This window comes from Dendrobates tinctorius, unplaced genomic scaffold (genome assembly GCF_039654945.1).
Source record: "Dendrobates tinctorius isolate UK_male_01 unplaced genomic scaffold, ASM3965494v1 ptg000332l, whole genome shotgun sequence".
NCBI classification, from domain to species: domain Eukaryota; kingdom Metazoa; phylum Chordata; class Amphibia; order Anura; family Dendrobatidae; genus Dendrobates; species Dendrobates tinctorius.
This window is the reverse complement of record NW_027361998.1, coordinates 15,099,717-15,171,805: the sequence shown is the minus strand read 5'-3', so window position 1 is coordinate 15,171,805 and position 72,089 is coordinate 15,099,717. Positions and strand designations below refer to the sequence as shown.

At 46.2% G+C, this 72,089-nt stretch overlaps 1 long non-coding RNA gene across 1 annotated transcript in view; it reads right to left on the bottom strand.

Annotated features, from left to right (window-relative positions):
• Positions 1 to 2,030, bottom strand: part of LOC141074285 (uncharacterized) — a 15,778-nt gene extending 13,748 nt beyond the window's left edge. Inside the window, exon 1 of the long non-coding RNA XR_012227174.1 lies at positions 1,935 to 2,030. This is a non-coding gene — a long non-coding RNA (uncharacterized lncRNA). The remainder of the gene's footprint in view (positions 1 to 1,934) is intronic.
• Positions 2,031 to 72,089: the final 70,059 nt, after the last annotated feature.

The following is a 72,089-nucleotide window of genomic DNA, read 5'->3' as shown; positions in this document are numbered from 1 at the left end:
GCATTGTGTACAGCCAACCATGCACCATGACAGTCCCAGCACAGTGTACGGCCGACCATGCACCATGACAGTCCCAGCATTGTGTACAGCCAACCATGCACCATGACGGTCCCAGCACAGTGTACAGTCGACCATCCACCATGACAGTCCCAGCACATTGTACAGTCGTCCATGCTCCATGACAGTCCCAGGGCTGTGTTCACCCAACCATGCACCATGACAGTCGCAGCACTGTGTACAGCCGACCATGCACCATGACAGTCCCAGCACTGCGTACAGCCAACCATGCACCATGACAGTCCCAGCACAGTGTGCAGCTGACCATGCACCATGACAGTCCCAGCACTGTGTACAGCCGACCATCCACCTTGACAGTCCCAGCACAGTGTACAGCTGACCATGCACCATGACAGTCCCAGCACAGTGTACAGTCGACCATGAACCATAACAGTCTCAGCACAGTGTACAGCCAACCATGCACCATCTCAGTCCCAGCACTGTGTACAGTCGACCATGCACCATGACAGTCTCAGCACAGTGTACAGTCGACCATCCACCATGACAGTCCCAGCACAGTGTACAGTCGACCATGCACCATGACAGTCCCAGGGCTGTGTACAGCCGACCATGCACCATGACGGTCCCAGCACAGTGTACAGTCGACCATGCACCATGACAGTCCCAGCACAGTGTACAGTCGACCATCCACCATGACAGTCTCAGCACAGTGTACAGTCGACCATCCACCATGACAGTCTCAGCACTGCGTACAGCCAACCATGCACCATGACAGTCCCAGCACAGTGTACAGCTGACCATGCACCATGACAGTCCCAGCACAGTGTACAGTCGACCATGAACCATAACAATCTCAGCACAGTGTACAGACAACCATGCACCATCTCAGTCCCAGCACTGTGTACAGTCGACCATGCACCATGACAGTCTCAGCACAGTGTACAGTCGACCATCCACCATGACAGTCCCAGCACAGTGTACAGTCGACCATGCACCATGACAGTCCCAGGGCTGTGTACAGCCGACCATGCACCATGACGGTCCCAGCACAGTGTACAGTCGATCATGCACCATGACAGTCCCAGCACAGTGTACAGTCGACCATCCACCATGACAGTCCCAGCACAGTGTACTGTCGTCCATGCTCCATGACAGTCCCAGGGCTGTGTACAGCCGACCATGCACCATGACGGTCCCAGCACAGTGTACAGTCGACCATGCACCATGACAGTCCCAGCACAGTGTACAGTCGACCATCCACCATGACAGTCTCAGCACAGTGTACAGTCGACCATCCACCATGACAGTCTCAGCACTGCGTACAGCCAACCATGCACCATGACAGTCCCAGCACAGTGTACAGCTGACCATGCACCATGACAGTCCCAGCACATTGTACAGTCGTCCATGAACCATAACAATCTCAGCACAGTGTACAGACAACCATGCACCATCTCAGTCCCAGCACTGTGTACAGTCGACCATGCACCATGACAGTCTCAGTACAGTGTACAGTCGACCATCCACCATGACAGTCCCAGGACAGTGTACAGTCGACCATGCACCATGACAGTCCCAGGGCTGTGTACAGCCGACCATGCACCATGACGGTCCCAGCACAGTGTACAGTCGAACATGCACCATGACAGTCCCAGCACAGTGTACAGTCGACCATCCACCATGACAGTCCCAGCACAGTGTACTGTCGTCCATGCTCCATGACAGTCCCAGGGCTGTGTACAGCCGACCATGCACCATGACAGTCGCAGTACTGTGTACAGCCGACCATGCACCATGACAGTCCCAGCACAGTGTGCAGCTGACCATGCACCATGACAGTCCCAGCACAGTGTGCAGCCGACCATGCAGCTTGATAGTTGCTACCCTCACATTACAGGAGGTCAGACAGTCATCACCTTTGTGTCCTCCTCATTAAGGAGTCTGGAGTTTCTTGTCCTGCAGTATTCTGCGCTGCCGGAGAACGTCTCCTTCTTCTCATACATTACACAATCTGCAATACAGAAGTAGAAGGAGATTATACTGTATGAGGGGTCCTGTGATGGCCGGGGGCGAGGAGCCTGGACAGCGCATATGTCATGTGTTGCGTGAAGGTACCCCCATGCCCCAGTACACCGGTCAGTATCTACCATTCAGGAGTACACTTGTCAATTTCCTTTTGTGCCCCGCACAGTTGGCTCTGCTATTTCGAGCTATGAACTACACTACTCCTCAGGGTTAGGGCTCATGCACACATTGAGTATTTGGAGAGTTTTTTACCCCAGTATTTCTAAGCTAAAACCAGGAGTGGAACGGTCAGAGGAAAAGCATAATAGAAACATTTGCACCCCTTCTGCATTTTTCACCCACTCCCAGTTTTAGCTTACAAATACTGGGGTAAAAACTCACCAAATACTCAATGTGTGCATGTGCCCTCAGAATCATTATACAGGCATGGTCAAAATTGTTGGCACCCTTGAAATTGTTCCAGAAAATGAAGTATTTCTCCTAGCAAATTATTACAGTTCCTCATGTTTTGTTATGCACATGATTATTTCCTTTGTGTGTATTGGCACAACACAAAAAAAGGATAGAAAAAAAAGAAAATTGGACATAATTTCATACAAAACCCCAAAAATGTGCTGGACAAATTTGTTGGCACCCGCCGTAATATTTGGTTGCACCCTTTGGAGTAAATAACTGAAATCATTCGCTTCCTATAACCGTCTACAAGCTTCTTTTTCCTCTCAGCTGGAATTTTGGATGTCTGTTCTTACAAACTCCTCCAGGTCTCTCATATCTCACCTTCCAACAGCAACTGTATGTTCTCTTCACAGGTGATCACTGGGATTTAGATCCGGACTCATTGCTGCCACTTCACAACTCTTCAGAGCTTTGTTCCCTTCCATTTCCCGGGGGTTTCTTGAAGTGTGTTTGGGGTCATTGTTCTGTTGGAAGACCCATGACCTGGGACGCAAACCCAGCTTTCTGACACTGGGCACTACATTGCCACCCAAAATCCTTTGGTAATCTTCAGATTTTATGATCCCTTGCACACAGTCAAGGCCCCCAGTGCCAGAGGCAACAAAACAACCCGAAAACATATCTGAAGTTCCACCATATCAGACTGTAGGTACTGTTTTTTTTTGTAGGCCTTATTTAGTTTTCGGTAAACAGTAAAATTATGTGCTTTACCAAAAATCTCTATCTTAGTCTCATCTGTCTAGAAGACACTTTCCCAGATGGATTTTGGTTACTCACGTACATTTTGGCAAACTGCAGTCTAGCTTTTTTATATCTGCGTCAGCAGTGGGGTCCGCCGGGGTCTCCTGCCATAACGTTTCATTTCAGTCACATGTGGATGGATAGTTTGTGCTGACACTGATGCACCCTGAGCCTGCAGGATAGCTTGGATTTCTTTATACCTTGATTGGAGCTTATCCTTCATCCAAACTATTCTACATTGCAACCTTTCATCAATTTTTCTCTGCTGTCCACATCCAGGGAGATTAGCTACAGTGCCATGAGGTGTAAACGTCTTGATTATGTTGCTCACTGTGGACAAAGGAACATCTAGATTTCTGGAGATGGACTTGTAACCTTGAGATTGTTGACATTTTTCAACACTTTGGGTTCTCAAGTCCTCAGACAGTTCTCTTCTTCTCTTTCAGACACAATGCAAAGATTGAGGCAATGTCTGCCCTTTTTATCTTGTTTCGGGTGTGATATTGCCGACACCTGTTACTTGTCACAGGTGAGTGGGAACGAACATAATATGCTTGAAACAAAGTTGTTTACCCACAATTTTGGGAAGGTGCCAATAATTTTGTCAGACCCATTTTTGGGGTTTTGTGTCTAATTATGTTGAATTTGCCTTTTGTTCTCTGTTTTTTTTTGTATTGTTCCAATACTCACAAAGGAAATAAACATGTGTATAATGAAACATGAGGAATTGTAATAATTATCTGGGAGAAATACTTCATTTTCTCAAACGCTATCTTCCATTACTTTATGTACAGGTGCTTCTCACAAAGTTAGAATCTCATCAAAAAGTGAATTTATTTCAGTTCTTCAATACAAAGAGTGACTCTACTATATTATACAGAATATACACAGAGTGATCTGTTTCACGGGTTTATTTCAGGTAATGTTGATGATTATGGCTTACAGCCAATGAGAACCCAAAATTCATTATCTCAGTAAATTAGAATACTTTATAACACCAGCCTGAAAAATGATTGTAAAATCCGAAATGTTGGCCTACTGACGGAGGACCTACACCAGCAGATGACATGGCTTCCTGTTATGAATGAGTCACCGAAGGAGGAAAAAACAAAAATACAAGCTAAGTCCTGAACACCGGAGAGGTTGGTAGCTGTCGGATTGCAGACCCCTGATCCTATTCACACAACAAACAGTAGCCGTGGGGGGTTCCTACGGTGCCCTAGACCCCTCGTTCACAGCCGGAGAACTAAATAAGCCTAAAGAAAGAAAGGGGAAATCTAAACTGCCCCAGAGCAGACCCCAAAGCAATAGACAGCCCCCAACATGTATTGTCGGTGAAAAACAGATGAAAACACAAACACAGACAGAAAGACAGGTTGGGCAAACGATGGGGCCCAATTAACTAAATAGGAAAGGACAGAAAAGATGCTGGCTGCAATCCGCAAAACCCTACCAAAAATGTCCCAACCGTCTGATAGGGAAAAAGGCCCTGAAGTCACTAGACTTCAAAAACACTATATCAGCACTCAGGTATATTCTGAAGACTGAGCAAAAGATCAACTTGACCAGAGACAAAAATGGAGCTCAGCCTGTACCAACAAGGGCAGGCAGAACACAAACACGTAAACAAGTAAACAGACAATATCTCATGGAAAAATAAGAGAGCAAATACTTAGCTTTCAGAAGACAGGTACTGAACTGGTTTGCAAGAGCTCAGAGCAGAAAGGATCACCATCACCCCTGTAGGGCGTCGGCTGCCTTATATCCACTCAGTGATTCCAGGTGTCCAATCAGGCTCCACCTGTTCAGATGACAGGTTCTTCCCAACCCAGTCTATTTCTCTTCACCAGCAGAGGGAGTTCATCAGACATCAACTGTGAAGGGGAAAATGAACTCACAACAGCTCCCAAAACAATCATTGATTGTGGAAACTTTGCACTAGAACATGAAAATCGCGGCCCCAGAGTCTGGAGGAAGAGTGGAGAGGCCACAATCCAAGCTGCTGGAGGTCTAGAGTGAAGTTGTTAAATACTGCTGTCAAACGCTGACAGTGGCATTTAACATGCGCTTCTGGCAATCGAGCTGGAAATCCGCCCATCGGTGACCTCCGTCACGTGATCACGGGTCACCAGTGGGTTAGCATGACAACTGGAGGTGTCCTGGAGACCTTTGTGGTTGTCACTGCCGGATTGCTATGAGCGTCGACGACTGGGTGGGAGCTCATAGCAAGTGAGTAATTCTGCTTCATAAAGGTGATCTGCTCATCGCCTGTATATAACAGAGCCAACCGGGTAATGGCAGCTTCTAGCCTCCCATGGAGACTATTGAAGCATGCCAAAAGTTAAAAAAAAGTTTTAAAAAATATAAAAAAATAAAAAAATATAAAAGTTCAAATCACCCCCCTTTCGCCCCATTCAAAATAAAACAAAAAAAAAATCCCACATACACATATTTGGTATCGTCGTGTTCAGAGTCGCCCGATCTATCAATAAAAAAGGATTAACGCGATCGCTAAACGGCGCAGCAAGAAAAAAAATCAAAACGCCAGAATTACGTTTATTTGGTCGCCGGGACATTGCATTAAAATGTAATAACGGGCGATCAAAAGATCGTATCGGCACCAAAATGGAATCAGTAAAAACGTCAGTCCGGCACGGAAAAAATAAGATCTCACCTGACCCAAGATCACGAAAAATGGAGACGCTACGGGTCTCGGAAAATTGCGCAATTTTTTTTTTTTTTTAAGCAAACTTTGGAATTTTTTTTCACCACTTAGATAAAAGAGGACATAGACATGTTTGGTGTCTATGAACTCGTAATGACCTGGAGAATCATTATGGCAGGTTAGATTTAGCATTTAGCGAACCTAGCAAAAAAAGCCAAGCAGAAATTGTGGGATTGTTCCTTTTTTTGCAATTTCACCGCACTTTGGAATTTTTTTCCCGTTTTCTAGTACACGACATGGCAAAAACAATGATGTTGTTCAAAATTACAAATCATTCCACAAAAAAATAAGCCCTCACATGACCATATAGATGGAAAAATAAAAAAGTTATGGCTCTGGGAAGAAGGGGAGCGAAAAATGAAAACGTAAAACAGCAAAAAAAGCTCTGAGGGTTAAGGGATTTATTTATTTTAGTCATTTATATAGCGCCTTTAACCCCTTAACGACCAGGGGTATTTTTGGTTTTGCATTTTCATTTTTCCCTCCCCTTCTTCCCAGAGCCATAACTTTTTTATTTTTCCGTCTATGAGTTGTACTTTTAAATGACACCGTTGGTTTTACCATGTTGTGTACTCGACAACGGGAAAAAAATTCCAAGTGCGGTAAAATTGCCAAAAAAGTGCAATCCCACACTTGTTTTTTGCTTGGCTTTTTTGCTAGGTTCACTAGATGCTAAATCTGACCTGCCATTATGATTCTCCAGGTCATTATGAGTTCATAGACACCAAACATGTCTATGTCCTCTTTTATCTAAGTGGTGAAAAAAAATTTCAAAGTTTGCTAAAAAAAAAATTGCGCCATTTTCCGAGACCCGTAGCATCTCCATTTTTCATGATCTGGGGTCGGCTGAGGGCTTATTTTTTCCGTGCCGGGCTGACGTTTTTAATGATACCACTTTTGTGCAGATAAGTTCTTTTGATCGCCCGTTATTGCATTTTAATGCAATGTCTTGGCGACCAAAAAAACGTAATTCTGGCAGCTGACATGTCCCGGCTTTCATGCGAGCTCAGCGCCAGGGTTAATTAAGGGGTTAATTCCACAGCGCTTTAGAGACATTATCATCGCTGTTCCCGATGGGGTCACAGTCTTTGGAATGTGGGTGGAAACCCACACAAACACGGGGAGAACATATAAACTCTGCAGTTGTTGTCCTTGGTGGAATTTGAACCCAGGACCCCAGCGCTGCAAAGCTGCAGCGCTAACCACTGAGCCACCATACAGTGCTACCCACTGAGCCTCCATACAGTGCTAACCACTGAGCCACCATACAGTGCTAACCACTGAGCCGCCATACAGTGCTACCCACTGAGCCACCATACAGTGCTAACCACTGAGCCACCATACAGTGCTAACCACTGAGCCTCCATACAGTGCTAACCACTGAGCCTCCATACAGTGCTAACCACTGAGCCACCATACAGTGCTAACCACTGAGCCACCATACAGTGCTAACCACTGAGCCACCATACAGTGCTACCCACTGAGCCTCCATACAGTGCTAACCACTGAGCCACCATACAGTGCTAACCACTGAGCCACCATACAGTGCTAACCACTGAGCCACCATACAGTGCTACCCACTGAGCCTCCATACAGTGCTAACCACTGAGCCACCATACAGTGCTAACCACTGAGCCCCCATACAGTGCTAACCACTGAGCCACCATACAGTGCTAACCACTGGTTCAAATCATTTTCCAAGCTGGTGTTATAAAGTATTCTACTTGTACTGAGATAATGACTTTTGGGTTTTCATTGGCTGTAAGCCATAATCATCAACATCACCAGAAATAAACCCGTGACATAGATCCAACCCGGGTATGGAAACATACCCTAAGACAGCGGCCGCATTTCTGAGATATATCACTTATCTGACATTGGGTATCACTCTCTTGTGTGTGCCGGATATCTTTCCGGTTAAGAATGCGTCTTTGACACGTTCTTTATACCAGGCCTTTACAGTCATGGCCAAAAGTTTAGAGAATGACACAAATATTAATTTTACAAAGTCTACTGCTTCATTTTTTCTAATGGCAATTTGCATATAATCCAGAATGTTATAAAGAGTGATCAGCTTAACAGCAATTACTTGCAAAGTCAATATTTGCCTAGAAAATGAACTTTATCCCCCAAAACACATTTCAACATCATTGCAGCCCTGCCTTAAAAGGACCAGCTAACATTGTTTCAGTGATTGCTCCATTAACACAGGTGTGGGTGTTGAGGACAGGGCTGGCGATCAATCAGTCATGATTAAGTAAGAATGACACCACTGGACACTTTAAAAGGAGGCTGGTGCTTGGCATCATTGTTTCTCTTCTGTTAACCATTGTTATCTCTAAAGAAACAAGTGCAGTCATCATTGCACTGCACAAAAATGGCCTAACAGGGAAGAGTATCGCAGCTAGAAAGATTGCACCTCAGTCAACAATCTATCGCATCATCAAGAACTTCAAGGAGAGAGGTTCCCTTGTTGCCAAAAAGGCTCCAGGGCGCCCAAGAAAGACCAGCAAGCGCCAGGACCGTCTCTTAAAAGTGTTTCAGCTGTGGGATCGGGCTACCAGCAGTGCAGAGCTTGCTCAGGAATGGCAGCAGGAAGGTGTGAGTGCATCTGCACGCACTGTGAGGCGGAGACTCTTGGAGCAAGGCCTGGTCTCAAGGAGGGCAGCAAAGAAGCCACTTCTCTCCAGAAAAAACATCATGGACAGACTGATATTCTGCAAGAGGTACAGGGAGTGGACTGCTGAGGACTGGGGTAAAGTCATTTTCTCTGATGAATCCCCTTTTCGATTGTTTGGGACATCTGGAAAACGGCTTATTCGGAGAAGACCAGGTGAGCGCTACCACCAGTCTTGTCTCATGCCAACTGTCAAGCATCCTGAAACCATTCATGTGTGGGGTGGCTTCTCAGCCAAGGGAATGGGCTCTCTCTCAGTCTTGCCTAAAAACACAGCCATGAATAAAGAATGGTACCAGAATGTCCTCCAAGAGCAACTTCTCCCAACCGTCCAAGAGCAGTTTGGCGATCAACAATGCCTTTTTCAACATGATGGAGCACCTTGCCATAAAGCAAAGGTGATAACTAAATGGCTCAGGGAACAAAACATAGAGATTTTGGGACCATGGCCTGGAAACTCCCCAGATCTTAATCCCATTGAGAACTTGTGGTCAATCATCAAGAGACGGGTGGACAAACAAAAACCTTCAAATTCAGACAAAATAAAAGCATTGATTTTGCAAGAATGGACTGCTATCAGTCAGGATTTGATCCAGAAGTTGATTGAGAGCATGCCAGGAGAATTGCTGAGGTCCTGAAGAAGAAGGGTCAACACTGCAAATATTGATTTGCTGCATTAACTCATTCTGTCAATATAACCTTTTGTTACTCATAATATGATTGCAATTATATTTCTGTATGTGATAAAAACATCTGACAAACACATAAAAACCAGAGGCCAGCAGATCATGTGAAAATATAATATTTGTGTCATTCTCTAAACTTTTGGCCATGACTGTACTTGCAATCTCTGACCATCCTTTCCATATAAGGACAAACACTTTTAACGGTGGTGGTTGAGCGCCACCTTGCGGCCTAATATAAATATTACATTGATGTATAATGGATATATTTAAGACTATTTTTCCTTTCTAAAGTGTCTTATGCTTGAGACTCGTGTTTCTCTGTAGAGGTACCATGGGCATTATTTATTAATTTCGTTTTTTAACATTGATATGCCTTATTTTTGTTGACATCAGTGACGAGATCTGGGATACTAAGTTGTATAAAACTTTAATAGTTTGTGTATTCAAGCACAGACACTTTGGATTTTTTATCACCAAATGCCATTTGATGATCAGCTATTACTAAGATAATATAATTGATATCCTTGCTGCTAATTATACATTCATTGAGAGCTATTCTAGCCTCGCATTTTCCTAGTACCTATTCCTGATTTTAATATCAAATGGGTACGGAAAGTATTCAGACCCCTTTAAATTTTTCACTCTTTGTTTCATTGCAGCCATTTGGTAAATTAAAAAAAAGGTTCATTTTTTCTCATTAATGTCACTCTGCACCCCATCCTGACTGAAAAAAAACCCAGAAATGTAGAAATGGTGAATGGTCATACAGTGACTTGCGAAAGTATTCACCCCTCTGGAACTTTTCAGCCTTTTCCCACATATCATGCTTCAAGCATAAAGATACCAAATGTAAAATTTTGGTGAAGAATCAACAACAAGTGGGACACAATTGTGAAGTTGAACAAAATTTATTGGTTATGTTAAATTTTTGTGGAAATTCAAAAACTGAAAAGTGGGGCGTGCAATATTATTCGGCCCCTTTACTTTCGGTGCAGCAAACTGACTCCAGAAGTTCACTGTGGATCTCTGACTGATCCAACGTTGTCCTAAATGACTAATGATGATAAATATAATCCACCTGTGTGTAATCAAGTCTCCGTATAAATGCCCCTGCTCTGTGATAGCCTCAGGGTTCTGTCTGAAGCACAGAGAGCATCATGAAGACCAAGGAACACAACAGGCAGGTCCGTGATACTGTTGTGGAGAAGTTTAAAGCCGGATTTGGATACAAAATGATTTCCAAAACTTTAAACATCCCAAGGAGCACTGTGCAAGCGATCATATTGAAATGGAAGGAGAATCATACCACTGCAAATCTACCAAGACCCGGCCGTCCCTATAAACTTTCATCTCAAACAAGGAGAAGACTGATCAGAGATGCAGCCAAGAGGCCCATGATCACTCTGGATGAACTGCAGAGATCTACAGCTGAGGTGGGACAGTCTGTCCATAGGACAACAATCAGTCATACACTGCACAAATCTGGCCTTTATGGAAGAGTGGCAAGAAGAAAGCCATTTCTCAAAGATATCCATAAAAAGTGTTGTTTAAAGTTTACAACAAGCCACCTGGGAGACACATCAAACATGTGGAAGAAGGTGCTCTGGTGTTATGAATGAGTCACCGAAGGAGGAAAAAACAAAAATACAAGCTAAGTACAGAAACCGGAGAGGTTGGTAGCTATCGGATTGCAGACTCCTGATCCTATCCACAACAACTAGCAGTAGCCATGGGGGGTTCCTACGATGCCCTAGACCCCTCGATCACAGCCGGAGAACTAAATAGGCCTAAAGAAAGAAAGGGGAAATCTAAACTGCCCCAGAGCAGACCCCAAAGCAATAGGCAGCCCCCAACATATAATGACGGTGAAGCAAGATTAAAACACTAACACAGATAGAAAGATAGGTTGAGCAAACGATGGGGCCCAAGCTAACTAAAAAGGACAGGATAGAAAAGCTGCTGTCTGCAATCTGTAAAAAACACTACCAAAAAATGTCCCAACCGTCTGATAGGAAAAACAGGCCCTGAAGTCGCTAGGACTTCAATACGACTATATCAGCACTCAGGTAAATTCTGAAGACAGAGCAAAAAGACAAACTGATCAGCAAATGGAACTCAGCACACCCCCGACCGGGGATGGCTGAACTCCAAAAAACAAGGTAAACAAAACAAAACTAATAAGTTCAATAACAGAGTAAAAACTTATCTTTGGAAGCAGGAATCAGACTGGTCTCCAAGAATCCAGCAGAGAAATCACCAGCGACTCAGAAGGGCGCCGGCTGCCTTATATCCAGTCAGAAGTTCCTGTTACCCAGTCATCATCTACCAGATCAGGTGTTTGGTAATCAGCCTCACTACCTTCCTTCACCAGAAGAGGGAGTTCATCAGACATCGACGGTGAAGGGGAAAATGAACACACAACAGTACCTCCCCCTTGAGGAGGGGTCACCGAACCCTCATCCACGCCACCAGGGCGATCAGGATGGGCCCGATGAAAGGCACGAACCAATCTTTCGGCATGAATATCGGATGCAGGGACCCAAGAATTATCCTCCTGGCCATAACCCTTCCATTTAACCAAATACTGGAGTCTCCGTCTAGCCAGGCGAGAATCCAGTATCTTCTCAACCTCATATTCCACATTACCTTCAACCAATACCGGGTCAGGAGGTGCCACCACAGGAACTACTGGCTCAACAAACCTCTTTAACAGAGACTCATGAAACACGTTATGGATCTTAAATGTAACAGGAAGAGCCAATCGAAAAGAGACTGGATTAAGAATCTCCAAAATCTTGTAAGGTCCAATAAATCTAGGTTTAAACTTTGGAGAAGCCACCTTCATAGCGATATTCTTTGATGACAACCAAACCATATCACCCACCTTAAACTGGGGACCAATGGTCCTATGCCGGTTGGAAAACCGCTGGGCCTTTTCCTGGGAGAGAGACAACTTATCCGCCACTTGGTCCCAGATCTGGTGCATTCTCTCCACTACAGTGTCAACACCTGGTCAGGCAGAAGGCTCCACCTGCCCTGAAGAGAATCGAGGATGAAACCCAAAGTTACAAAAAAAAAAGGTGACATCAAAGTGGCAGAACTAGCTCTATTATTTAAAGCAAATTCGGCCAAGGGCAAAAATGAAACCCAATCATCCTGATCAGCAGAAATAAAACATCTCAATTACGACTCCAAAGTCTGGTTTGTTCTCTCCGTCTGCCCATTGGTCTGAGGGTGAAATGCAGAGGAGAAGGACAACTGAATTCCCAGCTTGGAACAGAAAGTCCTCCAAAATCTAGACACAAACTGAACTCCTCTGTCAGATACAATGTTCTCAGGAATCCCGTGCAAGCGAACCACCTGTTGCAAAAACAAGGGCACCAACTCTGAGGAAGATGGCAACTTAGGGAGTGGTACAAGATGGACCATCTTAGAGAATCTATCACAAATCACCCAAATAACAGTCATTCTCTGAGAGACAGGCATATCAGAGATGAAATCCATTGAAATATGGGTCCATGGCCTCCTGGGCACCGGCAAAGGCATCAACAACCCACTAGAGCGAGAACAAGGTTTAGACCGAGAGCAAGTCCCATAGGACTGCACAAAATTCCTGACATCACGAGACAAGGCGGGCCACCAAAAAGACCGACTCACCAAATCTCTAGTACCAAAAATACCTGGATGACCAGACAATGCAGAGCAATGAACTTCAGACATCACTCTCTTCCTCCACTGGTCAGGAACATACAATTTTCCAATGGGACAACGCTCAGGTTTGTCCTCCTGAAACTCTTCCAGAGCACGTCTCAAATCGGGCGAGATGGCAGAAGTACTACCCCCTCACCTAAGATGGTAGCAGGCTTGGTCACAACAGGAGAATCAGCAAAGAAACTCCTAGAGAGGGCGTCTGCCTTGACATTCTTAGTGCCCGGAAGAAAAGAGATCACAAAATCAAATCGTGTGAAAAACAAGGCCCACCTAGCCTGTCTAGGATTTAAGCGTTTGGCCGACTCCAGGTAAATCAAATTCTTGTGGTCAGTAAGGACCATGACTTGATGTTTAGCTCCCTCCACCCAATGTCTCCACTCCTCAAATGCCCATTTCATGTCTAACAGTTCCCGATTCCCCACATCATAGTTACGTTCGGATGGGGAGAACTTTCGGGAAAAGAAAGCACAGGGATTCATTTTAGATGTTACAGGATCTTTTTGGGACAAAACAGCTCCTGCACCAATCTCAGAAGCGTCCACCTCTACCTGAAACGGGAGTGAGACATCAGGTTGCCGCAAAACCGGAGCAGAAGTGAACCTTCGCTTCAGCTCCTGAAAGGAAGAAACAGCCTCCGGAGACCAATTCAGCACATCAGCACCCTTCTTAGTCAAATCAGTCAATGGTTTGGCAATACCAGAAAAATTAGCTATAAATTTACTATAAAAATTAGCAAAACCCAAAAACTTCTGGAGGGTCTTCAAAGAAGTGGGCTGAACCCAATCATAAATGGCCTGTACCTTGGCCGCGTCCATTTCAATAGTTGATGGAGACAAAATAAATCCCCAAAATGAAATCCTCTGTACACCAAAAAGGCATTTCGATCCCTTGACATACAGGGAATTCTCCCTCAAAATCCGGAACACAGTCCGAACATGTTCCACATGAGAGTCCCAATCCTTGGAAAAGATCAAAATATCATCCAGATAGATGATCAAAAATTTATCCTCCAAGTCTCGGAAAATATCATTCATGAAGTACTGGAAGACAGAAGGGGCATTAGTGAGCCCAAAAGGCATCACCAGGTACTCAAAATGTCCCTCCGGAGAATTAAACGCCGTCTTCCATTCATCCCCATGCTTAATGCGAATAAGATTATACGCCCCCCTGAGGTCAAGCTTTGTAAACCAGCAAGCACCTTTAACTCTGGAGAATAGATCAGAAATCAGGGGTAACGGATACTGATATTTAACAGTAATTTTGTTGAGGGAACGATAGTCAATACAAGGCCTTAATGACCCATCTTTCTTAGCCACGAAAAAAAACCGAGCACCTAAGGGTGAGGAGGATGGTCTAATATGACCCTTCTCCAACGACTCCTTTATATAGTATCGCATAGCCTCGTGCTCGGGTACAGATAAATTGAAAAGTCGACCCTTGGGAAATTTACACCCAGGGCTCAACTCAATTGCACAGTCATAACTCCTATGAGGAGGCAAAGACGCAGACTCATTCTCACTAAATACATCATAAAAATCAGCCAAATAGTCAGGAACATCATGCAACTGGGGAGAGGTGGAGAAAACAGGAGCATCACTAAGGGCACACCGACAACCCCAACTCACCACAGACACAGATTTCCAATCCAAAACTGGATTATGGATTTGCAACCAGGGAAACCCCAGAACAATGGTATCATGCAAATTATGCAACACCAAAAGTCTGCAATTCTCTTGATGGTCTGGGCGACCCGCATTACCACCTGGGTCCAAAACTGAGGTTTATTTTTCGCCAAAGGAGTAGCATCAATCCCCCTCAAAGGGATAGGCGTCCACAGAGGTGTCATAGGAAATCCACAACATTTAGCAAAATCCAAGTCCATCAGGTTCAGAGCTGCTCCCGAATCCACAAAAGCCTTAGCGGAAAATGTGGACAGGGAGCAGATCAGAGTAATTGCCAGAAGAAACTTAGGTTGAACACCACCCACAGCAAATGTATGTGCAAAACGTTTCTCTCATTTAGGGCAGATAGAAATAATATGCGAGGCATCACCACAGAAGAAACACAGCTTATTACGCCTTCTGAACTCCTGACGTTGCGCCCTAGACAAAACTCTATCGCATTGCATAGGTTCAGACATTTGTTCAACAGGTGGCAACACCTCTCGTGCGGTTTTGCGTTCACGCAAACGCCGATCAACCTGAATGGCTAATGACATAGAATCGTCAAGACCAGAGGGAACAGGAAATCCCACCATAGTATCTTTTACGGTTTCTGACAAACCCTTCCGAAAGAGAGCTGCCAAGGCACCATCATTCCAGGTAGTAAGGACCGCCCACTTTCAAGAATTTTTGACAGTACAACTCTGCAGAATCCCGACCCTGGCTCAATGCCAACAGGGCCTTTTCAGTCTGATCAATAGCATTAGGTTCATCATACAACAACCCCAAGGCTTGAAAAAATGCGTTCATATTAGTAAGAACAGGATCATCTGGTTTCAAAGAAAACGCCCAATCCTGGGGATCACCGCGCAGCAAAGAGATGACAATTTTAACCTGCTACGCGGAGCTCCCCGATGAGTTAGGCTTCAAGGCAAAAAATAATTTACAATTATTCTTAAAATTCAAAAATTTAGACCGATCCCCAAAAAACACATCAGGAGTAGGGATCTTTGGTTCAGCAGCATGTGAATGAGCAAGATAGGCGGAAATTCCCCGCACTTCAGCAGTGAGCTGCTCCACACGATCAGACAATGGCTTCATCTCCATTGAGAAAGGAAAAAAAATATCCCCTATACGGCCTCAGAGACATAGAGGAAAAAATATACAGAAAAAAAAAAATTCTCACAAACTTTTTTTTTTTCTTTTTACAATTCTTTCCTTCTATTGAGTACCCTAGGATCTGCGGTATGGCTGGTGATTCTGTTATGAATGAGTCACCAAAGGAGGAAAAAACAAAAATACAAGCTAAGTCCAGAAAACCGGAGAGGATGGTAGCTATCGGATTGCAGACCCCTGATCCTATCCACAACAACTAACAGTAGCCGTGGGGGGTTCCTACGATGCCCTAGACCCCTCGATCACAGCCAGAGAACTAAATAGGCCTAAAGAAAGAAAGGGGAAATCTAAACTGCCCCAGAGCAGACCCCAAACCAATAGGCAGCCCCCAACATATAATGACGGTGAAGCAAGATGAAAACACTAACACAGATAGAAAGATAGGTTGAGCAAACGATGGGGCCCAAGCTAACTAAAAAGGACAGGATAGAAAAGCTGCTGTCTGCAATCCGTAAAAAACCCTACCAAAAAATGTCCCAACCGTCTCATAGGAAAAACAGGCCCTGAAGTCGCTAGGACTTCAAAATGACTATATCAGCACTCAGGTAAATTCTGAAGACAGAGCAAAAAGACAAACTGATCAGCAAATGGAACTCAGCACACCCCCGACCGGGGATGGCTGAACTCCAAAAAACAAGGTAAACAAAACAAAACTAATAAGTTCAATAACAGAGTAAAAACTTATCTTTGGAAGCAGGAATCAGACTGGTCTCCAAGAATCCAGCAGTGAAATCACCAGCGACTCAGAAGGGCGTCGGCTGCCTTATATCCAGTCAGAAGTTCCTGTTACCCAGTCATCATCTACCAGATCAGGTGTTTGGTAATCAGCCTCACTACCTTCCTTCACCAGAAGAGGGAGTTCATCAGACATCGACGGTGAAGGGGAAAATGAACTCACAACACTCTGGTCAGATGAAACCTAAATCCAACTTTTTGGCAACAATGCCAAACGATATGTTTGGTGTAAAGGCAACACAGCTCATCACCCTAAACACACCATCCCCACTGTCAAACATGGTGGTGGCAGCATCATAGTTTGGGCCTGCTTTTCTTCAGCAGGGACAGAGAAGATGGTTAAAATTGATGGGAAGATGGATGGAGCCAAATACAGAACCATTCTTGAAGAAAACCTGTTGGAGTCTGCAAAAGACCTGAGACTGGGACGGAGATTTGTCTTCCAACAAGACAATGATCTCAAACATAAAGCAAAATCTACAATGGAATGGTTCACAAATAAACGTATCCAGGTGTTAGAATGGCCAAGTCACAGTCCAGACCTGAATCCAATCGAGAATCTGTGGAAAGAGCTGAAAACTGCTGTTCACAAACGATCTCCATCCAACCTCACTGAGCTCGAGCTGTTTGTCAAGGAAGAATGGGCAAGAATTTTAGTCTCTCAATGTACAAAACTGATAGAGACATACCCCAAGCGACTGCAGCTGTAATCGCAGCAAAAGGTGGTGCAACAAAGTATTAAGTTAAAGGGGCCGAATAATATTGCAAGCCCCACTTTTCAGTTTTCGAATTTCCACAAAAATTTAAAATAACCAATAAATTTCGTTCAACTTCACAATTGTGTCCCACTTGTTGAGTCTTCACCAAAAATTTACATTTGGTATCTTTATGTTTAAAGCATGATATGTGGGAAAAGGTTGAAAAGTTCCAGGGGGCCGAATACTTTCGCAAGGCACTGTAAGTATTCAGACCCTTTGCTCAGACACTCATATTTAAGTCCCATGCTGTCCATTTCCTTGTGATCCTCCTTGAGATGGTTCTACTCCTTCATTGGAGTCCAGCTGTGTGTAATTAAACTGATAGGACTTGATGTGTAAAGGCGCACACCTGTCTATATAAGACCTCACAGCTTACAGTGCATGTCACACCAAAGGAGAATCATGAGGTCAAAGGAACTGGCCAAGGAGCTCAGAGACAGAATTGTGGCAAGGCTCAGATCTGGCCAAGGTTACAAAAGAATTTCTGCAGTACTCAAGGTTCCTAAGAGCACAGAGGCCTCCATAATCCTTAAATGGAAGAAGTTTGGGACCACCAAAAGTCTTCCTAGACCTGGCCGTCCAGCCAAACTGAGCAATCGTGGGAGAAAAGCTTTGATGAGAGAGATAAAGTAGAACCCCCAAGATCACTGTGGCTGAGCTCCACAGATGCAGTTGGGAGATGGGAGAAAGTTCCACAAAGTCAACTATCACTGCAGCCCTCCACCAGTCGGGTCTTTATGGCAGAGTGGCCTGATGGAAGCCTCTCCTCAGTGCCAGACATATGAAAACCTGCATAGAGTTTGCTAAAAAACACATGAAGGACTCCCAGACTATGAGAAATAAGATTCTCTGGTCTGATGAGACGAAGATAGAACTTTTTGGTGTTAATTCTAAGTGGTATGTGTGGAGAAAACCAGGCATTGCTCATCACCTGCCCAATACAATCCCTACAGTGAAACATGGTGGAGGCAGCACCATGCTAATTTTTGCTCATATGTATGTATTTATGGCAAATATTTTTCTTTGTAATTTAAGGCAGCACAGAAGTGCTACTCATCAGTATGAGCAAGTGTTGATTGTGGACAACTAATTATTATGTATATAAGGAAATAGCGCTCCAGGAAGCAGGTAAATGTAGTAACATAGTAACATAGTTTTAAAGGCTGAAGGAAGACCTTATGTCCATCTAGTTCAGCCTATTTTTAGTGCAGCTGTTCTGCATTGTTGATCCTGGGGCAGGCAAAAAACCGACAGAGTAGAAGCCAATTTTCTCCATAGGGAAAAAAATTCCTTCCCCTAAACTGGGTCAACCATCTACCTATGATATTCGTAACCTTCTATACTGTTACTCACAAGAAAAGCATCCATTCCTTTCTTACATTCACTCAGTGAGTTGGCCATCACCACTTCCTCAGGAAGAGAATTCCATAGCCTCACTGCTCTTACCGTGAAGAACCCTCTTCTATGCTGGTGCAGAAATTGTCTTTCCTCCAAACGAAGAGAATGCCCCCTTGTTCTTGTCACAGTCCAGTAACCGAAAATGTGCCACATGGACAATAGCTGCTCAGAAGATCTGAGGGCCATTCCTGCCCATCGCCATGAAATGCCCCCTTCATACCAGGCCTGCCTGTGACTGTGTGTAGGAATTGGTAGGTAAATATGAACTTACTGGGCAGACTGGGGATGGTTGATGGACCAATATTGGAGGCTGTGGATGGATGAACCTAGAAAGGAAAACAACTAAAGGTGAAATCAATTATGAAGTCTTCTCTAAGTGGTCTAGTAGTATACATCAGTGTTGGGACTGTCATCTCTTCAGATCATAGACCCGAACCTACATTACCTAATAACATTATGTGTCTGCCCACTGGGGAGCAATCTCCATATAGTTTTAGGAGGAGCTCCTCCTACGCCGGGCCATGAATTCTCACCTGGGAATCTTTATTTCCGACACCTGATGAAGAAACAAAGTACGGGTTAATATCATGTATCATTGCAAAAATGATCATTAATGAGCAACATGGCCACAATATCCGCCAGTAATGAAGCAAGCCTACAACCGGTGCTCGACATTAAAGTCTTCTCCGTCCTCTTTAGTAGTGATCTGTCATCTCACAAACTACGTGCCCACCTCCGCCATAGTGCAGAACGTACCTTACCTGTATTATAGAGGGTTAATCTCATCACAACCACCAGGAGGACAATGGCAAAAAGTGCCACTCCGGCCACCAGGATGGTCCAAGTGTTGGGTGTAGGGTGACAAAGCTGTAAGACAAGATGAAGCAGATGACGTGAAAAGATCCTGGAGAGAGATCAGCGCCCGTCATCTATGAGACCAGAAAGCGGGAGTAATGAGATGGGGCAACAGCCATCCATTGAGGACGGGTGGAGGATTGGCTTCTTAACCCTTTACCACCAAAACCAGTTTTCACCTTCCTGAATAATTCAAATTTTCAAATCCGACCAGTGTCACTTTATATGGTAATAACTCTTGACTATTTTGTCATATCTCAGTAATTCTGAGACTGTTTTTTCGTGACACATTGTACTTTATGTTAATGGTAAATTTAAAACGATATAATTTTCCTCTATTTCTACAAATATTAACAATTTGACAAAAATTTTGAACAATTTTCAAACTTTTAATGTTTAGAAGTCATAAAAGCAAAATAGTTAATATTAATAACTAGAATTTCCCATATATCTACTCTATGTCAGCATCATTTTAGAAACTTGTTTTTGTTAGGATGATAAAAAGGTTAGAATTTTTGCAAAAATTTTATTTGCTTAATACAATTTACAATACTATTTTTTTAGGGATCTATTCACTTTTGGAGGGAACTTGAGGGGCTTATACATCAGAAAACCCGTGAAGACCCCATATTAAAAATATCACTCCTGAAAGTATTCAAAACAGCATTCAATTTGTTTTTTAATCAATTAATGATTCACAGGAATTAAGGCAAAGTGGAATGAGAAAATGTTAAATTAGCATTTTCCAAGCCGCTAAAATGCCAAAACAGCGGAATACCCCCAAAAGTGTCTTCATTTTAGTAGTTGCACCCCTAAGGGAGTTCATCTAGGGTGTATTGTCAATGAAGATGAAAAATTACATTTTTCTTTCACTAAAATGTTGCTTCAGTCCCAAATTTAATTTTTACAAGGGGTAATAAGAGATATCAGATCCCCAGAATTTGTGACGCAATTTCTCTTGACCTTGCCAATACCCTATATGAGGTCAAAATCTACTGTTTCGGCACACGGCATCGCTTGGAAAGGAAGAAGTGCTATCATTGCTGATATTACCACTTTTCACTTTGGTAAGCTGCCCTTATTTGTAATTCATGTGGCTATTATTGTTTATGGGCATGACTTATCGCCATTGCTGATATTACCATACTTCACCTGTTCTTTGTCTTTGGATATTATTGGTGCACATGTTCATTTTACTCTCCCCCTCCTGAGTCCGTCCTGTTTTTTGTCTCCTTTATGCAAATTTGCTTTTTATAACATATTATATTTGTTTGTGCATTTGATAAATAAAATTTGTAATTTTTTTACATAGTATTCTTGAATCCATTACTCCTATTTTTCTCCTTGTTCCAAGTATATATGGAGTGGAATTCTTACTACAATGGCGGTTTATGTGTACAGGTTACCGCCTTTTTTCCATATAAGGTGTTGGGCGTTCTTGTGTGTCTCACTGATATATTTATCATCCGCACCTCTGTGCATTGAGGACTCCCACACATTACACAGTGTGTCCCGGATTACTTACCTCTATACTCCGTGGTTTGTTGTCTGGAGTAGGAATCATTATATATTGTGACTGGAGCTCGACTTCTTGCTTCATCTGGAAGAAATCAGTGAAAATCACATAAACTGCGTACAACCACAATCACAGTGACATCAGCTCAGGAGATCCCGTCACAGAAAAGCAACCAATTGTTTTATTGTCCCAGAGCATCTAAGCTGAAAACAGCAGCCTCATGTGGGCCATCAGGGGGAGGCAATAGTTTTATTTTCTAAGATGCGTTTCATGAGAGTCTCATCACATTGTAACACAATTTTGTAAACCTAACAGACAGGGGAAGAATCTCACGAAGAGACAGAAGGATCCGCACAAGCCTCATACACAGGAGATCTGGGGGTCAGGTCTCCAAAATGTATCATAGAATCATAGAATGGTAGAGTTGGAAGGGACCTCCTGGTCCATCTGGTCCAACCCCCTGCTCAAAGCAGGATTCGCTAAATCATCCCAATCAGATGTCTGTCCAGCCTCTGTTTGAAGACTTCCATTGAAGGAGAACTCACCACTTCTCGTGGCAGCCTGTTCCACTCATTGATCACTCTGTCAAAAAGTTTTTTCTAATATCTAATCTGTGTCTCCTCCCATTCAGTTTCATCCCATTGCTTCTAGTCTTTCCTTGTGCAAATGAGAATAAAGTTGATCCTTCTACAATGTGACAGCCCTTTAGATATTTGTAGACAGCTATTAAGTCTCCTCTCAGTCTTCTCTTTTGCAAACTAAACATTCCCAAATCCTGCAACCTTTCCTCATAAGACAGGGTTTGCAGACCGGTCACCATTCTGGTCGCTCTTTTCTGAACTTGCTCCAGTTTGTTGATGTCTTTTTTAAAATGTGGTGCCCAAAACTGGACACAATATTCCAGATGAGGTCTGACCAAAGAGGAGTAGAGGGAAATAATGACTTCACGTGATCTAGACTGTATGCTTCTGTTAATACATCCTAGAATTGCATTTGCCTTTTTTGCTGCTGCATCACACTGTTGACTCATATTCAGTCTGTGATCTATTAGTATACCCAAGTCTTTTTCACATGTGCTGTTGCTTAGCCCTATTCCTCCCATTCTGTATATGCTTTTTTCATTTTTATTGCCCAGATGTAGTACTTTGCATTTCTCCCTGTTGGGACAATCTCCTGCCGAGATCCTCCATAGCCTGTGTACAAGTGACGAGAAGAAGTGATGGAGAAGCCGAGAAGGTGGCGCGTGGCCTTCGGCACTTAGAAGCAAAAAGATGTAGAGTTTATTTATCCCACGTGGCGATGATTCATCTTGGGTTAACACAACTTTTCTCAAAATTTGCTGTGACCTTCCAGACACATGCGGCAATCCTCCGCTCATGTTGCCATAAACACTTTCAAGGTCCTAAATAATTGCATCATTTACAAACCGGACAGCCATCCAAGTCTGCTCTTCTACAGGTGCTTCTCACAAAATTATCATCAAAAAGTGAATTTATTTCAGTTCTTCAATGCAAAAAGTGAAACATATCTTATATAAAGCCATTACACACAGAGTGATCTATGTCACGGGTTTATTTCTGGTAATGTTGATGATTATGGCTTACAGCCAATGAGAACCCAAAAGTCATTATCTCAGGAAATTAGAATACTTTATAACACCAGCTTGATAAATGATTGTAAAATCTGAAATGTTGGCCTCCTGAAATGCATGATCAGTAAATCCACTCAATACTTGGTCGGGGCTCCTTCTGCATCAATTACTGCATCAATGCGGCGTGGACGTATGAATCAAGCCACATACAAGGTTATCATGGAAAAACAGCTGATTCCATCTGCTCAGGCAATGTTCCCCAACTATGAGGACTGGTTTTTCCAGCAGGACAATGCGCCATGCCACACAGCTAGGTCAATCAATGTGTGGATGAAGAGACCACCACATCAGATCCCTGTCATGGCCGCCCAGTCTCCAGACCTGATCCCCATAGAAAACCTCTGGAATATAATCAGGAGGAAGATGGAGAGTCACAAGCCATCACACAAAGAAGAACTGCTTACATTATTGTACCAGGAGCGGCATAAGGTCACCCAGAAGCCGTGTGAGAGACTGGAGGAAAGCAGCCAAGACGCAGGAAAGCTGGGATTAACAATCATGGGGATTCCACAGAATATTGATCTCTGAACTCTTCCTGATGTAAAACATTGGTATTGTTGTCTCTAAATGATTATGAACTTGTTTTCTTAGCATTATTTGAGCTCTGCATTGTTTTGTTATTTTGACCATTTCTCATTTTCTAAAACTAAATACAAAATTTCATTGCTTGGAAATTCGGAGACATGTTGTCAGTAGTTTATAGAATAAAAGAGCAATTTACATTTTACTCAGAAATATAAAGAGGAAAATCAGACAAACAGAGAAGTTTGCAGTGCTCTCTTAATTTTTTGCCAGAGTTGTATATATAATGTGTATACATAGAATGCCTTGCGTAAGTATTCAGCCCCCTGGAACTTTTCAACCTTTTCCCACATTTCATGCTTCAAACATAAAGATACCAAATGTAAATTTTTGGTGAAGACTCAACAACAAGTGGGACACAATTGTGAAGTTGAACGAAATTTATTGGTTATTTTAAATTTTCAGACCTGAATGCAATCGAGAATCTGTGGAAAGAGCTGAAAACTGCTGTTCACAAACGATCTCCATCCAACCTCACTGAGCTCGAGCTGTTTGTCAAGGAAGAATGGGCGAGAGGTTCAGTCTCTGAATGTACAAAACTGATAGAGACAAACCCCAAGAGACTGCAGCTGTAATCGCAGCAAAAGGTGGCGCAACAAAGTATTAAGTTACAGGGGCTGAATAATATTGCACGCCCCACTTTTCAGTTTTTGAATTTCCACAAAAATTTAAAAAAAAACAATAAATTTTGTTCAACTTCACAATTGTGTCCCACTTGTTGTTGATTCTTCATCAAAAATTTACATTTGGCATCTTTATGTTTAAAGCATGATATGTGGGAAAAGGTTGAAAAGTTCGAGGGGGCCGAATACTTTCGCAAGAAACTGTATATAATATATATGTGATACCAAGCCCGAGGTTTAGTAATGAACAGGTGTCAGCCAGATACCCTCATTAATAAAATGGTACATAAAGAGTTAAATAAAGACACACACATGCGCCTATGTAGGAGCATTAAAATAATTAACCTACATATGCTGTAACAAAACAGAAACTGTCAGATATCTGTGTGAAACACAATATCTGTTTATTTTTAAAAAAATATTTTAAAAAAATTGCATGGGCTCCGGCATAATTTTCGTATCCAGCAGAGGGAAAGATGAAGGCTGAGGACTGATGTTAATATTCTGGGAAGGAGCCAATAGCCATAAAGGTTCCCAGGCTATTTATATCAGCTCACAGATGTCTGCTTAGCCTTTATTGGCTAGTTTAGAGGGGAACCCCAGAAAAAATTGACATGGTGTCCCCCTATAAAATCGAACCAGCAAAGGCTAGGCAGACAGCTGTGGGTTGATATTAATAGCCTGGGAAGGGGCCATGAATATTGACTTTCCCTCAAGGCTAAAAACATCAGCTCTCAGCCACTCCAGAAATGGCGCATCTTATAGATGTGCAAATTCTGGCACTTAGACTTGCTCTTCCCACTTGCCCTGTAGCGTTGGCAAGTGGGGTTCATATTTGTGGGGTTGATGTCATCTTTGTATTGTCAGGTGACATCAAGCCCACAGGTTATTAATGGAGAGGTGTCTATAAGACATCTCTCCATTACTAACCCCATAGTGATATTGTATAAAACACAGACACCCAGAATTAAGTCCTTTATTTGAGATAATCACACAGACCCCTTAATTGAATCTTAACTTACTATACTTACTGAATGCCTAATCCACAACTCCCTCATGACCTGCAACAAAAATAAAATAATAAACCCACATATAATACTATCCTGTCCAACGTAGTCCCAAGGCGATCTCACGTCTAGAACAGTCACATCGGGAGATGTGCCTGCTCTACCCGGCCTCCAGCGATACACTGCCAGGAGGTAATCGCTCCCCGCAGTGTATCACTGCACTGCTGTAAGAATTCACCAGAGTTCATCACCTCCGGTGCTCTCACTTATGGCACTACCAGTGTGTGAGAACTTTGTCAGCACCGCTCCCCGTTCCGCTGCTCCCGCTCCCGCTGCCATACTCACCACCTCCGCTTCTGGCCCGACTCGCTCCTCTGACGTGTCCTGGACGCGCTCCCCCGCTCTCCTCGCTTTCCGGCGGCCGGCGTCCCGACGCACTCTTCCACTTCCCTCGGCCGCGCACGCTATGCCTCTGCGCACGCGCCGGAGGGTTAAGCCACACGCCTCTGCCGTCAGCCACCCGCCTGGCGTGACCTGACCCAGACCAGCCTCCTGACCTATCAGAGCCCACCACCAGGTATTTCAGGCCGCCCTCCCTTAGTGGAGGCGCCTGACTATTGAGTTACCTCTCTTATGTCTAGGCCGCGCTCTCTGTTGCTAGTTTCTTGCAAGCTTGTGCGCTGGGTAACCCCTTGTGTCTTGTACCTCTTCTTCCTGATAATCCCTGTGTCTTCCGCCTGTGTCTCCTGTGTTCCCCCTGAGACTCCTGCCTGAGCCTCCTGGTAACCCCTGTGTCTCCTTCCCTTTTCAGTTTGCCTCGTCCTGGTTCCCGCCATCCTCTTCCGTCCTTCTCCACCTCCCTCAGCTTCTGGACCCTGGTCTTCCTGGTTCCTCTCCGGATCTTCCTCTGCTCCTCATCATCTGCTCACCCTCCTGAGCCGACCCCTGGTCCTGGCTGCCGTGGCGCTTGAACTTCCCGAGTCTGTTCCCTAACGGTCCCTGTATAGGGGTCGGTCCACTTGGTGCGCTCGCTTGGGGAGGGCTCGGCGTCACGGCCCTCAAGATTCCACTCTCGCCACCGTCATCCACAGCGTAACAGTATAGTCAGGCCATGGACCCCGCCGGGGCCGCTGCCCAAAAGGAGTTGGTTTTCCTAAGGGAGAACCAGACCCGTATTATGTCTTTCATGAAGACCATGGATTCCCGCTTGTCGGCCTTGCAGGCCGCTGACCCTGGTAACGCCTCCCAACTGGCCAGCCTCCAGCAGGAGCTGGTTCAACAACGGGACACCCAGTCCCATATTCTTTCATATATGGCTTCGGTCGACGATCGGCTGCTTTCCCTTCAGTCGGCTGCCGGGCGCGATTCGTCCCGCAGCTCTGATCCCGGACCCTCCCCGCCTCCCAGGCTTGGTAGACCGCTTCGGTATGGCGGCGACCCAAAGTTGTGCAGAGGCTTCTTAAATCAGTGCAGGTTGCACTTCGAACTCTTGCCCCAACAGTACCCCACTGACCGGGCCAAGGTTGCCTTCATTGTCTCCCATTTGGAGGGAGAGGCACTCTCCTGGGTAAACCCCCTGTGGGAGCGGGACGATCCCGTAGTCTCCAGCCTCCAGACCTTCACTGACACTTTCCGTAAGGTCTTTGATGAGCCCGGACGGTTGGCTTCTGCCACGGAGTCTCTTTTTTGCCTCACCCAGGGCACTCTTACGGTCGGACAATACGCCATCCGGTTCCGTACCTTGGCCTCTGAGGTGGGGTGGAATAACGAGGCTTTGGTTGGGGCCTTCTGGCGTGGTCTCTCTGGCAAAATTAAAGATGAGCTGGCAGGGCGAGATACCCCGACCTCCTTGGAGGATCTAATTTCTTTGGCCACACGAATCGACCTCCGGTTCCAGGAACGCGCTAGGGAGACTGCTAGGGATAGGAGACCGCTTAGACCATCTGCTTCTTTTCACAGGCCGTCCAGCCCACGCCCTCCTGGGGCATCCTCCAGTCCGGCGCCAGCGCCGATGCAGGTGGATCGGGTCAAGTTGGCAGAACAGCGCCGTAAGGAGAGACTGATGGAGGGTTTGTGCCTGTATTGTGGCAGCGCGTCTCACTTCCTACACTCCTGTCCTGAGAGACCGGGAAACTCCTCCACCTAGGGCAGGTAAGAGAGGCCGATCTAGGTGTGTCTCACTCCTCTCATCCCCTTACCCTTTCGGTTCAGATGGTTTTGGGTCAGAGACGTGGTTCGGAGGTGGCCTATGTGGACTCGCGCGTGGCAGGGAACTTCATTAGGTTGAAGGAGGTGAAGAAGTACCAGATTCCCGTGATTTCCCTGAAGACTCCACGTGTCATCGCCTCAGTAGATGGAAGACCCCTACGAGAATCTGTGTCCCTGGTTACGGAGGAGGTGTGCTTGCAAATCGGGGCCTTGCACCAGGAGTGGATCACTTTCTACGTTCTTCCCAACCTTTCTCATGCTGTGCTGCTAGGTCTTCCATGGCTTAGGACACATGAACCTGTCTTGAACTGGCGTTCCGGTGAGGTCCTCCGCTGGGGGCATCCTTGCCAAGAGAGGTGCCTGGGGTCTGTCCGCCCGGCCAATCCCCCTCCAGCCTCCTCGGGTCCTGTGGCTCTACCAGCCGCATACTGGGCATTCTCCGACATGTTCGATAAGAAGGAAGCAGAGGTTCTTCCCCCGCATCGCCCGTATGACTGCCCTATTGACCTGTGGCCCGGGACCACCCCACCTCGAGGGCGAATTTATCCCTTGTCTCCAGCAGAGACTACGGCCATGTCCGAGTATATTCGTAAGAATTTAGCTCGAGGTTTCATACGGAAGTCTTCCTCCCCGGCCGGAGCCGGGTTTTTCTTTGTAAAGAAGAAAGACGGTTCTCTCCGTCCTTGTATTGATTTCCGGGGTCTGAACGACATTACTGTGAAGAATAAGTATCCTTTGCCTCTCATCCCAGAACTCTTTGACCGGCTACGGGGAGCCCGCATCTTCTCGAAGTTGGATCTACGCGGAGCTTACAACCTCATCCGCATTCGCCCAGGTGACGAATGGAAGACCGCCTTTAACACCCGGGACGGGCATTACGAATACCTGGTTATGCCCTTCAGTCTCTGCAACGCTCCCGCGGTCTTTCAGGAGTTCATCAATGATATCTTCCGAGATTTGTTATACTCCTGCGTGGTGGTGTATCTGGACGACATCCTTATTTTTTCCCCGGACCTGGCGTCCCATAGGAGGAGTGTTTGTCTGGTCCTACAACGTCTGCGGGAGAATCTCCTCTACGCGAAGCTTGAGAAGTGTCTCTTTGAGCAGTCTTCCTTGCCCTTCTTGGGCTACATTGTTTCAGATTCTGGGCTGGAGATGGATCCTGAGAAACTGTCAGCTATTCTTCAATGACCTCGCCCAGTGGGGGTCAAGGCGATTCAAAGGTTCCTCGGCTTCGCCAACTATTATCGTCAATTTGTGCCACATTTTTCGTCCGTCATCAAACCCATCTTCAGTCTCACTCGCAAGAGCGTCAACTCCTCGTCCTGGCCCCCGGAGGCTGAAGAGGCCTTTTCCTGTTTGAAGCAAGCCTTCGCGACTGCACCTGTCCTACACCGACCCGAGGCTAATAAGCCATTCATTCTGGAGGTAGATGCCTCTTCCACCGGAGCAGGTGCAGTGCTCTCACAGAGGTCCCCGTCCGGCCAACTGATTACCTGCGGGTTCTTTTCAAAGGCCTTCTCGCCGGCAGAGTGTAACTACGCCATCGGGGATCGCGAGCTGTTGGCCATAAAATGGTCACTGGAGGAGTAGCGTTACCTTCTTGAAGGGTCGGTCCATCCATTTACCATCTTTGCCGACCACAAAAACCTTGCATATCTTCAGTCAGCCCAGAGACTTAACCCTCGGCAAGCAAGATGGTCTCTCTTCTTTGGACGGTTCGATTTTGAATTGCGTTTCCGTCCCGGGCCAAAGAACATCAAGGCGGACGCATTGTCCCGGTCTCTACAGTCTCCTGATCTGGTGGAGGAACCAACTCACATTATCAATCCCGCCAGGATCATCACTGTGGCTCCTGTGAGATTGATTACTCCTCCTCCCGGCAAGACCTATGTTCCTGACTCTGAAAGAAAAAAGGTACTGCATTGGGGACATTCCTCTAAAATTTCTGGACATGTCGGAGTCAAAAAGACGTTGGAGCTCATCGCTCGTTTTTATTGGTGGCCCTCACTCCGTCAGGATGTGACTGACTTCACGGCCTCCTGTCCCTCTTGCGCCAAGGTGAAGATTCCTAGGCGGCCACCCGCCGGTCTCCTGCTTCCTCTCCCGATTCCCTCGGTTCCATGGCAACATATAGCTTTGGATTTCATCACGGATCTGCCTAACTCTTCCGGATCTATGACTATCCTGGTAGCGGTCAACCGCTTCTCCAAGATGGCCCATTTTGTTCCTCTTCCAGCGCTGCCTTCCGCTCCAGAGTGGGCGAAGATTTTTATCCAGCACATCTTCCGCCTCCTCGGCTTTCCACAGCATATTGTTTCTGATTGAGGTGTACAGTTCACTTCTCGATTTTGGAGAGCCTTGCGTAAACTTCTGGAGGTAAAACTGGACTTTTCATCCGCGTACCATCCCCAGTCCTATGGTCAAGTTGAACTCGTTAATCAGGTGCTAGCGTCCTACTTACGGCAGTTCTCTAACGCTCATCAAGACAACTGGGTCCATCTACTCCCCTGGGCAGAATTCTCCTACAATAATCATCCCAGCGAGTCATCAGCCAAGTCTCCATTCTTTGTGGTCTTTGGCACGCACCCTGGTGTCCCTCTACCTATATCCGGTTCCTCCGGTGTGCCTGCAGCCGATTCCCTGACCCAAGAGTTCTCTAGGATCTGGTCCGAGACTAAGGAGGCTCTCAGGAAGTCTGGGGAGCGCATGAAGAGGCACACTGACAAAAGACGCTTGGATGCTCCAACCTACCTCCCAGGTCAACAAGTTTGGCTTTCGGCCAAGTACATTAGGCTAAAGCTCCCTTCTTACAAGCTGGGACCGCGCTACATTGGGCCTTTCAAGATTCTCAAACATCTTAACAGCGTGTCTTACAAACTGGAGTTGCCTGCGTTGCTTCGGGTCCCCAACTCCTTCCACGTCTCTCTTCTTAAACCAGTTGTCTTGAATCGGTTTCACCCGGCCCCGAACCTTTCTCCTCTTCCTGTCATGTCTGATGATGTCTTTGAAGTAAAAGACATTCTGGCCTCGAAAAAGGTTAGGGGTAAAACCTTTTTTCTGATCGATTGGAAGGGTTTTGGTCCCGAGGAGAGATCTTGGGAGCCGCAGGAGAACATCAATGCTCCACGCATTCTTAAGAGGTTTTTAGCCAGACGCAGTGGAGGGGAGTGTAAGAGAGGGGGTACTGTCAGCACCGCTCCCCGTTCCGCTGCTCCCGCTCCTGCTGCCATACTCACCACCTCCGCTTCTGGCCCGACTCACTCCTCTGACGCGTCCTGGACGCGCGCCCCCGCTCTCCTCGCTTTCCGGCGGCCGGCGTCCCGACGCACTCCTCCACTTCCCTCGGCCGCGCGCACTATGCCTCTGCGCACGCGCCGGAGGGTTAAGCCGCGCGCCTCTGCCGTCAGCCACCCGCCTGGCGTGACCTGACCTGGACCAGCCTCCTGACTTATCAGAGCCCACCACCAGGTATTTCAGGCCGCCCTCCCTTAGTGGAGGCGCCTGACTATTGAGTTACCTCTCTTATGTCTAGGCCGCGCTCTCTGTTGCTAGTTTCTTGCAAGCTTGCGCGCTGGTTAACCCCTTGTGTCTTGTACCTCTTCTTCCTGATAATCCCTGTGTCTTCCGCCTGTGTCTCCTGTGTTCCCCCTGAGACTCCTGCCTGTGCCTCCTGGTAACCCCTGTGTCTCCTTCCCTTTTCAGTTTGCCTCTTCCTGGTTCCCGCCATCCTCTTCCGTCCTTCTCCACCTCCCTCAGCTTCTGGACCCTGGTCTTCCTGGTTCCTCTCCGGATCTTCCTCGGCTCCTCATCATCTGCTCACCCTCCTGAGCCGACCCCTGGTCCTGGCTGCCGTGGCGCTTGAACTTCCCGAGTCTGTTCCCTAACGGTCCCTGTATAGGGGTCGGTCCACTTGGTGCGCTCGCTCGGGGAGGGCTCGGCGTCACGGCCCAGAGGGTCCACTCTCACCACCGTCATCCGCAGCGTAACAAACTTTCACACACAGCGGTGCCATAAGTGAGAGCACAGGAGCTGATGAACTCTCACGGCGGCTCAGTGGTACACTGTGGAATTGATTACCTCCTCTTAGTATATCGCCGGCAGCTGGGTGACATCGACGTGGGACGCTTGGAATTAAATGGACTACGGAGGACAAGGAGCATATGTTGGTTTATTATTTTTGATTGCTTGCAGGAGATGCGGGCGTCGGGGATTAGGTGTTTGGTGAGTATGTATATTGCATGTAATTATGTCAATGTTTTGATTTTTTTTACAATTGAACTCAAGCGCCGGATGATGAGACTACTCTCCCATCATTGTCTCATGCTGTCTCTGTTATATGTGACAGCAGACATAGTCAGATGGGAGTAGTAATCCCAACAGACGAAGCCTAAGTACAATCACCATGGGCTGTTCGTGGCATGGGCACACACACACCGACAGCCAGAGACAGACGCAGACACCCACAGACAGACGCAGACACCCGTAGACAGACTGTCATGGATGCGGTTTGTGGAGCCACTGTGCCACAGACCATGGAGAGCCTGGAGGGGCATGACTAAGCGAACACCTGACTGTTTGCGAGAGCCTCTGATGGTGAGGTTAGACTTGGCTCCCGATAAACGCCAGGTGCCACTCCAGGACAGACCAAAGGACAAGCAGCAGCTGGATCCAGAGGACAGAATGGAGGGAGCAGCTGGCAGAATTTGTATTAGAATGCAGCAGACAGTTCACATCAGAGTGCAGCAAGCAGGATCTGCAGCAGAGTGCAGCAGGGACTGGTATGCAACCTTACACAACTTAGATTGCAAAACAGGAAGGTTGCTCAGGCACCTCTCCAATGAGGAGGAAGCAATGTGTACATAATGTCCCACAGCTATTGGCTGGGGAGAAAGTAGCAAGTGCATGCGCTGACCCTTTAAGAGGGCAGGGGTGCACATGCGCACACTAAGCAAATGGCTAGAGGACCGGCTGGAAGCATGCAGAGCAAGGGGAAGGGAAGAAATGACCACACCACGGGTGAGTGAAGAGACATGCCGGAGACCCTGCCTGTCAGAGCATGACTCCGGCGTGGTGCTAACACAGATGCAGACAGACAGACAGCCGCAGACAGACACAGACAAACATGAACATATTCTCCACTCACACACTCTTCCTCCTTCTGACATCATTTCCTTTGACAATTCTGCAGCGTTTTTGGCAGCAAATCTGCAACAAATTCGCAAACCTTTTTACACCTGCGTTTTTGCTGAAGATTTGACTGATTCAATGGAAGTCAATGGGTGAAAAACGCTGCAGATCCGCAAAAAGAATTGACATGCTCAAGAAAATAAAACGCTGCAAATGAGGAAGGAAATTTCCGCAGCATGTTCACAATTCAGGAATGTCATTGATCAACATTGCTTAAGTAATCCGTTGTGTTTTTGGAGCAGTTCCACATGGAAAAAACATTGCGGAACCGCAACAAATCCGCAACGTGTACACATAACCTAAGCCTGTAGCACTGCTGAGATGCTATGGAAGCCCAGGTTGCTTTGATAGCAGCCTTCAGCTCGTCTGCATTGTTGGGTCTGGTGTCTCTCATCTTCCTCTTGACAATACTCCATAGATTCTCTATGGTGTTAAGGTCAGGGGAGTTTGCTGCCCATCAAGCACAGTGATACTGTTGTTTGTACACCAGGTATTGGTACTTTTGGCAGTGTGGTCAGGGGCCAAGTCCTGCTGGAGAATGACATTTCCATCTCCAAAAAGCTTGTCGGCAGAGGGAAGCATGAAGTGCTCAAAATGTCCTGGTAGACGGCTGCGCTGAGTTTGGTCTTGATAAAACACAGTGGACCTACACCAGCAGATGACATGGCTCCACAAACCATCACTGATTGTGGAAACTTCACACGGGACCTTGGAAAACAAGGTCCCAGTGTCTGGAGGAAGAGTGGAGAGGCCACAATCCAAGCTGCTGGAGGTCTAGTGTGAAGGCTCCACAATCAGTGATGGTTTGGGGAGCCATGTCATCTGCTGGTGCATGTCCACTGTGTTTTATCAAGACTAAACTCAGCGCAACCGTCTACCAGGACATTTTAGAGCTCTTCATGCTTCCCTCTGCCGACAAGCTTTATAAGCTTTATAGAGATGGAAATGTCATTCTCCAGCAGGACTTGGCACCTGTCCACACTGCCAAAAGTACCAATACCTGGTGTAAAAACAACAGTATCACTGGGCTTGATTGACAGCAAACTCACCTGACCTTAACCCCATAGAGAATCTATAGAGTATTGTCAAGAGGAAGATGAGAGACACCAGACCCAACAATGCAGGTGAGCTGAAGGTTGCTATCAAAGCAACCTGGGCTTCCATAACCCCTCAGCACTGCCACAGGTTGATTGCCTCCAGGCCACGCCGCATTGATGCAGAAGGAGCCCAACCTAGTATTGAGTGCACTTACTGATCATACATTTCAGTAGGCCAACATTTCAGATTTTACAATCATGTTTCAACCTGGGGTTATAAAGTATTCTAGTTTACTGAGATAATGACTTTTGGGTTCTCATAATCATCAACAGTATCAGAAATAAACCCATGAAACAGATCACTCTGTGTGTAATGTCTCTATAGGATAGAGGAGAGGCACTTTTTGTACTGAAGATCTGAAATAAATTCACTTTTTGATGATATTCTAATTTTGTGAGATGCACCTGTAGGTCTCTGCCTCTTCCAGATTCCCAATGGTAGTTTCACCTCACATCAACTATACAAAGCCAGACCCTGTTCATCTGCTGTCAGTTATAGCCACCTACAGCCGAGATACGACCTCTGCGACTGACTCAGAATGGAGGGAAGAATCAAGCTAAATAAACCCAACCAGTCATCAAGCATTTTCCCCTTAACGCCGCAGCCCTTTTTCCATTTTGCTTTTTCGTTTTTCCCTCGCCTTCTTCCCAGAGCCATAACTTTTTTATTTTTCCCTGAATATGGCCATGTGAGGGCTTGTTTTTTGCGGGACGAGTTGTACTTTTGTACAACGCCATTGGTTTTACCATATTGTATACTGGAAAACGGGTAACAAAAATTCCAAGTGCGATAAAATTGAAAAAAGTGAAATTCCAACTTTTTTTGGGTTTTTACCATGTTCGTCAAATGCTAAAACTGACCTTCCATTATGATTCTCCAGGTCATTACGTGGTTGTAGACACCAAACCTGTCCAGGGTTCTTTTTCATTTAAGAAATTTTATTTTAAAAAATTCCGAAGTTTGTTAAAAAAAAAGTAACCATATTCAGAGACCTGTAGCGCCTCCATTTTTCGTGATCTGGGGTTGGGTGAGTTCTCATTTTTTATGCGTGCCGAGCTGACCTTTTTATGGTGCAGATACGATCTTTTGATCGCCCGTTATTGCATTTTAGTTCAATGTTACAGCGACCAAAAAAAACTTAATTCTGGCGGTTATTATTTTCTCGTTTGCCAATTGGATTAATTCTATTTTTATATGGATAGATCGGGCGATTCTGGATGTGGCGATACTAAATATGTATATTTATTTATTTTGATTATTCTATTTTGAATAGGGTGATTTAAACTTTCATATTTTTTAAAAATATATATTTTTTTTCTTACTTTACACAAGTCTGTAGCCCTGATCTGTGTAGGAGAAATGATCACTTGCAATGAGCGCTGACCACTGAGCGGTGCTCATAGCAATCCTGCTATGACAACCATGTTGGTCTGCTGCAGACCTCAAGTTGTCATGTCAACCCATTGGCAACCTGCAGTGCTGTGACACTGGTGCCGATGCACAGGATTTGTGACGTGCCTCCGGTGTGATCATGTACAATGCTGCTGTCGCAGATTGTCAGTGGCATTTAACAGGTTAACAGCCGTGGGTGGATCACGATTCCATCTGCGGCTGTTAGGGGCACATGACAGCTGTTCAAGTCAGCTGACATGTGCTGGAAAAGAGGTGGGCTCCAGTGCTGAGGGGGAGACCCGACATGCGCTGTACATGTATGGCGCATGTTGTGAAGGGGCTAAACGAGTACCAAGTCCAATTCTCATGTGGTCTCTCTGCATTGCCCACTCACTCAAAAATTCCACCCCAAAACACACAACATAAGGGCAAAAGAATATTACAATATATTATTACAATATTATTATTACAATAATGCATGATATGAAGGAGTTTGTATGTTCTCCCCGTGTTTGTGTGGGTTTCCTCCGGGTTCTCCGGTTTCCTCCCACATTCCAAAGACATACTGATAGGGAATTTAGATTGTGAGCCCCATTGGGGACAGTGATGATAATGTCTGTAAAGCGCTGCGGAATTAATGATGCTATATAAATGAGTAAAGTAAAAATAAATAAATATGAAGGGGGCAACAACGCAAACATAGAAGTGCAGAGGGGGCGGTCGGCCCAGCATTATGGAAACCCATTTAGTAAGAAGTTAACAAGAGTCCACACCCAAACTCTTACATATACACATCTATATACCTTATATGGTCATTGGTGGTCTGTGCATAGACCGTGGCTTGTAGCGCTCACCTCTAGCCGTGTAAGTGCAGATATTCCAGTGCAGTGCAGTCCTCTGCTCTCCAGAGCTGCGCTCCTTGCTGTGAACCTGCTGTGTGCAGCTGGTGATTTTATAGCAGAAGTCAGGGGAGGGATCATCCAGCCCTCAGGTACTACTCGCACGGTAATAAACCTGAACCTATATGAGGATCAAAAGGTGAAGAGAGATAATTGTATGGAAAGCGTTGTTAATCTTTTCCAGATGGTATTCATTATTGCTTGCGTCCGATGGTTCCACATGTGTGCTATCTGATGAGAAAAAATGCCTTTTAATTATGAGATTTCGTACAAATTTGTTCACATTCCAAAATGGAATTAAACAAATCGAAATGTCTGTCCGGTGCACAATTCAATTAAATGTGCAACTGGAAAGGTTCAAAACATTAGAAAAACAGTCTTTTCATTTTTCTTGCGGTGACGAGTTGTCATTCCTGCGGTTGTGGCGGTGTTTACGGCCCGCACGCCGTTTTGAACTTTTTTTTAGAGAAAAAATGGCTTTTTTTGGTCGTCTGTAATATGTGCTGTCATCTAAAGAAATGTCGTTAGAGACATCATGTGAACTGCTGTCAAACAATTCAGGCTCATTTGAACTAAAGGATACTCTCAGACGAGGGGAATCTGAGGTGTTACTGGCACATTTGAGAACGGATCGGGTGGATTCTTCTGTCTATCGCAATCAAATCAACCTTTTATTACAGGATAGTACTACCTACACTAAACTGAAAGGCGGTCCTACAGGGCAATAGCAGAAAGAAACATTTACATTGACTGAAGGATTTTAGGTGTTATTAATAAATCTCAATATGATTATCTCAAGATTGATAGCCTTGTACTTCCAATCATGCATGCTTTACCTAAAGTTCACACAGGAGGTGTTAGGGACGGCGGAACGCACCAAATATAAATAATAGTGGGTGCGTTCGCCGCCCGGGGTCCACCGTGCGGTAGGTGACTAGACCACTGCTGGACAATGGCAGATGCACCAGAAGGTGACGTAGTGCGCACGCGTTAACGTCCCCCGGACGCTAGGAGCGGCTTTGTTCAGACACAGAGTCGCCTTACAATAAAGAATGTAAGGACGCTGGCCCTGTTAACGTCACAGGAGCCGGCCTGTGGTGTCGCAGCCACGAACACCAATAGCTGCTGTTAATGCAGCGTAGCGGCAACTATAGCCGCAAGCGTCGGCGCTGAGAACCAGGCACCGATGGACGCTAGTGTAGGTGAGGAAAGCTCAGTGGCGTGTAGCTTGCCACAATCTGGAGCGGACTAACCCAACACACAGTCACCATTCGTAGTATCCAAGGGAAGGGGTTTCATAATAAGTCAGACACCAGTCCATGCATCCATCACCATACACACACAGCATAATATGCTACATGGCCAAGCCGCTCTGCGGGCTTTTTATAGCCATGCGCTTCCGGGACCTTCCAGTACCCTGGAAAGGACCAATCAGATCCAACGCAGGACCTGAGCACGTGACCCCTGCTCTCCAGTGAGAGGTCACCTTACAGGCATGCCCAGTAGCACGGCACGAGGACTTAGCCTCTGGAGCGGTTTCCTGCAGAGCAGGTTGCACTGCCATTGCTGCACCAGAGGTGGCAGCAACATCCAGACTATCAGAGCGAGTCTGAGCAGCACGCCTGGCTCGCTGTGATTGCTGAGCAACACCCGGAGTGGTCGGAGAAGAATGGGAGACCGCAGGATGTCTGGCTCTGGATTCCTGCTGTGCAGTGTCAGGAATCCGACGCCTAACAGGAGGCGTCTCACCGCCACCAATGCGCCCCATTATTTATGGCATAGGTTCTGTCACAGAACATCTCAATCAGTGGCTTGATTCCATATTACAACCCCTCTGCACACGTACACCTGGTTTTCTTAGAGACACTAAAGATGTTCTCGAATAACTCTCGGATGTTGTATGGAATGAGAATTTTCGCTGGATAAGCTGTGATGTAACTGCACTATACACATCCATACCTGAGAATGTCTCTATTATGGCTGTAGAGCATAATTTGTATAAATATAGTGACTACACTACTGATCTCTCACAGTTTGTTTGGCAGGTGTTATATTTTTTTTATTACATCACAATTATTTTTCGTTTGATCAGAATTTTTATCTCCAGTGCAGAGGAGTGTCCATGGGTGGCAAACATTCCCCATTAGTAGCAAACCTGGTAATGTCCTTTAGGGAGGAACTTTTTCTTTATTCTTCATCCAATCCTTTTGTGTCTTCCATATTCTGGTATGGCAGATATATCGATGACATTCTTCTCATTTGGAGGGGTGATATGTCTGCCATATCAGAATTTGTCAATTTTTTGAACAGTAATGAATTTAATTTGCGGTTTACTTATGAATTTGATAATTCTTCAATTTCTTTTTTAGATCTCACATTGCGGGGTTATGTCGGTATATGTGTCTCTACCTCCACTTATTCTAAACCTCTGTCTGGGAACAGTATTCTACATGCTCGTAGTAGCCATCCACACCATACAACCAGATCCATCCCTGTGGGGGAATTAACCAGAATCTCCAGAAATTGCAATAACCCATCAGAAACAAAGAAACAGATGGAATTATGTTGCAATAAATGAAGAAGAGGATATCCTGAATGGTCTTTAAACAGAGCTATTAATATTGTCCAAAAGAAAAACAGGAGCGATTTCTTTGCTCCTAAGAGTAATAAACTAGATGATCAATTACATAAAAAATGGTTCTATCTGTAGAATATAGTCCACAATTTAATTCGATTAAATCAATCATTCAACAGCATCTCCCCATTTTATATGAAGATGAAATTTTATCATCTATTTTGTCACCTGGTTGCCATATAGTGGCTAAAAAGGCAACCACCATTGGTAACATGATTTCTCCTAGTTTATTTACTTTGGACAAAATTCATAAAACGTGGCTCAATTATTCTGGTTTTTATAAGTGCGGCTGTATGCGCTGCAGAACATGCGCTCATTCTGTGGTGGCTCATGAATTTTCCCATTGTGATAATTCCAAACAATATAAGATTTCCCAATACATTAATTGTAACTCTAGAAATGTCGTATATTTGATTAGCTGCACGGTCTGCCGCCTTAGTTATGTTGGATGTACTACCTGATATTTAAAAACCCGCATTTCTGAACATAGGAAGTTTTAACCACAGTTTATCTTCAGCCTCTAAACACTTTATTCTTTACCATCAGAGAAACATTTCATCTCTCGGAGTGACGGGCATTGAAAGGATTGTAATGCAGCCGCGAGGAGGAGATGTCAGAACACCTTTATTGACACGAGAAGCTTATTGGATTTTCTGCTTAGGAACGTGCACACCGGGCGGCTTAAATGCACGGAGAGAGATTTTATATTACAGGAGGGTTTATGTAAACTAGAAGCTTGGGCTGATAAATGGCAAATGAGCTTTAATGGGGATAAATGTAAGGTCATGCACTTGGGTAGAACGAACAAGATGTATAATTATGTGCTTAATTGTAAAACACTGGGCAAAACTGTCACTGATAAAGACCTGGGTGTATGGGTGGACGACAAACTCCCATTTAGTGGTCAGTGTCAGGCAGCTGCTGCAAAGGCAAATAAAATAATGGGATGCATTAAAAGAGGCATAGATGCTCATGAGGAGAACATAATTTTACCTCTATATAAGTCACTAGTGCGACCGCACTTAGAATACTGTGCACAGTTCTGGTCTCCGGTGTATAAGAGAGACATAGCTGAACTGGAGCGGGTACAGAGAAGAGCGACCAAGGTTATTAGGGAACTAGGGGGTCTGCAATACCAAGACAGGTTATTACAATTGGGGTTATTTAGTTTGGAGAATCGAAGGCTTAGGGGTGATCTTATTACAATGTATAAATATATGCGGGGACAATACAAAGACCTTTCTAATGATCTTTTTACTCTTAGACCTGTGACGGGGACAAGGGGGCATCCTCTACGTCTGGAGGAAAGAAGGTTTAAGCATACTCACAGACGCGGATTCTTTACTGTAAGAGCAGTGAGACTATGGAACTCTCTGCCAGATGATGTTGTAATGAGTGATTCCCTACTAAAATTTAAGAAGGGACTGGATGCCTTTCTTGAAAAGTATAATATTACAGGGTATATACACTAGTTTCCTTAATATTGCGTTGATCCAGGGAGCTAGTCTGATTGCCGTATGTGGAGTCGGGAAGGAATTTTTTTCCCCAATGAGAAGCTGTTTGCCACATGGGTTTTTTTTTGCCTTCCTCTGGATCAACATGTTAGGGCAAGTTAGGACAGGATATAGGTTGAACTAGATGGACTTAAAGTCTCCCTTCAACCTTAATAACTATGTTACTATGTTTATATCATTATTAATGTGCAAATATATTTTCAAATGGTGTAGTTTTTCTTCTTTTTTGTGACTTTTCTTATAAAGACTGTTTGGTGTTTAATTGTTATATGTCGTCCTATGTGTTATAGTAACAATTCCTTATTTAAGTGGTAATTTTAATTAATTGTATGTGACACGTGTAAAATTGTTGTCTATTGGCTGAAGCTGTGTATAAAATGTTACTTGCCAGCATTGTTGTCAGCTTTTTGATAAAGAACACAGTTTTGGTGATCGAAACGCGTCATGGAGATATTCATGTGAATTCTATCTTACATTTTACTCAATAAACGGATCTTTCAGTAGCTGGGATTTTTCTTTTCTTTTTGGATTGACTACACGCTGGGACTATGTGATCCCTTGCTCCCACACACCACAGGCTGTTCCAGGTGAGCTGGTAGCATTTCTCCTTGTTCGTCATATTGACTGGCTGCAGCTTGTTCACACTGCCCGATTATTGGGAAATGAGCAGTCCAAAAAATAATAATCGGCTGCGCCCAAAGATAAAAGTTCATACGTTATGACCACAATGTGGTTTCTGCCATGACCATGATAAAACCAGACAGTTGTTAATGCAATTTTTGAAGATTGCTGTAAAAATGGTGCACTTTTCCGCAGTTGCATATGCAGCATGTGAACGCAGTCACAGCAATAATCTAGAAAGGTCATTTCTGCCGTCATTGTCTTCACATGGCTGTGCACAGCAATTCTCCATGGTGCAGTTGCATGTCTCCGCCATACTTTTCATGCCTTTTGTTTTTATAAAAAATGCAAACACAGAAAGGTCTTATAGAGCAATTGCTTTGTCCGGCTTTTTCCTGTAAGTTCAGTTTGTAATGTAGCAGCATATGTAGGGGGCCACTCATTTTACAATCTTATGAAGTGCAAATAAATGTATTCAAAGGCAGCGCTCTGCAGATCCGCAGCCTGCAATGTTCGGGTGTAAGACCACTGGGCTTAACCTTTGACCACTTTTATGATATGTATCCAGTAGGGCAGCTACTGTGGGGCACAGATGTAGCATTGGTGGGGGCTTACATACATTGGATGTTTATGTATGTTATAAAAGGATGATACCCACTGTGGCTGCAGTTAGCTTAGACAGGGTTAACTGTAATGGCTGGCCCAGTTTGAGAGGGGAAACTGAGAGTTAGTGGCAAATCCAAGAAGTGAAAGAGCCAGTGAGAGTGTGGAGAGCAATGTGTGAATTAGCAGGCCTAAGTCAAGAGGTTGCAAGGGACAGCATGGGCCTAATACTCGGGGCAGTGTATTGCCGAAAATACCCTTCCGTGCGACGTCACGGGCCTGGGGCTAACTCAGCCGGTGAACCTACAGGGAAAGATGGACTCAGACTACATAGGGCAGAAGGTATTACAATTTGGATCTACTGCTAGAGGTGATGAATACTCCCTAGCGCTAGAGAAGCCAGTGAGCGGGACATTCTACCTATACCAAGAACCAGGGCTGAACTTGTATCCGGTACCTGTGGGAAAGATGACAATCCCTTGGGCCTTATCCTCTACATCTGCCTGCAAAAACTGTAAATGCTATTCACCAAGTAAAAGTTTGGTTGTTTTTATGAACCATCTGTCTCCTGGATTATTTGAAGCCCAGGTTCCAATAGAGGGATTCCTGGTCTCAGAGATAGGAAAGGCTTGCAACCCCAAAGTAAGTGTGATGCCCCTCACACACAGCACACAAAATGTCTGTAGGATGCCAAAGTGAGTGGGAACAGAAGCTCGCCCATGACTAGCTTGCTTGGGCATCTTACATTTGACGTAGTCTGCTGGATTTGAGTGTCTTGCACAAAGAAAGCAGGGAAAATATGGCACATGGGCATGTGTACCGGCACTCTTCCATCTGCACCAAGATGGCAGACTGAAGCATGGATTCCAAGATGGTGATGGCGGCAGTGAAGAGAAGAAGAAATGCTTCCTATCGTGGGTGTGGACGGCGCCCAAGAGCACAAAAAGATATTTAGGCCCCACCGGTGATGGTCTGAAGGAGGATGGGCCCGGTGGCCAGAGATCAGCCCGGAATGGGAGATATGTTCCAGAGGAGGGAGCGGCGCAGTGTGAGGCCCTTGATGATAAGGTTTCAGAAGGAGAAGCGGCAGTGGTTAAGCCTGAAGTGAGGTCCGGCCAGAGGAAGACCTCATTTATTGGCTGGAGGGGCTTAGAGCAGGATATCATGAGTACTCCACCAGCTGAGTCACCCCCAACTACAGGCCACGGTGTATGGCTACACGTCCACCCCCCATGAGTTTATAGGAGCAACGGAAGTGGACTGACCTGTTCCTTCAGGAGATGGCTCAAAGGGTCTAACGCAGCTCAGCGAGAATCAGTCGAGGTATCCCAGACCCGCGGATGAGTTGTCTAGTTCGACATCAGGAGGGGGTATGGTTTTCTCGAGGAATGGACCGGGGACGAGGTCTATGTCAGCTGCGACGTGGTGAAGAGAAAATATTTACACTCACGGTTACACAATCTTAGTCCAGGGGAGATTGTAAAGTTTGTAAAATGCGGGTATCAGCGAGGCTGGAATGCAGCAGCCTTGGTGCACCAAGTTGGGAACAGTCCCAACAGACATGGTGCAGGTGCATGGGACCAGTCATCCTAGTGGGGGGAAGAAAACCCCCAAAGGGTCTCCTAAAGAGCTGGAGGGTGCTGATTGAAATTCTTAAAAGCGTCTTGGACCAGCTGAATCTCCCAAGCACCATCCAACTTACCAGAACTGGGGGCTGGTGTGGTGAATCCCGTGAGGCCAGAATTCGGTGAACACTGCCAGGCCGCAAAAGGTCAGGTGATCCAAAGATTTAGGATCACCAGCTATGGCCCTACCTGGGTGGGTTATGGGAGTGTGCAGAGAGCGGAGGAGGATCCCGGCCCGGTTAGATTTCCTAATCAGACTTGTAGAGAAGGAAGGCCACGGCAAGGCCTTGAAACAAGAAGAAACCCAGGACTCAACGTCCATTGTTTCTGAATTACCACGAGTGTAAATTTCATTGCTGCTGACATTGCCCAGAAGAAGTTGTTAAGGTCTATTGCCTGTTTTCCATTTGGGGCCAAAAAGGCCTGAAGCAGCTGAATTTGGTTGTACCAGTATTGTGCCTTTTTCTGCATCAATGTGAGCTGTTGCAAGAAGAGTAGCTGTGTCTGTCAGCACAGTGTCGAGAGCATGGAACAGATATCAGGAGGCAGGCCACTACACCAGGAGATGTGGAGGGGGTTGTAGGAGGGCAACAACCCAGCAGCAGGACACAAATTCCTCCTTTGTGCAAGGGAGAACAGGAAGAGCAGTGCTAGAGACCTGCAAAATGATCTCCGGCAGGCCACTAACATCCATGTGTCAAACTGTCAGAACTAGACTGCATGAGGGAGGTATGAGGGCCTGACGTCCATAAGTGAGTGTTGTGCTTAAAGCCCAACACAGTGTAGGGCAATTGGTGTTTGCCAGAAAACACCAAGATTGGCAGATTCGATATTGGTGCCCTGTGCTCTTCACGGATGAGAGCAGATTAACACTGAGCACATGACAGATGTGGCAGAGCCTGGAGATGCCGTGGAGAATGTTCTGCTGCCTGCAACATCCTCCATCATGACCAGTTTGGCAGTGGGTTAAATGTTTTACAAATTACATGAGTCACTTTATGTAGCAATAACTCCGGAATGTGTCAATATATGCCATTGACATGGAAACTGTTTTTTTGTAGCACATTATACTTTTTGCTAATGGTAAACTTAGGGTGATATGTTTTGTGTTTACTTATACAAATATCATAAATTTGCCAAAAGTTTAGAAAAAAAAATTATCAATTTTCAAACGTTTAATAATTATCCATTTATGGCCGGAGTCACCCCAGCGTATGGCATCTGATGTGATATGATAATGACCCTCGGCTCCTGCTATTCTGCGAGTGTGTGTGTCAGTACATTGTGCTCCGTTATCTTGCATGACCGGATCAGAGACCAGATTTGGAGGAGACGGAGAAAGTAATTTCTCCATCTCCTCTGCTGCCGGCGGGAATCACACTGCGCTCAGGTGATATCCGAGTGCTGTGCCATGTCTCACTCACATCCATAGACTTGTATTGGTGCGAGTGAGTTGAGTCTCGCTGCCGATTGCAACATGGTGCCCAACTGACATGAGAATATATCCGCTGATCTAACCTGCCACATAGTATAACACTGGGCTGAGTGAAAGGCATAGTTTATTAACCCTTCAGGTGCTTTTCAGGAATTAATGCAAAGTGGCATGACAGGAACGAAGAAATTTATTTTTACCATCTAAATGTCGCTATCTTATGAACAGGCCGCTATAGGCGGCGGACTCTAAGGTCATTATTTGGCCATGAATTGCCATGGTAAACATGAGGACCACACAATCGTGATCTCAGGGTTGCCAATGGGGTTAAAGAGGAAGCCGGTGCACTCTGTTAACCATCTAGACGCTGTAGTCACCATTTACAGCAGTATTTAAGAGGTTAAACGGCCATGGTCAGTGCCAACACTGATTGTGGCTGAAGCAGCAAGTTATCAGCTATAGCGTCCAGCCGACAGCTGCTGGATTGTGACCCGAAGGGGGGTCATGCTAGTCTTTTATATCGCAGGTCAGTTTTAAGTAATTTTGGTGGTCACTAAGAGGTTAAGGCATAAAATGGGGGCTGAGAAGACAAAATGGGACCTGATTATCAACAGGATTTAGTAAGTCTCTTCACCTTTCAGTTGTTTCAGGAGAATAAGGCTTCATTCAGATGTCAGTATTGCACTTACAGGACCTTCTCAGTAAATTAGAATATCCTCAAAAAGGTAATTTATTTCAGTTCTTCAATACAAAGTAAATCCACAATCATGGGGAAGACTGCTGACCTGACAGATGTCCAGAAGGCCGTCACTGACACACTTCACAAGGAGGGAAGCCACAAAAGGTCATTACTGAAGAAGTCGGCTGTTCACAGAGTGCTGTATCCAAGAATATTAGTGGAAAGTGGAGTGGAAGGAAAAAGTGTGATAGAAAAAGGTGCACAAGCAACCGGGATAACCGCAGCCTGGAAAGGATTGTTAAGAAAATACCATTCAGTAATGTGGGGGAGATTCACAAGGAGTGGACTGCTGCTGGAGTCATTGCTTCACACCACACACAGACGTGTCCAGGACATGGGCTACAAGTGTCGCATTCCTTGTGTCAGCCACTCATGACCAATAGACACCGCCAGAAGCGTCTTACCTGGGCCAAGGAGAAGAGAACCGGACTGTTGTCAGTGGCCCCAGAGTCTGGAGGAAGAGTGGAGAGGCCACAATCCAAGCTGCTGGAGGTCTAGTGTGAAGTCTCCAGCATCAGTGATGGTTTGGGGAGCCATGTCATCTGCTGGTGTAGGTCCACTGTGTTTTATCAAGACCAAAGTTAGTGCAGCCGTCTACCAGGACATTTTAGAGCTCTTCATGCTTCCCTCTGCCGACAAGCTTTATGGAGATGGAAATGTCATTCTCCAGCAGTACTTGGCCCCTGTCCACACGGCCAAAAGTACCAATACCTGGTGTACACACAACAGTATCACTGGGCTTGATGGACAGCAAAGTCGCCTGACCTTAACCCCATATAAAATCTATGGAGTATTGTCAAGAGGAAGATGAGAGACACCAGACCCCACAATGCAGACGAGCTGAAGGCTGTTATCAAAGCAACCTGGGCTTCCATAACCCCTTAGCAGTGCCACAGGCTGATCGCCTCCATGCCACGCCGCATTGATACAGTAATTGATGCCAAAGGAGCCCCGACTAAGTATGGAGTGGATTTACTGATCATACATTTCAGTAGGACAACATATCGGATTTTACAATCATTTTTCAGGCTGGTGTTATAAAGTATTCTAATTTACTGAGATAATGACTTTTGGGTTCTCATTGGCTGTAAGCCATAATCATCAACATTACCAGAAATAAACCCGTGACATAGATCACTCTGTGTGTAATGACTCTATAGAATACAGGAGAAGCACTTTTTCATGATATTCTAATTTTGTGAGAAGCGCCTGTATGTGTCCTATTTGTGTTTGTCATGGATAGATCACGGACCCATTACCACCAATGCACCTTTTCACGTCCTTTTGTTTTTGCAAACCAGAGGTCCATCCTCCCCCCTCCTAAAAAACGAGAATGCATTCTACTTTGATCCATTTTACTGATCTAATTTTGCCAATGTATGTTATTGGCTGCATGAAAAACCATGACTAACACTCGAATGTCACCTATGCACCGTGTGGATTTTACTACTTTATGGGCAGGAGATTCTAAGATCTTGATTATTTTTCATACGTGAAAATCGGATGTGACAAGAATTATAATAACTGACATCGGCAAAAAACGGATCCAGCGCAATGAAAAATAACACATACCGATCTCACGTTGGAGAAATAAAAGAAAGGATCTGTGACACCCACCTGAGGGTGAAGGCTCATTTTTTGGCCGATATTTAATTTTAACACTTTTTTTTTTTCAATAAAAGAGCGAGTGATAATAGAGAAACACAACTTTGCAGAAAAAATGGGTTTGTTTCTTTTTTTTTTTCTGGAGCTTCTGAGGTGACAGAATGATAAAACTCCCAATGTGATGAAATACACCGGTTAGAAATTCACCTAGGGCTGTAATGAGACGCTCAAGCCCATAGTTATGTGCGGGGGAAAGTGACAGTGAGAATTGCACTTTTTCCAGAGAAAATCAATGAAAATAATTGCTCTTGAAGTTCTCCATTTACTTTTCAGTTTGTTTGCTTCTGTCCCAGAGGTGCAGATTTTTTAGGCATCATTCTACAGAATATACTGTACATGTTATAGGATTCTGTATTAGTGGAATATAAAAAAATATATATTGACTCTATTTTTTCCATTTACTGCTACAGATATTTATTTTCCCATAGTGTGAGAGCGAAGGTCGGTGTTAGTAACAGCATAATAAAGCTTGGCTGGATAATGCCCCCTTCTTTCCTACCTTGTCTTATCTTCTTTCCGCACTCTTGTGTTGTCTCCAGGCTTTACTTTTTCCTCTTCTTCGTGTATATAATTTTCCTCCACAATCCAGATAACATCGGCAGAGATACCAGCGCTTCATGGCGCACGTACATTGCACAAATAGTAAACCTCCTGTGTACACCGGCCGCCTCTTCACCGTGTCCACAGAGCGATCAGAGACACATCAGTAACAGATCATGGTCATTGTTCTCGGCAGCACATACTGGTTCCATAGGACAATGTGCTACCAAGAATGATGTTCACCCTCAAAAGAACGCTCTGCTTGTTCGTCATATTGTGGAAAACAAAAAGCAAAAAACACAAATATCCTAAAATAAAAAAAAGTAAAAAATAATCTGCAAATAATGCATAAAGGTAATAATAAAAATAAGGGTATTTAGTAAACATAATTTTGATCAAAATAATGTACAAGCCATCGCGGGTTATGGGAGCGTGCAGACAGCGGAGGAGGATCCCGGCTCGGTTAAATTTCCTATTCTGACTTGAAGAGAAGGAAGGCCAGGGCAAGGCCTTGAAACGAGAAGAAGCTCAGGACTCAATGTCCATTGTTTCTGAATTACCACAAGTGTGAATTTCATTGCTGCTGACATTGCCCAAAAGAAGTTGTTAAGGTCTGTTGCTTGTTTTCCCTTTGGGGCCCAAAAGGCCTGAAGCAGCTGAATTCGGTTGTACCAGTGTTGTGCCTTTGTCTGCATCACTGCGAGCTGTTGCAAGAAGAGTAGCTGTGTCTGTCAGCACAGTGTCCAGAGCATGGAGCAGATATCAAGAGACAGGCCAGTACACCTGGAGATGTGGAGGGGGCTGTAGGAGGGCAACAACCCAGCAGCAGGACCCTAAATTAATGCCAATCCTCACGTAGACTAAAGTCTTCATCTGTGTGGGAACCTATGTTAAAATCCTCTCCTTACAATGAAATCTATATCTCTGTGGAGGGGTAGTGGCCCTGCTGTGATTAAAAACGCCTGCGGCTAAAAGGTGGAGTGCTCAGTCAGAAGATTAATGAATACAAATTTCAAAAAAACTGACCGTCACATCCAAGCATAAACTAAATGTGAACAGGTGCTTAACCTAGAGTCACCAACTCATATACATTCATTCAAAAAAGGAAGCACATTGTAGCGCCATAGCATGCAAACATGAAATATGAAAAATGAATTGCATTACTGCATTAGAAATATGAAGAATTGAGAAAGCTTGGCGCATAAAATGGCCAATTTATGTGTACCTGGAAGCCACGGTAAGGCGTTTCTCGTATTCCAGGACGCTAAACTAATGCCAATCCTCACTTAGACTAAAGTCTTCATCTGTATGGGAACCTATGCTAAAATGCTTATGGGTCGCCCTCCCAGGGCTGTGGTGTACTCGGTACCAGGCCGGTCTCTCAAAGGGGAATGTCACAGCAGCGGTGACCCGGTCCGTGGCCCTGGGCGCCCATGTAAAAGGGATTAAGTGATGGAATAAAGTTTATGAGTGAATGATTCGTGACGCCACCTGTGGTGTTCGGCAATGAAGATGTTAAGCTGACGCTGCAGACAGATCCCCTGGGACAGATGGTGTGGTGCAGCTATGATGTTGTGGCCCTCCACAGGTAGGGCAGTAATCCCAGGGCAGTGAGGATAGGCGTTGAGGAAGAGGGTGTAGTGTCTGGCACAGAGATGTAGCAGTGCTGACGAGGTTGCAAGAAGAAGGCAAGGACACAACAGGGTGCAGTTTCTTTACCTTTACTTTGCTTGGTAAATGCAGTCCAGGGTCCAGATTACAGATGGCACAGAAGCTGGCTAGCCTAGAAGCAACTTAGGAATCTCTCTATGCTGATGGGTTGTGTAGTCTCCTTCCTAGCGCTTAGTTTTAGGTACTTGCAGCACTATGTTACACTGAAGTTCCACTTGCTTATTCTCTTTAGAACTCCCTTGTATGGCAGACAGCTGTAGCCTTCTTCTTCTGGCTCACACGTCGCGGTTGTGTCTCCGAGTCTTATGTGGGAATAGAGCATTTACAGCTTCCTATTCCTCCGGTTTCTGTTGCAGGACCATCAGTGTCCGCACAGCCTTGGAGACCGGGCTCCAGATCATGCGCTATAGCTGGGAATGAGCCTGAACTCCCTGCTCAATCTCCCTGCTCCTCTCCTCACGTCCACACACATTGCTCTCCTCACATGAACTCCTAATTTCCCCTTCCTGGCCACCAGAGAGTAGCTCTTCCCCCAGTTTTGGTTCAGAGCTCCCTCTGCTGGCCTGGAATGAGAACTTTGTTGTGTGTTGTGGTTAACTGCCAGAGAGATCTTTTATTGCTTCCAAGCATGACATCACACTCCCTAGGAGGAAGGTTATGCCACTGTGGCGACCATATTCCTGGGGGTGCCACATTTATGCTTGGATGTGATGGTCAGATTTTTGAAACTGTCAGAAACAGACTGCATGAGGGAGGTATGAGGGCCTGACGTCCATAAGTGAGTGTTGTGCTTACAGCCCAACACAGTGTAGGGCAATTGGTATTTGCCAGAAAACACCAAGATTGGCAGATTCGACATTGAATCATAGAATCATAGAATCGTAGAGTTGGAAGGGACCTCCTGGGCCATCTGGTCCAACCCCCTGCTCAAAGCAGGATTCGCTAAATCATCCCAGTCAGATGTCTGTCCATCCTCTGTTTGAAGACTTCCATTGAAGAGCACTCACCACTTCTCGTGGCAGCTTGCTCCACTCATTGATCACTCTAACTGTCAAAAAGTTTTTTCTAATATCTAATCTGTGTCTCCTCCCATTCAGTTTCATCCCATTGCTTCTAGTCTTTCCTTGTGCAAATGAGAATAAAGTTGATCCTTCTACAATGTGACAGCCCTTTAGATATTTGTAGACAGCTATTAAGTCTCCTCTCAGTCTTCTCTTTTGCAAACTAAACAATCCCAAATCCTGCAACCTTTCCTCATAAGACAGGGTTTGCAGACCGGTCACCATTCTAGTTGCTCTTTTCTGAACTTGCTCCAGTTTGTTGATGTCTTTTTTAAAATGTGGTGCCCAAAACTGGACACAGTATTCCAGATGAGGTCTGACCAAAGAGGAGTAGAGGGCAAAAATGACTTCACGTGATCTAGACTGTATGCTTCTGTTAATACATCCTAGAATTGCATTTGCCTTTTTTGCTGCTGCATCACACTGTTGACTCATATTCAGTCTGTGATCTATTAGTATACCCAAGTCTTTTTCACATGTGCTGTCACTTAGCCCTATTCCTCCCATTCTATATATGCTTTTTTCATTTTTATTGCCCAGATGTAGTACTTTGCATTTTTCCCTGTTAAAAACCATTCTGTTAGTTGCTGTCCACTTCTCGTTTATTTATATCTTTTTGAATCCTCTTTCTCTCTTCTCTAGTATTAGCTATCCCTCCTAGCTTTGTGTCATCAGCAAATTTAATCAGTTTACCCTCAATTCCTTCATCTAAATCGTTGATAAAGAAGTTGAACAATACAGGGCCCAGGACAGAACCCTGTGGTACCCCACTTGAGACATTCTTCCAACTGGATGTGCAGCCATTTACGACCACTCTCTGGGTCCGATCACTAAGCCAGTTATGAATCCACCTAACAGTTGCCTTGTCCATTCCATACTTAGTCATTTTTTCAATAAGGATTGTATGAGATACTTTGTCAAATGCTTTGCTGAAGTCAAGATATACTATATCTACAGCATTTCCTTGATCCACCCAATCAGTGATACCGTCATAGAAGGAAATTAAGTTAGTCTGACATGACTTATTAGTTACAAACCCATGCTGACTCTGTTTAATCACTTCATTCTTATCCAGGTACTGACATACATGTTGTTTAATAATTTGTTCAAAGATCTTTCCTGGTATAGAAGTCAGACTCACCGGCCTATAGTTGCCTGGGTCCACCTTCTTCCCTTTTTTGAAGATAGGAACAACATTTGCTCTTCTCCAGTCTTCTGGGACTTCTCCTGTTCTCCAAGAATTTTCAAAGATTATGGAGAGGGGTTCAAAAATTTCTTCTGCTATCTCCTTCAGTACTCTGGGGTGTAATTCATCTGGACCTGGAGACTTGAATTCATTTAGGTTAGCTAAGTGTTTCATCACTATAATTCTGTTTATAGATATCCTGGATTCTTCTATTCCCTTAATAGGACAGTGAAGAACAGTTGATGTTACATTTCCTTTCTGAGAGAAAACATATGCAAAATAGGAATTTAAAAGTTCGGCCTTCTCAACATCCTGTCTTACCATTTCATCATTTTCATCCTGTAAAAATCCTATAGCATCTTTGACTTTTCTTTTACTTTTGACATATCCCCAAAATCCTTTATTATTGCTTTTGACATCTCTTGCAAGCCTCAATTCATTGTCAGCTTTAGCTAATCTGATTTGTGCCCTGCAGGTTCTGCAGACAGCATTATATTCTTCTTTTGATATGCCTCCCTCTTTCCATTTTATAAACATTTTTTTCTTCCTTTTTAGCATTGGCGCCATGTGCTCTTCACGGATGAGAGCAGATTCACTCTGAGCACACGACGCATGTGGCAGAGTCTGGAGATGCAATGGAGAATGTTCTGCTGCCTGCAACATCCTCCGTCATGTTTTACAAATGACATGAGTCACTTTATGTAGCAATAACTCCGGAACTTGGTAATAAAATGCCATTGACATGGAAATTGTTTTTTTTTTGTAGCACATTATACGTTATGCTAATGGTAAACTTAGGGTGATATGTTTTGTGTTTACTTATAAAAATATAAATTTGCAAAATTTTATTTTTAAAAATTAGCAGTTTTCAAACTTTTAATAATTATCCATTTAAAGGGAATGTCACCCTTTTTTTGGACAATGAGCTGCTGGCACCGACATCAGGGGCTTATCTACATCATTCTGTAATGCATTCTGTAATGCTGTAGATAAGCCCCGATGTAAAATGAAAGAGAAGAAAAGCACACCAGCGTATGGCATCTGATGTGATTTGCTAACGACCCTCGGCTTCTGCTCTTCTGCGCGTGTGACCCGTGTGTCAGTACATTGTGCTCCGTTGCGAAGCATGAATGACCGGATCAGAGACCAGCTGTGGAGGAGACGGAGAAAGTAATTTCTCCATCTCCTCTGCTGTCGGCGGGAATCACCCTGCGCTCAGGTGATGTCCGAGTGCTGTGCCATGTCTCACTCACATCCATAGACTTGTATTGGTGCGAGTGAGCCGAGTCTCGCTGCCGTTTTCAGCATGCTGGCCAATTGGCATGAGAATATATCCGCTGATCTAATCTGCCACATAGTATAACACTGGGTTGAGTGCCAGGCGATAGTTTTATAGTAGTGTCACTTCGGCCTATTCGGATACTCATACCACACAAAAACAATAATAACTAACCTTTCCCTCATGTCGTCTTTGGATCAGCACCATCTGTAAAATGTTGTTTTATTTTGTTAGAATTTTAGGAGGTTTAAAAATGGAGCAGTCATTTTCCTTTTTTCTCAAAGAAATTTACAAAACTTTTTTTTTCAGAGGCGTGTTCAGTTTTGAAGTGGCTTTGGGGGTCCTATATAGAGGAAACCCCCAAAAGTGATACCATTTTAAAACAGCACCCCACAACATATTCACAATTCCTTTCAGATAGTTTATTAACCCTTCAGGTGCGTTTCAGGAATTCATGCAAAGTGGCATAACAGGAATGAAGAAATTTATTTTTGCCACCTAAATGTCGCTATCTTATGAACAGGCCGCTATAGGCGGCGGACTCTAAGGTCATTATTTGGCCATGAATTGCCATGGTAAACATGAGGACCACACAATCATGATCTCAGGGTTGCCAATGGGGTTAAAGAGGAAGCCGGTGCACTCTGTTAACCATCTAGATGCTGTAGTCACCATTTACAGCAGTATTTAAGAGGTTAAACGGCCATGGTCAGTGCCAACACTGATTGTGGCTGAAGCAGCAAATTATCAGCTATAGCGTCCAGCCGACAGCTGCTGGATTGTGACCCGAAGGGGGGTCATGCTAGTCTTTTATATCGCAGGTCAGTTTTAAGTAATTTTGGTGGTCACTAAGGGGTTAAGGCATAAAATGGGGGCTGAGAAGACAAAATGGGTCAACAGGATTAAGTAAGTTTCTTCACCTTTCCGTTGTTTCAGGAGAATAAGGCTTCATTCAGATGTCAGTATTGCACTTACAGGAGCTTCTCAGTAAATTAGAATATCCTCAGTTGCAGTTCTTCAATACAAAGTAACTCCACAATCATGGGGAAGACTGCTGACCTGACAGATGTCCAGAAGGCCGTCACTGACACACTCCACAAGGAGGGGAAGCCACAGAAGGTCATTGCTAGAGAAGCCGGCTGTTCACAGAGCGCTGTATCCAAGCAGATTAATGTAAAGTGGAGTGGAAGGAAAAAGTGTGGGAGAAAAAGGTGCACAAGCAACCGGGATAACCGCAGCCTGGAAAGGATTGTTAAGAAAATACCATTCAGTAATGTGGGGGAGATTCACAAGGAGTGGACTGCTGCTGGAGTCATTGCTTCACACCACACACAGACGTGTCCAGGACATGGGCTACAAGTGTCACATTCCTTGTGTCAGCAACTCATGACCAATAGACACCGCCAGAAGCCTCTTACCTGGGCCAAGGAGAAGAGAACTGGACTGTTGTCAGTGGTCCCAGAGTCTGGAGGAAGAGTGGAGAGGCCACAATCCAAGCTGCTGGAGGTCTAGTGTGAAGTCTCCACCATTAGTGATGGTTTGTGGAGCCATGTCATCTGTTGGTGTAGGTCCACTGTGTTTTATCAAGACCAAAGTCAGTGCAGCCATCTACCAGGACATTCTAGAGCACTTCATGCTTCCCTCTGCCGACAAGCTTGATGGAGATGTCATTCTCCAGCAGAACTTGGCCCCTGTCCACACGGCCAAAAGTACCAATACCTGGTGTACACACAACAGTATCACTGGGCTTGATGGGGAGCAAACTCGCCTGACCTTAACCCCATAGAAAATCTATGGAGTATTGTCAGGAGGAAGATGAGAGACAGCAGACCCAACAATGGAGATGAGCTGAAGGCTGTTATCACAGCAACCTGGGCTTCCATAACCCCTCAGCAGTGCCACAGGCTGATCGCCTCTATGCCACGCCGCATTGATACAGTAATTGATGCAGAAGGAGCCCGACCAAGTATTGAGTGCATTTACTGATCAAACATCTCAGTAGGACAACATTTTAGATTTTACAATCATTTTTCAAGCTGGTGTTATAAAGTTTTCTAGTTTACTGAGATAATGACGTTTGGGTTCTCATTGGCTGTAAGCCATAATCATCAACAGTAACAGAAATAAACCCGTGGAATAGATCACTCTGTGTGTAATGACTCTATAGAATATAGGAGAGTCACTTTTTGATGATATTCTAATTTTGTGAGAAGCGCCTGTATGTGTCCTATTTGTGTTTGTCATGGATAGATCACAGACCCATTACCACCAATGCACCTTTTCACGTCCTTTTGTTTTTGCAAACCAGAGGTCCATCCTCCCCCCTCCTAAAAAACGAGAATGCATTCTACTTTGATACATTTTACCAGGGGCGTAACCACCACGTTCTTAGCAGTCACCAGTGCGATCGGGCCCGGGGGAGTCAGGGGCCCGGCAGGTCAGACCATGATATCTCCCAAATGTGAGATATCCGGGATAGTCCGGTGTTTGACCCCCCCCACGTCCAGCACTGAGCCGCCATGCCCCCCCCATGCACCCCATTATCGCCCTCCCAGATAGACCCACCGCAGCCCCCCACAGCCTGCAATGAAGTCCTTTCCTGTGCGCACAGGACCTGTGATGAGGTCACAGGAGGGGAGGAGTCAGGGGTCACATGATCAGGAGCCTTGTTGTCTGCAGGACTCTGCTGTGCTGGAAGAAGTAAAGTTTCTCTGTGGGGTCAGGAGGGGTTTAGAGTGTGGATGTAGCAGAGCTGTGTGTGTACGAGGTGTACAGAGCGGAGCCGTGTGTGTATGAGGTGTACAGAGCGGAGCCGTGTGTGTATGAGGTGTACAGAGCAGAGCTGTGTGTGTACGAGGTGTACGGAGCGGAGCCGTGTGTGTACGAGGTGTACGGAGCGGAGCCGTGTGTGTACGAGGTGTACGGAGCGGAGCCGAGTGTGTACGAGGTGTACGGAGAGGAGCCGAGTGTGTACGAGGTGTACGGAGAGGAGCCGCGTGTGTACGAGGTGTACAGAGAGGAGCCGTGTGTGTATGAGGTTTATGGAGCGGAGCCGCGTGTGTACGAGGTGTACGGAGCGGAGCCGTGTGTGTACGAGGTGTACGGAGCGGAGCCGTGTGTGTACGAGGTGTACGGAGCGGAGCCGAGTGTGTACGAGGTGTACGGAGAGGAGCCGAGTGTGTACGAGGTGTACGGAGAGGAGCCGCGTGTGTACGAGGTGTACGGAGAGGAGCCGTGTGTGTATGAGGTTTATGGAGCGGAGCCGCGTGTGTACGAGGTGTACGGAGCGGAGCCGCGTGTGTACGAGGTGTACGGAGAGGAGCCGTGTGTGTACGAGGTGTACGGAGAGGAGCCGTGTGTGTACGAGGTGTATGGAGCGGAGCCGCGTGTGTACGAGGTGTACGGAGAGGAGCCGTGTGTGTACGAGGTGTACTGAGCGGAGCCGCGTGTATATGAGGTGTACGGAGCGGAGCCGCGTGTGTATGAGGTGTACGGAGCGGAGCCGTGTGTGTACGAGGTTTATGGAGTGGAGCCGAGTGTGTACGAGGTTTATGGAGCTGAGCCGTGTGTGTACGAGGTGTACGGAGGGGAGCCGTGTGTGTACGAGGTGTACGGAGGGGAGCCGTGTGTATACGAGGTGTACGGAGGGGAGCCGTGTGTGTACGAGGTATACAGAGCGGAGCCGAGTGTACGAGGTGGAGCGGAGCCGTGTGTGTACGAGGTGTACGGAGCGAAGTCGAGTGTGTATGAGGTGTACGGAGCGGAGCCATGTGTGTATGAGGTGTACGGAGCGGAGCCGTGTGTGTATGAAGTGTACGGAGAGGAGCCGTGTGTGTACGAGGTGTATGGAGCGGAGCCGCGTGTGTACGAGGTGTACGGAGAGGAGCCGTGTGTGTACGAGGTGTACTGAGCGGAGCCGCGTGTATATGAGGTGTACGGAGCGGAGCCGCGTGTGTATGAGGTGTACGGAGCGGAGCCGTGTGTGTACGAGGTTTATGGAGTGGAGCCGAGTGTGTACGAGGTTTATGGAGCGGAGCCGTGTGTGTACGAGGTGTACGGAGGGGAGCCGTGTGTGTACGAGGTGTACGGAGGGGAGCCGTGTGTATACGAGGTGTACGGAGCGGAGCCGTGTGTGTACGAGGTATACAGAGCGGAGCCGAGTGTACGAGGTGGAGCGGAGCCGTGTGTGTACGAGGTGTACGGAGCGAAGTCGAGTGTGTATGAGGTGTACGGAGCGGAGCCATGTGTGTATGAGGTGTACGGAGCGGAGCCGTGTGTGTATGAGGTGTACGGAGCGGAGCCGTGTGTGTACGAGGTGTACGAAGCGGAGCCCTGTGTGTACAGGGTGTTTGGAGCGGAGCCCTGTGTGTACAGGGTGTATGGAGTGGAGCCATGTGTGTATGAGGTGTACGGAGCGGAGCCCTGTGTGTATGGGGTGTACGGAGCGGAGCCCTGTGTGTACGAGGTGTACGGAGCGGAGCCGTGTGTGTACGAGGTGTACAGAGCGGAGCCGAGTGTACGAGGTGGAGCGGAGCCGTGTGTGTACAAGGTGTACGGAGCGAAGTCGAGTGTGTATGAGGTGTACGGAGCGGAGCCATGTGTGTATGAGGTGTACGGAGCGGAGCCGTGTGTGTATGAGGTGTACGGAGCGGAGCCGTGTGTATACGAGGTGTACGGAGCGGAGCCATGTGTGTACGAGGTGTATGGAGCAGAGCCGTGTGTGTACGAGGTGTACGAAGCGGAGCCCTGTGTGTACAGGGTGTTTGGAGCGGAGCCCTGTGTGTACAGGGTGTATGGAGTGGAGCCATGTGTGTACGAGGTGTACGGAGCGGAGCCCTGTGTGTACGGGGTGTACGGAGCGGAGCCCTGTGTGTATGAGGTGTACGGAGCGGAGCCGCATGTGTATGAGGTGTACGGAGCGGAGCCATGTGTGTACTTGGTGTACGGAGCGGAGCCACGTGTATGTACGAGGTGTACGGAGCGGAGCCCTGTGTGTACGGGGTGTACGGAGCGGAGCCTTGTGTGTACAGGATGTACGGTGCGGAGCCATGTTTGTACGAGGTTTACGGAGCGGAGCCGCGTGTGTACGAGGTGTGCAGAATGGAGCCGTGTGTGTGCGAGGTGTACGGAGCGGAGCCATGTGTGTACGAGGTGTACGGAGCGGAGCCCTGTGTGTATGGGGTGTACGGAGCGGAGCCCTGTGTGTACGGGGTGTGCAGAGCGGAGCCGTGTGTGTGCGAGGTGTACGGAGCAGAGCCTTGTGTTCTGTCCCCACATGAGGAGAATGGAGGTGTAGTTGATTGGGGCTGGGAGAGATTCCTACCTTCCGTTTCCTCAATGCAGAGCAGACAGGACCATGGTTGCTGTTTTGCTGTTCATGCGTCTGGAGAGATGATACACACCAGGTATTGTGAAGTCCAGACTTGTTTATTGGAGATCTGGACATACAGCGTATGATTGGTAATGCAGTACTTCTCCAGAAATGCAGGTGTAACCCAGATGGTGCAGCAAGGTAAGCAACAAAGTGTGTGGTAAAAAAACTGATGCCTTTCACAGCCCGTACAGGCAAGTCTCTCCCAAGAGAAAATGAAACTAATAATGGTCACCAGCAGGAAGAGAAGCAGTGACTCTGACCAGGAAGTGGAAGGCATGTACTAGAAATAATTAGCTGCAGTCTGCTATACAGAAAAAGGACAGCAGGTGGCAGCAGACCAAATGCAAAACAGAGTATGAAGAAAGGTAACATAACACAATTATATAAGCATACAATAATAACCTTAGATGGAACAGCACACTCCCCATCTGAAATTCTGTAAGGGATTTCACTATATTAATGTCTTTGTTTAAGTAAAGTTCAATAACCTAGAAGAGAAACACAATATGCATGCAATAATAACTACTTCAAAAACGAGGTAGATGACAGTCAGTTCCTGAGACAATCCAACGGTACCCATCTTCGGATTGGAGAAGCCGCACTAGACCAAACTGTCTCCGACCCAACAGTAATACAATGGACAAAGTAGTAGGCAGTGTTCTGTTCATGGTTCATCCTACCGGAATGTTCTCAATTGGTAGTATCGATACGAGCTCGTGGATTGGCCTCTGAAATGTCTTAGGCTCGCCTTTCCTAAGGACCTTAAGGTCCACCTTCTGGACCTTACCGTCTTGACTAGGGAAAGTCTTTGTAACGATTCCCATAGGCCAGTCGATCCTTTGGGCTTGTTCTTTCATTAGTACCACGTCTCCCTCTTTCAAGTTCGGCTTATTCTGTCGCCATTTTCTTCTTCCTTGGAGAGTCACGAGATATTCCTTTCTCCACCGGTTCCAGAAGTAATCAGCGAGGTACTGCACTCGTTTCCACTGTTTCTGGTAGGTGTTTGCGTGAGTAAACTCTCCACTAACTGTTAGCGGGTTCCCGGTCTTTTGGGTGAGAAGAGTAGCTGGCGTAAGAATGGTCAGTTTTTTGGGATCCATGGACACTGGGACAAGTGGTCTTGAGTTGATTATGGCAGAAACTTCAGCCAGAAGAGTAACCAAGGTCTCATGGGTAAGCCTTGAAGAGTTTATGTCCATAAACATAGAGTTCAGGATGTTGCGTGAGATCCCGCTCATCCTTTCCCAGGAACCTCCCATGTGAGAACTATGCGGAGGATTGAAGATCCAGGTGCAACCTCTTTCTGCCAGTTGATCCTGAATTGGCTTGATGTCAGTATCCAGCTCTTGACATGCACCGATTAAGTTGCTTCCGCGGTCAGACCTCAACTGTTTCACCGGTCCTCCGATCGCTAGAAACCGCCAGAGAGCGTTGATCAGGCTGGATGTGTCCATAGACTCTATTACCTCTATGTGGACGGCATGGACACTCATGCAAGAGAACAGTACGGCCCAACGTTTGCTGTTGGCGTGGCCACCTCGAGTTCTGCGTGCAGATACCATCCATGGCCCAAAGACATCTAGGCCAACGTAGGTGAAAGGCGGTTCGGCACTCAATCTGTCAGAGGGCAGGTCGGCCATTTGTTGATGTACCCGTTTTCCTCTGGTTTTCCGACATTGCACACAGCGATGTAGTGATCCTGCTACACATCTTTTCATACCTATGATCCAAAGCCCTGCAGACCGTAACTTGCCTTCTGTGATCTGCCTGCCTTGGTGCTCAGTTTTTTCATGAAAGTGCCAGATCAGTAGATCGGTGATATGTTTACTGGGAATGATGCAAGGATGTTGCTTTGAAGCCGCAATCTTGGCTTGATTTAAATGACCACCAACTCTCAGCAAACCAAAGCTGTCCATTACTGGATTCAAATGGGCAATGGGGCTTTTCAGAGGGATCTCCTGTTTGTGGTGAAGGCATTCCCATTCAGTACTGAATACGCTCTGCTGGACGTAACGTATTATAAGGGACTCACAGTGAAAAATGTCCTCGGCAGAGAGTGGTTTATGGCAGACTTGCCAGCCATGACAGTCTTTGTCTCCAAGTGAGTTGTGATAAGATCTCGCAATGTGGACTAACCTTGCGATAGTCTTGACGAGTCTCATCCAATTGGAGAAGCGTTCGAAGCACTGGCAACCGAGGCTGGTGGTTGGTTTTAGTGCTCGTCGTCAAAGCACTGACCTCGGAGCGGACTTCTGGATCGCCATCCAGTTCCTGGATGCTGAAGACTTCCTGGACACATTCACTTCCCTTCTGTTCCAACAGAAATTTAGGACCTGAAAGCCACGAAGAGTTAGCAAAGGACCTTATAGACATAGGTCTAGTGGCATGGTCAGCTGGATTAAGTTCAGATGGGATATAGTGCCATTGTTCAGGCTTGGAAGACCTCCTTATTCTCTCGATGCGGTTACTGACGTACACGTAGAAGCACCTGGTTTGGTTGTAGATGTAACCTAAGACAACCTTACTGTCACTGTAGTATTGCACGTCATCTATGTTGGTGTCCAGCTCGTGCTGTATAAAGTCTCCGAGTTCTACTGCAAGCACGGTTGCACAGAGTTCAAGCCTGGGGATAGTGTGGTCAGGCTTGGGAGCCAACTTAGCCTTGCTGAAAACGAACCCAACGTGATCTTGCTTGTCGGGTCCCGTCACCTTCAAATAGGCAACTGCTGCAATGGCCTCCGTGGATGCATCCGAGAACACATGGAGTTCCTTCCTAGTGCTAGGCACAAGTGAGGTTCTGGAGTAGCATCTTGGTATGTGGATCTCATCCAAGGCACACAAAGACTGTTTCCAGGTTTCCCGTTTTGGTTCCTTCTCAGGAGGGAGTGGGCATCCCAGTCGTTGACGGTTTCGGAAAGCTGTCTCAGAAGGGATTTACCTTGTATGGTAATTGGTGCTACAAATCCCAGTGGGTCGCATAAGCTATTCACCACTGACAGGACACCACGTTTAGTGAATAGTTTGCACAGTTTATTTGGAAACTGAAGGTGTCGACTGACAGGTTCCACCTCAAGCCTAAGCTTCTCTGCACAGGCGGACAGTCTGGTCCCAGGTCTATGTCCTTGAATCCTGGTGCGTGGTCACTTGAATCAAAGGCTCTCATGACAGCCAGGCTGTTTGAAGCAATTTTGTACAATCTAAGCTTAGCTTGGTACAGCATACCTTGGGGCCTCTTGAGTAGATCGATAGCCGCTTCTTCTGTGGGTAGAGATTTTAGTCCATCATCTACATAGAAGTCTTTCTCTACAAAGTCTTTGGCGTCTGTTCCATATTCGGTCTCTCCTTCTTGTGTGGTTCTCCGCAGGCCATAGGTTGCCACTGCTGAGGAAGGGCTGTTCCCGAATACGTGCACCCTCATGCGATACTCCACCATCTCTTTGCTGGGGTCATTGTCCTTGTACCATAGGAACCTGAGGAAATTCCTATGGTCCTCTCCGACTATGAAACAGTGGAACATCTGTTCAATGTCGGCGGTGATGGCAATGGGCTCTTTCCGGAACCTCATCAACACTCCTACTAGGTTGTTTGTAAGATTAGGACCCATGAGGAGGACATCGTTGAGAGATATGCCTTGATGTTTGGCGCTTGAATCAAAGACAACTCTAATTTGCTTAGGTTTCTGTGGGTGTTATACTCCGAATGAGGGTAGGTACCAGCACTGCTCGTTTTCCTTTAAGGGAGGCGCTGGCTCTGCATGGTTATTCTGGATTATTATTTATGGTTATTCTGCATGGTTATTCATTGTCACTCTTCATGCTCATGAAGGTGACAATGTGTTCTTTCATCTCCGGTTTGTTGCTGTGTGCGCTGGAGAGAGTTGAATCTGGACAAGGCTTGTTCACGATTGTTTGGGAGTCTTACCCTGGTAGCTCGGAAGGGTAGGGGAAAAACCCAGTGATTAGTCTCATCCTTAAGGAACTCGTTGTCCATTATCCTGACAAACTCCTTGTCTTCCATTGACGGGGCTACTTTGTTGTCATCCTTAGTTGTATGAAACACCGATCTTCCCAAGTTGTCAGCATAGGGAGAAGGAATGACATCAGGCAGCTGTACTGGATCTGGAGGCTTCTCTTTCACATCATAGTGATGGAGGGCATGGTTTGCAGAAAGTAGTTCGTCTCTCTCGGCGTACATAGGTCTTAAAGGAATCGACTCTTGTTCGGTCCAAGCACACATTTCCTATGATTACCCACCCCAAGTCGAGTCTCTGTGCGTAGGGGGCATAGTCGGGACCATTGCACTGTTGGCGGACCTTATGTATCCTTAAATTGTCTCTGCCGAGCAGAAGCAGGATTTCAGAATCTGAGTCCATAGGTGGGATAACGCTGACTAGGTGCCTTAGGTGTGGTTGGTGGAACGCAGCTTCTGGGGTAGCATCCCTTTGGTCGGGTATTTGATCGCATTCGATTAGCGTAGGCAAGGGTATTTCTACGCCTCTGTTGACAGGAGAAGCAATGAAACCTTGTGCCCTCCTGCCGCTAGTCTCTATGCATCCTGAGCAAGTGTTCAGAGTATAGGGCGTTGCTGGTCCCTTGATTCCAAAGGCTTCAAAAAACTTAGGTCCAGCTAGGGATTGATTGCTCTGATCGTCAATGATGGCATACATTTTTACTGCCTTCTCTGGTTGCCCTTCTGGATAAACTCTGATAAGGCATATCCTGGCACAGCATTTATCACTTTGTCTATCCCCACATACATAGAATCATAGAATCGTAGAGTTGGAAAGGACCTCCTGGGCCATCTGGTCCAACCCCCTGCTCAAAGCAGGATTCGCTAAATCATCCCAGTCAGATGTCTGTCCAGCCTCTGTTTGAAGACTTCTATTGAAGGAGAATTCACCACTTCTCGTGGCAGCCTGTTCCACTCATTGATCACTCTAACTGTCAAAAAGTTTTTTCTAATATCTAATCTGTGTCTCCTCCCATTCAGTTTCATCCCATTGCTTCTAGTCTTTCCTTGTGCAAATGAGAATAAAGTTGATACCTCTGAGCATGAGCAGGAGACAGCCGTGGTAGACTTGGCATTATTCTGTGGCTCCCCGCCATGGCGTGTAGCCGGACTAGAGGTAACTGCGACTGCTGGATCACTGGTAGCTGAGGTTGGATGCAAAGCTGATGGGTGTTAGTCACTCTTAATGGCAGATTTACAGTCCTTGGCCATGTGTTCTAATGAGGCGCAGCACTTGAAACAAACCCCAAGTTTGCTGAGGATTTTCTTGCGCTCCTGCATGGTTTTGGACCTGAAGCCTCTACATTTGTTCAATGAGTGTGTTTTTTTGTGAATGGGACACTCACGATTGAAAGACTTATCTCTCGATGGAATAGTGTGCTGTTTATCAGCAGTTACTACAGGTGGTGGCAGGTTAGTCTTTCTGACACTTATACTGCTCCTCAAGTCCTTGCGTCTATGTGAGACGCTTTCATACCTTGATGACGGTGTTGCTGGAGCTGTAGTGTTAGACTCCAGGAAGTCTAGGCTAGGGTCGTTCCTCATTTGGGCCTGTTCCTCGACAAACTTGCAGAACTGATTGAACGGAGGAAAGGTGACATCATGTGATCTTTTGTACCTGGAAACGCATACTGCCCACTTCTCTTGCAGACTATGCGGCAGCTTTGAGACGATTGGGTTCCCCCCAGGAGCAGTGTCCAGGTAGCATAATCCAGACAGACGAGGGTCTCCTTTTGCAAGATCCAGCTCCATAAGCAGGTCGCTTAAGTCCAGAAGCTTGTGGGCTTCCTTAAGGTTGATCCTTGGAACGTTCTGCAGTCTCTTGAATAGGGACTTTTCTATGGCTTCAGCACTGCCATAGGTTCTTTCGAGTCTCAGCCAAGCAGCAGCGAGACCTGCTTCAGCTTGCCCCTCGTAGACGGTCCGAAGACTCTTGATACGGTTTGTGGAGTCAGGACCCAACCATTTTACCATGAGGTCGAGCTCCCGTTCTGCAGATAGATTGAGGTCAGCAATGGTGGCCTTGAAGGTTGCTTTCCAGGCTCTGTAGTTCTCTGCACAGTCCTCAAACTTTGAGAGGCTGGTGCTGATTAGATCTTTGCTCACCATAACCCTGGCTAACTCGGTCATATCCGATCCTTCACTCCTTGTTACCGTGTTAGCTTGTGTTGCCTCTTGGGCATATAAGCTGTGTGGCGTGGAAGGGTGACTTGTTCCCGGGTAGAATGATGTTGCTGCAGGGTTGAGCTGTGGTTTAACCTCTGGAGATTTCGATGACTGCGGCTTGAACTGTGGAGATGGACAGGAGTGCATCTTGTGGTCGCCTTGTGATTATTGCTGCACCTGAGGGGACACGTTATGGCATTGATCTTGGGTTTCTGCAGATGTTGTGGGTAACACTGGCACCGTAAGTTGGACTGACTTGGACGTTTCCACATTGGTGGGAAGAACGTCGCTGGAGAAGGTGTGTGCTGCAGATATCTGTTTCTGCACGTAATCACTAGTACGGACAGCTGGGTCCACTTCTTCCAGTGGTGGTAGGCAAATCGGGTCGAGGTTTTGCGTCAATGCTTGCTCGAGTATTTTTACTTTAGCTAGCGCGATTTCTTCCTCCATTTCTGTTTGAAGAATCTTTGCCCGAGCCTCTGCTTCTGCTTTCTTGGTTTCTGCCTCTGCTTCTGCTTTCTTGGTTTCTGCCTCTGCTTCTACTTTCTTGGCTTCTGCCTCTGCTTCTGTTTTCTTTTCTGTGTAGGAACATCTTAGTTTGGATCGCTCTGCGTTTAAACGGGCCGCTAGGATTCTGTCGCTGAGGGCTGAAGTTCTTGAGCAGGATGATTTGTATGACCGAGCAGAGTGTCTGGATGAGCCTGACCTGTGGGATCTTGATTATTGCAGATGAGCAATACGGAGCTCCGCTTTATCTTTGGCGTTTTGCACGGCGGCGTCCCTTTCTCTTTCTGTGGAATCTACTTTGCTTAACTCTGATGAGGTGTCATCAATATTGGAGTCTTTTAGGAAGGCGGCGTACCTTGCGGACAGTCTCTTGTATCTTCCATAGGCCGTGTCTAGCCGTTTTATAGTGTCCTGTAGACCTGCTGCATCATTTTTGTGGCGTTGGATGCTTGACATGAGGGAGGTGACTCGTTCCCATAGGTCGTCCAGGTTGTCATTGAACTCATCCTTCGTATTGTGATAGTTTTTGACGACCTTTATGGTTGGTTTGACAGAGTGTTTTGGTCGTGAGTCTTGGTCTGTTTCTGAAGCTGGCTCTGTTTCCCCCTCTTCATAATGGACAGTATCAGGTAGTATTTGCTCTGTTTCAGCAGTGGGAGACTGTGCAGGGTCTTTTTCGGCCATTTTGATTTAAGGTACACTGTCTCTTTAAGAAACTGAACTTTTGAATTGGGGACTGGAAATCGCAGTGCAGCTTAGTTAAGACGTCCTAACGAGATCACCCAATGTGTTTTTAGAGAATTATGGAGTTTTGCAGTCCGACAATCTGCAGCAGTGTTGTATAATTTGCAGACAGTCTCTATGCACAATGCGGTCTGGGGTGACGCTGCAGAGTTTCCTAGCAGAGCAGGGCTGCAGTATGTGAGCGGGCAGAGGGGTCAGGATCTAAGGGTGATTTTTTGCCGGGTTTCAAGGCAGTTTTTTGACTGTTCTATCCCCACATGAGGCGAATAGTCTGGTATGGGGGAGCCACTGCGCATGACAAAGTCCGCTTACAAAGGACTTTCAGAACAGCAGAGAGAATTATAGGTTCCCCCCTGCCTAAAATCCAGGATCTTTATGATAAGAGTATTCGATCCCACGCATTGAAAATTTCATCCGATCCCTCTCACCCGGGACACTCCTCATTCCAACTACTCCCTTCAGGACGTCGCTTCAGAGTCCCCAAATGCAGCACCAACCGCCATATGAACAGCTTCTATCCACTCTCTGTTCAACAATTAAATCGTCATGTGTAGACTATATACTGTACCTGTCTTGTTGGATGTTACTTGTTGTATCTGTTGTTATATATTATGTTGCCTCTTTGCCACAAAGAATTCCTTGTATATATGTAATATGTACTCGGCGATAATAAATTTGATTGATTGATTTATTGAAATGGAGGTGTAGCTGATTGGGGCTGGGAGAGATTCCTACCTTCCGTGTCCTCAATGCAGAGCAGACAGGACCATTGTTGCTGTTTTGCTGTTCATGCATCCGGAGAGATGATACACACCAGATATTGTGAAGTCCAAACTTGTTTATTGGAGATCTGGACATACAGCGTATGACTGGTAATGCAGTACTTCTCCAGACATGCAGGTGTAAGGCCTCTTTCACACATCAGGTTTTCGCCGTCAGGCGCGATCCGGCGCTTTTGACAGAAACCGGATCCGGCGAAATGCAATGCCGGATCCGGTTTCCCCCCCATTGACTTGCATTTGCGCCGGATCGCGCCGGATGGCCATGCGTTTCATCCGGTTTTCGCCGGATCCGGCAATGTGTTGCGATCCGGCGTCTGGAAAAAACGGCTACTGTAACGTTTTTTGTCTCCGGCGAAAAAGCCGGACACGCTGGATCCGGCGCGTCCGGCTTTTTCACACAATGAAAGCCTATGAGCGCCGCAATGCGCCTGATCCGGTTTTTTGGTCTGAGCATGCTTAGTAGCTCTGCCCACAGGAGATATATAAAAGCAAGACAGTGGGACCCTCAGCCACACCCAACATGCCACCCAAGCCAAGAACCAGGAGCAGGAGAAGGCAGCAGACATCTGCAGCAGCAGCACAATCAGCACCACCCCAAATGGAGCAGCAAATGGAACATGCTGAGGAGGGGAGTCCAGCAGCAGATGAGAGACGGTAATTATCAAATCCCCCATTCCTCCAAACTAGGGCCATGGAATATCAAGATATTCATTGGCCCTTTGTTTCTCTTTATTCAACAGCCGCCAAAGAGATGCAGCAGCAGCAGAAATGGCATCACTGGCAGCAGCAACAGCAGCAGCAATACCCACAGCCATGGAGTCTGGCCATCAACAGGACAGCACATCTTCTGGGAGCCCTCCCTCGCATCGTCAGCGTTTGACGGTAAGTTTTTATTTCCAAAATCCATCATCTCTGTAATATATGTCTATTCATTGCCTTTTATTTCAAAACAGGAATCACAAGATGAAGAGGAGCTCCCAGAAGAAGAAGGAAGGGGTGGACAGACACCTGGAGTGGGCTCACAATTGGTAAGTTTTTTGCATCAAACGCAGAAACACAACATCACACTACACACAACACATAGAAAACAATGTTCTGCAGACCACACACAGCAAACAAATGCCTACATCCAAAGACATAACATTTTTTGTTTTCTTCTCTAGTCTTCCCAATCTGGTGCTCGGCCAAGAGGTCCTCGCAGTGCCTCCCAGGGTCGTTGGCGACAGCAACGCGGCGGTCACCAGCGTGTAAGTATAAATATTTTTGCTTTGTTTTTTTGCACTTTTTATTTCATTTCTTTTGTGGAGGCTAATTATGTTATTTTTGTCTTTTTCTTTAACAGCCTTCACAGCGTGCTCCCGACTCTGACGGTGAGGATGGAGGGATTGATGTGGACCGCCTCATCGATCTCGTCAGAGAAAGGGAGCCGCTCTGGAATATGGCTGACCGCCGCCACGCTGACCTGATCATTACCCGACGACTCTGGGAGGAAATCTGTTCGCTCCTTGTGGGCCGCTGGGAGGACCTCGAAGCTCGGGCCCAGATTAAAGAGCGTAAGTATATACAGTACCGGTTGCTTGATGTAAACCAGTGTTTCCCGAACTCCAGTCCTCGTGGTCCCCACGGATCATGTGTTCAGGATTTCTATTTACTATGGAAATCCTGAAAACATGACCCCTGGGGACCATGAGGACTGGAGTTTGGGAAACACTGATGTTGTATACTAACCACTCCTTTCTCGTTTCAGGGAACAGAATTGTGAATCGGTGGCGGTCTGTGAGGGATCGTTTCAAGAAGGAGTTCAATAAAGAGATGCGGGCCCCGAGTGGACCTGGAGGACGCAGGAGCAAGTACAAGTACGCACGAGCCCTGTCGTTCCTCCGGGAAACAATGCTCACCAGAAGGTAAATATTACACACCACATGTGAAAAAAATGTTTAGATGTAACTTTTTTTTTTCAGCCAGGGCCATACCATGTCAGTATTTTAATTGTTTTTTTTTCTCTTTATTCCACAGCACGGTGAGCAGCACTCGGGAGCCTGCACGATTGGACCCTTCTGAGGCGATCCCTGAGGAGACCGGCACCGAGGGACACTTCGACCGCCCCGGTACATCTGCACCTTCCCAGCCTTCCCACACATTCGACCCATCTGTCCCATCCACCAGCACAGGAGCATCGTGGCCGCCTACATTACATGAAGCTGCTGGTGAGGAGATCGCTTTCCCTTTACCCCACCCTTCTGCCCCTGCCACCTCTAGTACACCTGCGGGTACTGGGCGGCAGCGGCAGAGGGGTCAGGAAAAGAGTTATGCGCCAGAGTTCTTGCATCTGAATGCATCTTTCCAGAACTGTCTAAAAGTCTTGTCAGAGCAAATCTCCGCAGGCTTTCAGCAGATCAACTCCAGCATTCTGGAGGTGAAGACACTTCTGCAAACCATGCATTCAGAAGCAAGATCTTCGCCAAACCACACCTTTTTCAGGTCTGTTGTGGAGCGCATGGAAACGCTCTCTCCTGCCCAGCAGATGCATGTAATGCATTCATGCCACGCTGCTCTCCAGCAAGTTACCTCCCAACCTCCTCCTCCTCCTCCCACCACAGTAGTTCCTCCACCTGCACCCCCTCCAGCCACTTTCCATCCTCCCCCTCCTATTACATCTGCACCCCCTCCAGCCACTTTCCATCCTCCCCCTCCTATTACATACCAGCAACCTCACCAGTACCAGCAACCCCCCCAGTACCAGACATCTCCCCACTTCCAGCAACCTGCCCCGTACCAAACTCCTTCCCCGTACCAAACTCCTTCCCCATACAACTTTCCATCAACATTATCTGCTCCTACAGTCCCTGCCCAACCCTCCACTCCACCGCCCACCACCTCTTCTGCCTCCCACATGTCCACCCATTCTGTAGCTTTTTCCACACCATCACCTCTAACTGTTCCTTCCCCACCACGATCCCAGTCCTCTCTCCACACTCCCATTGTCGAAGTGTCCCGCAGCCCCTCCAGCAGTATTTCCACCCCACACTACACAGATTTATGATGTGTTTTGTAATAAAAATGCCCTGTTGGTTTCAAACCTTTATTAAAAAAGTTTTTTGCACTTTAAAAACATTTTACAAAAAAAAAAAAAATTTTAAATAAAAGTTAAATTATCGTTTCACAATGGTTGTCTGTCATTTCTTTCTGCGGCGAACTATGTTTAAAAAAAAGGTTAAATACAGGGTATTTCAAAGGTAAAAAGGTATTCAAAACCAGGTATATAACTGTGGGTAAATTTTAGCTTTTTGCCACAGTTGTGTTCCTGGTTGTGTTTGAAGCAAAGTATTTCACCTGAAAAGTTGTGTTTATTGTTGGTGATTTCCTAACAATGTACACAACTTTTGTTAAAAGGTGAAATACTTTGCATAAAACACAACCAGGTACACACCTGTGGCCTAAAGCTAAAAATAGTAAGACCATGACAAGATAGCCAACTTTGGTTGGCAAAGGTATATACTGTTGGTCCAGAAGGTACACAAGTTTAGGGCACAAATCTTTCACACTCTGTCATCCTGCCAGTGTACTCTGCCTTGAGGTGACATAAAGTATAGTGGAAAATTGTCCCTCATTACTGAAACCGTCACAGAACTTCTAGTGGTAATATTTCCAATGACAACATCCATCTTCGCCAGTAACTTGCTCTTCTCTCCAACCTGCACTTTCTCCTCTACAACCTGTCAAAGAAGGGCTGTAGGAACATGCTATATATAGTTTTCCAGTAGCCAATCCCGTTCGGAAGGCCACAAGGGTCAATTTTAAAAACCGGATCCGGCGTAATCCGTCGAAAAACGGATAGAAAAACGGATTAACCGGATGAGACGGATCCGGTTTTGTCTGTCAAGAACAAGACGGATCCGGCAGAAAACCGGATCCGGCACATCAGGTTTTACAAAACATTTGCCGGATCCGGCATTCCGGCACGACGCCGGATCGCGCCTGACGCCGAAAACCTGATGTGTGAAAGTAGCCTAACCCAGGTGGTGCAGCAAGGTGAGCAACGAAGTGTGTGGTAAAAAAACTGATGCCTTTCACAGCCCGTACAGGCAAGTCTCTCCCAAGAGAAAATGAAACTAATAACGGCCACCAGCAGGAAGAGAAGCAGTGACTCTGACCAGGAAGTGGAAGGCATGTACTAGATGTACAGACTAGTACAGACTAGTACAGACCTACTTCACCACCCTGATCTCCTCACTATCCAACAACCCCAAGAAACTTTTTGACACCTTTCACTCCCTCCTCAGGCCAAAAGCACAAGCCCCTATCACAGACATTTGCGCTGATGACCTGGCCTCCCACTTTATAGAGAAAATAGACAATATCCGTCAGGAAATCCGCTCCCAATCACCAAATTCAGTGACTCCCATCCCTCCCTGCATTTCCCCTGGCTCACTCTCCACATTCGATCCCATCACAGAAGATGTCGTCTCCAGGCTCCTCTCCTCTTCTCGTCCGACTACATGCACAACCGACCCCATTCCCTCACATCTCCTCCAGTCTCTCTCCCCAGTCGTCACAACTCACCTAACTACAATCTTTAATCTCTCCCTCTCCTCTGGCATTTTCCCCTCCTCCTTCAAACACTCTATCATTACTCCATTACTAAAGAAACCCACCCTCGACCCATCCTGCACAAACAACTACAGACCAGTCTCCAATCTCCCCTTCATCTCTAAACTCTTGGAGCGCCTGATATACTCACGCCTTACCCGTTACCTCTCCACTCACTCCCTCCTAGACCCTTCACAGTCCGGTTTCCGCCCCCTACATTCGACAGAAACTACACTCATCAAAGTGACCAATGACCTTCTGACAGCAAAACGTAATGGTGATCACTCTCTGCTCATTCTTCTCGACCTTTCTGCAGCTTTCGACACTGTTGACCACCATCTCCTACTCTCTAGGCTCCAGTCACTAGGCATTAAGGACACTGCTCTTTCCTGGTTCTCCTCCTATCTTTCCGACCGCTCCTTCAGTGTTCTGTTTTCTGGCTCCACTTCATCTCCTCTTCCTCTCACTGTTGGGGTACCTCAGGGCTCAGTCCTTGGCCCCCTTCTCTTCTCTCTCTATACGGCCCCAATTGGACAGACCATCAGCAGATTTGGCTTTCAGAACCATCTTTATGCTGATGACACACAACTGTACACATCATCCCCTGACCTTACCTCCGCTGTACTACAGAACGCCACTGACTGTCTGTCTGCAGTCTCCAACATCATGTCTGCTCTCTATCTGAAACTCAACCTCTCCAAAACTGAACTTCTTCTGCTCCCACCATCTACTAACCTCCCTAAATCTGACATTTCCCTCTCCGTGGGTGGCACCATAATAACACCCCGGCAGCAGGCACGCTGTCTGGGTGTTATGCTCGACTCCGATCTCTCCTTCACCTCCCATATACAATCTCTTGCCCGCTCATGCCGCTTACACCTAAAGAACATCTCTAGCATCCGCCCTTTTCTCACCATGGAAACAACAAAAACTCTCACTGTCGCCCTGATCCACTCCCGCCTGGACTACTGTAATGCTCTATTAATTGGCCTCCCTCTCACTCGACTCTCCCCTCTCCAGTCTATCCTTAATGCAGCAGCCAGGGTTGTCCATCTGGCTAATCGTTACTCAGACGCGTCCGCTCTTCGCCAGTCGTTACACTGGCTGCCAATTCATTACAGGGTACAATTCAAAGTACTTGTTCTCACCCACAAAGCTCTCCACAGTGCGGCACCCCCTTACATCTCCTCCCTCATTTCTGTCTATCGGCCTAACCGACCACTGCGCTCTGCAAATGACTTTCGACTAACCTCTGCCCTAATCCGTACCTCCCACCCCCGACTCCAAGACTTCTCCCGTGCTGCGCCAATCCTCTGGAATGCTCTACCCCAAGATATTAGGATCATCCACAATTTGCATAGTTTTAGGCGCTCGCTCAAAACACATTTGTTCAGAGCGGCCTATCACATTCAGTAATCAAAGTCATGTTATGTTTGTGTGTGTGTAGCCCATTCACTATCTCCATCTAACCCCCACCCCCTGAAGATGGCTGGACCGTCATTGTAAATACATCATTGTAAATACAAACCTGTGCTTTGTATCTCCCCCACCTCATTGTA